The following is a 72,089-nucleotide window of genomic DNA, read 5'->3' as shown; positions in this document are numbered from 1 at the left end:
AAAACGCACACGCGCTAATGGTTTGGTCATAATGTCAGCTACTTGATGTTGACCATCTGTGTTCTACACTTAAAATACCGGCTAGATATTTTTCACGCACAAAGTAATATCTAACATTAATATGTTTGGATCGCTTGTGAAACTCTGGATTTCTTATTAATTTCACTGCACTCGCATTATCAATCAAGAGTGTTGGAATTTTGCTGATCACAGAAATCTCACTCAACATACGCATCAACCAAATCACTTCCTTTGCACCTTCACTGGCAGCCACAAATTCTGCTTCTGTAGTTGAGAGTACTACACGCTTTTGCTTCTGACTCAGCCACGTAATCGCTGCACCGCTGTACTTACACACCATCCCAGACGTCGAACGTTTTGTCTAGCTGTCACCAGCAAAATCAGCATCGGTGTATGCTTCGAGAACTCCGGATTTATATTTGTACCGGTAAAACAGGCCATAGTCCGTTGTACCTCGTAGATACTTCATTATTCGTTTCACAGCTTCCCAATCACTTTTTGTAGGTTTTTTTCTAACTTTTGCGATACTTGACCCACAGCATAAGCAATATCCGGTCTTGTAGCTATTGCTAGGTACATCAAGCTTCCTACAGCTTCCCGATAGGGTACTTTACCGGAGATGTCCTCCACATCATCTACAGCTTCCTCTTTAACCATAGGCACTGCAACTTTATTGGCTTCATCCATCCGAAAACGCTCAAGAATCTTCTTGGTATAGTTGCTTTGGTGCAGAAAGATTGACCCGTCACTTTCCCTTTTAATCTGCATTCCTATGAAGCTATCCAAGGAACCAACTGTATTTTTGAATTCACGTTTGAGGTTCATTAGAAATTCCTCAATGTGTTCACCATCAGTCCCTGCAATCAATCCATCATCTACATATATCGTTACCAACAACTTCTGTCCGTCTTTTTCACGTATAAAGAGACACGGATCAGCATCCGATGCTTTTAAGCCACACTGTTTTAAGAACCGTACAAACCGTGCATTCCAGCATTTAGGTGCCTGTTTCAGTCCATACAGGCTACACTTTAATTTACAAACCCTACCGGTACCGTCATCGTAACCATCTGGTTGTCTCATGTACACTTCACCTTCCAGTTCGCCGTATAGAAATGCTGTTTTTACGTCAAACTGTTCAAGCTTAAGACCCTCATTTGCAGCAACACTTAGGACTGTCCCCACTGTATCGTACCTTGCAACAGGGTTGAAAGTCTCGTCATAGTCAACACCTGGCTTTTGGATGTAACCCTTTGCCACAAGTCCATGCTACCGTCAGCTTTGGTTTTCACACGCAGCACCCAAGACAGTCTACTACCTTCTTGTTTTCTGGAAACTCGATTAAATCCCAAACATCATTTTCATACAGTGAAGTCATTTCTTCATCCATATCTGTTTTCCAGAATTTGCTATCACGAGAATTCATGGCTTCCTCATATGAATTTGGAAGGTTGTCATTTACAGCAGCCACCATCACATACTCGTTGAAGTAGGATGGTTTTCTGATCGTCTCTCGGTCAGGAAGTTCCATGTTACTTTTCTGACTTCCATTTTCCTGTGATTCATTAGTTACTGAGCTTCCATCTTCAGCAACTTCCTTTTGAGCAGAAACTTCGTTTTTGATGTTCAATGTAGCTGATTCACTAACGGTGCCCGCTTTTCTCAGTTCAAAACTCTTTTCGGGAACAAATTTAACATCACGATTTAATAATATTTTATTTGACGACGGTACAAAAATACGATAACTATCTCTATCTCCACAATAGCCAACTAGCACTCCCTTGACACTTTTTTGATCCCATTTTTGACGTGTTTGTTTTGGAACGTGCACATAACAATCTTCTCCAAACACTTTTAAATGATTTATATTATGCCTGTCTTTACCATACCAAACTTCATACGGACTTTTCGTTGTAACTGTTGTTGGACCCGTTCTGTTAAGTACGTATGCCGCGGTGTGTACCGCCTCAGCCCAGAGTTTGATTGGTAGATCTTTCGAGTGTAACATAGACCTAGCACATTCTACTAACGTGCGATTTTCGCACTCCGCTGCACCATTTTGTTCTGGTGTGTACGGCATTGACATCCGTACTTGAATTCCACGTTGCTCGAGAATTCTCCGTACTTCTTTGTTATCAAATTCTCTACCACCGTCCGATACAAACTGTTTCACTTTATGTCCTACCTGATCAACTTCTGCTAGAAACTGTTTCAGTTTATCAGTCACTTCATCTTTGCGTTGTAGGAAGAACACTCGCCGAAACTTTGTGTAGTCATCTTTGAAACACACGAAATATTTGGCACTCCCTACCGATTTTCCTGACATAGGTCCACACACATCTGCACTTATTACTTCACCTGGTACCTTAGCTCTGTCTTTACGAGAACTAAAACTGTTTCTGTGTTGTTTCCCATAAACACACCCTTCACAGAATACATCTTCACCATCTTTAACATCAATGCCATGCAATTTTAGAACACTTAAAACGTGACGCTTGTTTTGATGACCCAAGCGTTCGTGATGCAATTGTAACGATTCTGATGCACGCCCTATGAACACTTTCCCTGGTGTTTCTGATGGCTTTACACGCATATTCATTACCATCAAACCGTCGATTGCCTGTCCAGTAAGAACTACTTGTCCGTTGTTCTTACACTGTATTTCTTTCGCACTTGTAAATCACTCACAGCCCTTGTACAGTGAGAATGACTGCGAAAATAGGTTAAGTTCAACCTCCGGTACATGCCACACGTCCTCTAGGTAATTATTTACCCACTTTCCATTGATTAACATTTCAACGTTTACAGTTCCATAACCTACAGCCTTCATTACCATACCGTTTGCCATCTCCACATTCTTCGAAACAGCAGAGTCTGCATAGGTTGAAAAGTATTCCCGGTTAGCCGTCATGTGTACTGTCGCTCCGCTGTCGTTAATCCACCGATCTCCATCAATGTTCCGTATATCGCACATAAAAGCAGAACACACAAATGTCGAACCCTCCTTGTCTTGACTTGAAGAAAGTTCAGTCTTGGTTTGCTTCACAGACTTCATACTAGGGCAATTTCGTTTGTAATGTCCAACCTTATCGCATCTGAAACATTTTATGGCACTTGTACTGTCTTTCTTGGACTTATCACGTTTACCGGAATGTTTCCGTAAAGTTAACTTGGACACGAACGCAGCAGACGAATCTTTCCCAACCGAGTCGTGCATTTCAGCCACTCGTAGCCGTTCTAGTAACTGATCCGTCGTCCTATCTTTAAGAGCCGTAGCTTCCCACACCTGACGAAAGTTGTTGTACTCAGCCGGTAACGTTGATGTGATACGCAACATCAAAAGTTGTTCTGGTAATGCTACATCAAACTGTCTTTTCATTTCGTCACTCAAATCGTGGAAGTCTCTTTGCATAACTGAAATGTGTTCTAACATACTCATGGTAGGATCCTTTTTCGCGCCAAAAAACTTTTCCGCCAGTCTATCAAGACGATGACTTGAACTTTGTTCATAAATAGACAACAACCGCTGCCACGCATCATTCGCGGATTGCACAACACCTAGTATATTATACACATCATCTGATAAAGCGTTCATTATCAGCAACTGAGCATGTGCATCGTTTCTCAAAGTCAACAAGCTCCTTCCTGTATTTTGCCAACGCATCCGCTGATTCCGTTTCAGCCACGTATGTCTGTTGTTTGACTTTACCGGTAACAATGTCAACGAGTCCATGGCACTTAAACAGAAGCAACATTTGGTGCTTCCACTTGGTCCAGTTTTCTGCACCCGTCAACTTGTCTATTTGGATTTTTAAATCTGCCATCTTCGTATCAAAACGAAAAACACTCCACTTGAACAGTCACCAAACAGTTCCTTCGGGAATGGCACACCACCAAAAACACAAGCAGTCTCAAAAGAAAACCGGAACTTCACCTTCACATTACCACACGCGCTGGGCCCATAACCTATTGGGCCATGGATTTAAATGTGAAGGACGTTTTAAATGTATTTAATAGTAACTAACAAGCTACAAAATATTTATATAGAATACAAAAAGAAACGTATAATATGCTTGGAGTCAATTTTGTTGTCAAGGCGCTACTTTATTACAAAAACAAGTGACAACCAAAACAGCGAATTCACAGTATACATATTTCAAGTCTGTAAACTTTCAAGATCCGTCATCACAAAGCCATAGTATACAGTCATCAAAAACAATATTTGCTTTCCATAACATTTACAATACTTGGTGGTATGCCGTCTACGCCAGCTGACCATTTACTTTTCATTTTCTTTAACACTTTTATTATTTCTACATAAGTTGCCCGATGTAGATACATTGTATTGTTGCAAAATTTTGAGAATGTTTTCGAAGTGGACAATGCTGGATCATTATTGTACGTTTATGATAAGTTGGTGTAATAGCTATTAAATAGGTCAGCAATTATACGAGGATCTTTTATTATGTTGCCATTTTTAATTACCTCTAAAATTACCGTCATCATTACGAGTGTTTAATCTTTACTCGCTCTTCACTAGTTTCCACAACGCCTTCGACTTATTATCTGATTTTTTAATGTATGTGTCATTGTGTAATTTTTTTGCTGCTTTCAGAACCCTCTTGTATCTTTTGTAGAATGTCTCTGTACGTGGTGATAGATTTCCTTGTGTTTTAGCTTTGTTAAGAAGTCTAATTTTTTTTACTTGCTATTCTGATCCCTTGTGATACCCAGGGTTTTGATTGTTTTGTTGAAGTTGCACATTTTACAACACGGAATGCTAGATCGCAATAGAATCTTATGGTGTCAATGAAATAACTGAAAGCTTCATTAATCTGATTATGTATATAAAGCTCGTTCCAATTTTCTTCCCTGAGAAGGTGATTAAAATATTTTATATTTTCGTCATTAAAATTTCTTTTGTACGTTACACTACTTGCTTTTGCATTACAAACACTTTTATTAGAAGTTACATGTATGTCGAGTACTTGGGCAAGGTAGTCTGAAAAACCACTGTTGAAGACGTCTACAGTGTTGTAGTTAAGATGTTTGCTCACTATAAACTGCTCAATTGCACTTTTAGAGTATTTTGTAATTCGTGTGGGAACTTTAACAATTGCGTCCATATTAAACGAATCAAGAAGTTCTACCTCGTGTTTTATAGGCTGTAAATAGTATATGTTGATATCACCAACAATTACGACGGTCTTCTTGATTTTGACAAAATAATTTAGTATCGTATCCATCCTATTTATAAAAATATCTATATCACTGTCAGGAGTTCTATATACACATACAGTTACAAGGTTAGGCCTATAATCTACTATTTCTAATGCACAACTTTCAAAGTGTTTTTCTACATTTAAATATTTAAACCTAATGTATTCTTTCGTTTTAGACCCCTCTTTGCATATAAACAGGCTCCCCTTGTATCTCTATTACTTCTGTAGTATCTTGCTCTTAGCTGAAATTCGGGAATGCTTATGTATTCTAAGCACACTGATTGTAACCAGTGTTCTGTTATACAGTTTTTTTTAGAAACTATAGGCAAGATGGCGTCAGTGGAATTTGGTCAGTGTACTTCGTCTGGTAATGATTGTGCTAAAGTTAATGGTAAACGCTCTAAATGTGATAATAAACCTACAAGCAAAGAATGTAGGATCAATAATAATCTCACCATGTGTAACCTGGCTATAGAAAAAAGTTCGAATTGAAGACAACGAGTATTTATTAAAAGTGCAACGGAAGAAACAAATGAGCATCGAGATTTCCCAGGAGAAGTTGCAAATAATTGTGACTATTCGCTAGTAGATTCCATATTGCAAGAAATTGGAAACCTTCGTAATGAAGTGGAAAATCTTCACAAAATCATTGAAATTCTGCATGAAGATGTGCGCTCACTTCAGAACAGTGATATTAATAGAAAGGAGACACATTCCAGTGCTCAAAATGTAATAAAAAAACAGTGTGCATGGAGTGAAATTGTCAAGTGCAAGAGTGGTCCAGTAAACAATTATACTACAAATCAATCCAGTGATTACTGCGTACCATCACGAACCGCGTTACCAAGAAATCAAAGAAGTGTAAAAATAGCCATGCACTACCTTAATACAAGGCAGATTACATGTTAATAGACTGACTGGTAAAAGTAACGCTAATGGGAACGACTGGTGTGATGTGAAAGTAACGAGAAGTCCTACGAATAGAAAACATAATCTACCTCCAAAGAAACATGATATCGAAATATTGAATAGGTATTTGCAATCAGCAACAAACGAGACGAATAAAACGGTAGTTAAAAGCGAACGTACAGAATGTGACCATAAACTTGTTCAGCAAAAACCTGCGATTAAGATCGAGGCAACAGTAACATTTTAATAGTGGCAGACAGCCACGGTCGTGGTATTGCGGAAAGAATAAATGAAAGACATAAAAATAAAATGCGTTTGGTATTGTGAGGCCTGGCGCCAGTGTCAGTTAAATTAATAAAATCGGCGCTTGTAACTGGGAAATGCATGCTTAATAAACACACTCTTATTATAATTGTGGGATCAAATGGGGTCGCGAGAAACGACGGAAAGAACTTAACGTGCGCAATAAGAACCACCTTACCAACTCTCACACATACAAATGTAGTAGTTACCACGTTGCCGCATTGTCATGGTCTCATAGACTCTTCCATAGTAAACAGAGAGATACGTGAAACTAACATTAAAATCCAGAATATCTGCAAACGATTTAGAAATGTGAAGATTCTCGATATAAGCAGATACCCATGACAGTATCACACGAGACATGGTCAGAATCTAAACGGAAGTGCCAAAAACATCCTCGCCGACGACCTGACCGAACTCTTGTCAACACCGGAACCCATGAATGCTACTTCTATAACATTACCATTTAGTGAAAATAATTTTGAAAGGAACCAAGTAGGTGAAATGACTCTCAGGAACAACAATTGTCTGTTTGTAGTAACTAACAGTAACAGTAATAACAGTGATAATCAAACAATACTTCGAAGTGACCATAGTGTTTTACCTGCTAAAAACGCAGTACGCAAAGAGTACAAGGATGAAATAATGGATCCAGTAGACAAGGGAAACCCCAAGATCACCGGCTTAGAAACAAGTGACCATGCTCAAAATCTCCCAAAAGTGTCATTATTTATGGTAAGGTCTCGAGGGTTGAAACGAGTGCTGTGGAAAATAAAAAAAAGACAAATATTGAGAATGAAATTAAAAAATGTTTAAGTGCTAATGAAGAATTAAATTTAAAATCTAGATAATCGTCTAGATGTAACAATCCAAATATCTTGAAGGACGATTTTTTATGATAAATAAAAAACCGGGCGAGTTAGTGATATATCACTAGAATGTTCAAGGGCTCACAATTGATAAAGGAAATATGTTAGAAGTGTTAATAAGTGATACAGATGGTAATGTAAATTTAATATGTTTAACTGAGCACTGGTTAAACGCAGATGAGCTGAGTGTCATTAACCTTCCCGGTTTTAAGCTAATTGCTAGTTATAGTAGATCTGTTAAGAATAGAGGGAAGTCATGTATTTATATCAAAACACATTTAGAGAGTAAGGTCGTAACTAAATTTAACAATTTAAATATCGAAAAGCATTTTGAATCATGTGTAGTAAAAGTACCAGGTATGAAGCTAATTATTTTGTGTGTATATAGGACCCCAGACACTGACATTAATATTTTCGTGCAAAATGTAGAAATTATCCTTGAGTTTTATATAGAAACGAGTAAGGAGGTTGTAATAGTATGTGACATAAATGTCGACTTTTTAGAACCAACATGAGATTTTGATGCAAGCATATAATTTAACTGCAGTAGTCAGAGAGCCAGCTAGGTTCTCAACGAATAAAAACAGTGCATTAAATCAAATTTTGCTTAATATCGATCGTCTTACTTTTAATGTTCAAGTACTCAACAGTGGATTCTCAGATCATGAGGCGCAGATTTTTAGGTAATGTTAAATGGTAACAAGATTACAAACGGTAAAGTACATAAACCAAGTACTAGATTAGTAGCGAAAAGGTATTTTAATGATTCTGGCATAGAATATCTAAATTTTCGTTTGGTCAAGGAAGCTTGGGAGCAGTTATATACGGCTAACAACCTGAGCAATGCATGGGATGGGTTTCACAATGTATTTGTCAATTATTTCAACGAAGCATTTCCAAAAAAAATGTACATCGTTCCTACTTCTGCGTGTAATAAGAAAACATGGGTAACAACCGGTATTAAAAGATCAAGTAAGACACTAAGATCTCTAAATATGGCGTATAAAAACGGGAAGATATCTCAAGAAATGCAAGAATATTATAAACACTACTAAACCATTTATAGAAAGTTATTAAATTTGCCAAGAATTCCCATTACTCAAATTTTATAGACAATAGTGAAAAGATACCCTCAGCTATGTGGAAGGCAAAAAACAGCAAAACGAAAAATGAAATTCCTGAATTAGATGTTGTGAACGGGAGGACTGTGAGTTTGCATAATATGAATAAATTACCAAAATCATTAATATTCAAAAATGCAAATGTGGGAGGAATCTGAATATTTAAACTGATAATTACGTTAAATTACTGTAACCTCCTGCCACAAAGTTAATTTAGTAAATTTAATCAGTCGGTAGAGTCTTAGATTGAATAAAAATTAAAATTTTGAAAAAGGTAAATAAGATTCCTGTTATGCATGAAACTCTAACTTACAGGTTTCTATGGTTTTAACACCCATCCTGTATGCGAAAGATACCCAAAATATGCTCATCATAATTACGATCCATTGAAAGACCCAGCTTCTGGCCTGAAAAGCAAACAAGATAGATAAAAGGGTAACACATTACCTTGCGGCCAACTGCAACCAATAAAGAAGTCAACATTCCAGTGGTAATCCTATTTTAATGCACCACTTCCGTAATTCCAGAGGCACACAGATATTATATTTACAAGAGCACTCGCGCGCGCGGTCTCGCTATGAGACCTAAAATTAAAAAAAAATCTTTTTAATATTTCTTTCTCACACTTTTTGAACTCTCAATTATTGTTTGTGCACTTTTGTAATTATTGCGCCGCGCTCTTCTTTCTTGAAGTGTCTCTGCTTCACTAATGGATGCGCTTCCTGGGATGGTTTCTTCCAAAGTTGTGGACCATACTCCTTTTTTCCCTGTTGTGCTGCTTAGACTCGGCAAACCGTCATTTTTCTTCTGCCATTGAATTTCTGTTCCATCATTGGCGGTTCAACGATGTAGTCCTTGGTGCGATAACACTAGCGACTATGTTTTTATACGAAAAAGTTTTCACCAGACTGTTATCATCAGACACACAAACGTTCTTCTGCACTCAGACCGCCTACTTACTACAAGCAAAATTGGCTCAGTTTTTGTATTAAATCATGTTTTAATTAAACTATGCGATGCGCTAGTATTGAAGATTGCCTACAGAATCTGGCATTGAGTTTTCTTTACTAATGATGTTACTAGCTTTAGATATCACTATTAGAAGCGTGAACAAGGGATATGGCGTGTGACGTAAAAATGGCACAACATTAGTACTGGTGCGAAGCACTTTACGAAATATAGGGTAAAGCCTTGTCTCTTCCCACTAGTAAATGGTGATACATTTAGCACTAGGTCTTATATCACTTTTGTGAAAACACACTGCTGTAAATATGATCGGTATCTCCTACTCTCCCATTCCACCACGAGAATGTTAGTTCAGAGAAAACGAGGAAATACTGAAGGTAAACTCGCTATGATTGCCCATTTCCAAGCACACACGCACTAAATATTAGTTTGTAACTCACGCACTGTTATTGTTAACACATAGCTGAGTGTTACAAAGTTTTAAATAGCTGACGGTTAACACGACGAATTTCAGTGCTCGAAGTGCACTGTCTTGCGATTTAGGAAGAACTGTCTTTCTGGTTGTCCCGAGTACTGTTATATTCTCTTGCAGTTTCATTGTTTCTTTCAAACTTTGGGTTGGGTCAATCCAATATAGCCCGCTTCACTGGAATAGGGGTGAAGGTGCATCCCTCACCTGGGAGCTTCCAGTGACCCAGTTAACTTAAAAAAAACACACTTTTTCATGTTCCTTTCCACTTTGTATATCACTTCAATAGCATCGTTGTATGTCACTGTGTGTGTTAAATTGCTTAATAATCAAGCTTCAGTTTAGTATCTGTCACACACACACACTGTGCTGTATTTACACGCAATATTAACATAAACACCAACATTGTTCAAACTTCGTCACTTGACATCTTTACTTTGACACCTTGACAGGTGAAGCCACCTATCGGCGACACCAGGAACTGTTTGAACAAGTGACATTGAATATGGTGAATTACAGAAACGGATGCATTGAAGGATTGTATTTCTGAATTAATTAATTACGTTAATAAAACAAATTAAATGAGCTATGCAAAATATAAACAAATTAAAATGACTCTAAACAAGGCTGAAGTAGCCTGACACATGATAATAAACATAGTAGAACTGATTGGAAGTTCGCTTCTCTTTTGCAGCAGTATTGCGTTCTCTGCTAGATTAAAAAAAAACTGAGGTATGTGTTGGTCTCTCTGCATACCTTCCATAACCATTAACTAGGTCTAAAACTGGTATTAGTACAAGCCATTTTAATAAACAAACTATATATATCGAACTAAATATGTCTAAAACTACGGGAACACCCAGAAAGTTTATTTACATAACATAACACATATTAGTATACAAAGCAAATATCAACGGAGCAGACGATTACTATATTTGACAGAGACATCTAGCGGATGTCATGGAACCATTACAAACAACGGTCTAGACAGCAACCACTCTAGCTCAGTGGACTCGTCCATAATTTTAAAATAGTCAACTTCTCTTTCTCTGAGAATGTTCCGTTGGCAAAACGACGCTTCAAGAGTCGAACACGCTAAAAATTGGCGTGTTTAAAAAAAATAACACCTCTTTGTATTCGGGTTTCTCTCATAGACATGCTAAAAATTTTATGATTTTTAAAGTATTGTCTTCATAGGAACTGTGTCTCGGTAGTGATAGTGTATGCTACTACCTATAACACCACTAGGAAATAAATCTAGCTATACATCTAAGCAAAATCTGAATCTCATAGGATTTCTATCCTTATGAAGATGGTCACATTGATTCTAAAAATCTTCTACAACGTGGGAGGCCAACACTCCGTTAAGCACACATGCTTTCTTTAAGTTTTTTTTTTCTGTGAAGCTATCTCTGCCTCTATGCAAGCAAACTAGCATCTAAAATATAGAATTTGCTATTTTCTTCGGAGTTAATATTCATTAATATCAAATTCTCATTGCTTCACTCTGAAGTCCTGTCCTGTTGTTCATTACTATTCATATACATAACACAATAAACCATAAATATACATAAGAATATTAATAAAAGTTATATGCTACCGCTGATAAATATGTAAATATCAATATACTTTATATGCAAATTCCTAATTAAATTGAAATAAAATTCATAATTTCACGAAAAATTTAAATATGTAAATCATCCTACAACACAGATCATGTGACGTTCACATTTTATTCCCCTCCTAAGGAAATGCAACCGTTAATCGCTTAATCGTTGCATTTTCTCAGAAGTGGTTCCAATCTACTTTACGTAAATCACATACATATTCCGTATATACTAATTTTACACAAGATTTCCCTAAATACATCAATATATCCTAACAATGATAAGATAGTAAACTAAATACTAATAACAAATAAAAATAATCCCTAACATCTCATAATCACTTTATAATCATCATTCTATACAAAATTCATCTCTTAATGTTATATCATTATTCAACTGTAGTATTACACTCCGCGCAACAACTCTCTTGAACGCCAGACGTAAGGAGGTGCGTCTGGAAGTGTATACTTTTTCTGTTCTCCATCCTGTATGACGTGCCGTGTTTACTTCCTGCTTCTCCTACGTCATCAGGCCAGCTGTGTCCTGAGGAGTCGTGGCTTCACGCTGAACGTATTTCTTCAGGTGAAACACGTTTCTCTTCATTAATACTTCTCTAGTCTCAGGATCACCGAGCGTGCAGACATTATTCTGCGCAGTGGAGAGTGTCACATAAGATCCCGTGTAAAGGAGCATCATCTTCTTGGTAATGCCAGAGAAAGCGTCAGATTTGGGAAAAGCTCTCACCAGTACCAAATCTCCAACCTCGAAACGCGCTGGCTCGCGACGTTTATCGAAGGCCTTCTTTCTTCGCTGTGCTGACTTCTTCAGATTACTTGCTGCTAGCTCAACGTAATATTTCAACGATTTGTGTCTCTCTACTTCTGGGATCTCAAATAATCTCGCCAATTCTCTCGATGGTGATTCTCCCAGGTGCACTTGAAATGGACTTAGACCAGTCGACAGATGTACGCTTGAGTTGAGACACTTTTCGATTTTCTCAAGATGTTTGGGCCATTCCCTCTGCTTGTCATGGCACAATTTTCGTAACATTCTCACTGTCGATTTTACACCCACCTCAGCCATATTTCCTTGGGGATAGTACGGAGTACTATAGATGGGCTTAAGGTTTAAGTCCGAGAGTTCCTTCTTCCACTTGGCACTTGAAAACTGTGTCCCATTGTCTGTCAAGATGACCTCAGCAGACGGACACAGTTTCAGGAACTCCTTCAGCTTCTTCAACGCTGTGTCTGTGGTGGCCCTTCTGCACGCATAGAGTCCTATCAACTTGGAGAAAGCATCCACGCATACAAGGATGTATGACACGTTGCCTACCCCCACAGGGAGAGGCCCCAACCAGTCCAAGCAAACCATGTACCCAGGGCGACGCACTAAAACAGGGTTCAGTGGTCCCGAACGATACATGTGAGGGGGGGATGCTTTCTGGCACAGACCACAGGAAGCTGAGAATTTCTTTATGGCACTCCTCATCTTCGGCCATACAAAATATTCAGTTAACATTGGCACAAGCTTGCTAGCAGACAGATGTCCTCGCTCATTGTGGTAATATTCCAACAATGGCTGCACAAGCACTTCCGGTATGCAAATCCGTAGACCGGAACGGTCACGTTTACATAGCCGTCCATTTGAGAGCAAGTACTGGTGATTCTCGCTGGCTGTTTTCCCTGAGTTTTCCTGGTTCTGCAGCTTTCTCTTGACGTCGCCAAATACAGGGTCAGAAGTTTGCAGCTCTGGCAACACTGCAATCAGTTCCCTTAACTGACTCGGAATGTGGGTCAGTATTGTCATCAGAGATTCGTTCAATACTAATTTCTTTGCTTTGTCAAATTGAACTCCTGTATTTGGTGGGTACCTGGAATGGTAATCACTTAAATTGTCCTTAGACTTCACATACTCAAACTCGAATGTCAACATATTCAAAGTTAGTACCCAACGCATCAGACGCTGTGACGTAAGCCTACATAACAGCAGAAAGCGTATCGATTGATGGTCGCTGCGAATTTTGAAGAAATTCCCTACCAAATAGTGTTTAAACTTGCACACGCCATCAATTACACCAGCCATCTCTTTCTCCGAAATTCCATAGTTACGTTCTGCTGCATTAAAGATGCGTGACGTCATTCCTATTACACGGGCCTCGCCATTGTCGTCCAGTTGATAAAGATGCGACGAACAACTTACATCGGAAGCGTCACATTCCAAAATAAGTTGTTTGTCAGGGAGCGGCTTCTTCAGCACTACTTTTTCTCTGAAGACTTCACGTATCTTTTGAAACGCTACGTCATGACATGGCAACCATTGATATTTCACTCCCTTCTTTAACAACTGAAACAATGGGTATAATATTTCTGAATACTGTGTACTGAATATTCTGTAGAATTGACAGTACCCAATAAAACTTCTCAATTCTTTCACGTTTCTCGGTTTACGAAATTCCATGACCTTCTCCAGTTTCTCCTGCGACTTCTCAATTCCAGCAGGCGAGAGGTCATAACCAAGAATTGAAATTCTCCGGCGGGCAAATTGACACTTTTTCAATCTTAAAGTTAGGCCACCTACTTTTAACTTCCCTAATACAATATCAAGGTGGCGTAGATGCTCATCAAAAGAAAATGACGATATAGTTACATCATCAACATAATGGCCACAAAATTCACGACACTCATCCCCGAGAATGGAATTGATCGCACGCACACATGAAGCTAAGCTCTGCTTGGTCCCAAATGGTAGCTTCTTAAATACATACGTAATTCCGTCGTGAAGGAAACCTAAATATTTCTGGCTCTTTTCCTCAACTAGAATTTGCATGAAAGAATCCACTGCATCTAAACTAGAGAACCAACTCCGTTCACATAAATCTTGCAATGTACACAGTGCAGGGATTGGTTGATCGAATTCTGAGCGCGTAATAGCCCCAAGCTTACGCGCATCCAAACAAGTTCTCAAGGTCCCATTCTTTTTTCGGAACAATCACAAGTGGGCTTAGATAAGAAGTGGGATAATCTTTATTATACCCCACGACAACCAACGATTTATGGTATTAGTAACAGCCGTTCTGTGTCGAAGAGGATAGGGATACATCCTAGTCTTCATGGGTCGATCATCGGTCACTTCAATGGAATGCTGGTAATCCCTAATGGTACCGGGCTTCTCGTCAAATATGCTTCGATGTTTGTAGAGCACGTCGTATAACTTTTGCTTTTCCTCCTCACTCAAATCAGTATACTTTTCGACATGATCTCTTATTTCTTCTGGTGTAGCCTGGGTTCGAACCTTCGCCCATTCCTGTGGCGAGTAAACAACGTTTGCAAGTTCGGCTGCAGTTGGGAACTTCCCATCGTCCAACTGGCTGCGCAGGGTAGCCAATTCTTGCTGGTGGCCTCCACCTGCTGACGCTCGCTCGAACTGCTCTGTAGTCAGCGGTCCTCTCCTCGACACGCACATACTACTAAGTGTGGGATTCTCACAATCAACCACATCCTCTTCGAACTCCCAGGATAATTTTGTTATGAAAAGGTCTTCTTCCTCTATTTCAATGTCGCGAAAAGAAACTTCTATATGGTGGGGATAGTTAAGCAAAAGGACGTTTCTCTCATAGTCTAGGATCGCTCTACTTTCTACAAAGAACTGTGAACCCAAAATGAGTTCACGGTTCAGCCCTTTCACTACTATTGCCGAAGTATAGTACTCCTTTTCTGCAATCACAAGTTCTAACAATACTTGGCCGATGATCGACGTCACGGCGCGACCGAACGCTGAACTGACTCTAATGTTCGCTGATTTAATGAACGCTGGCGGGGGGTCTCGCTTACGTATTTCTTCCCAACATTGCAATGAGATAGCCGAGATGCTCGCGCCACTGTCCAATAATGCCAGAATTTTGCTATTAAATAGACCTACTTCTACCTCCGGAAGTGTTACCAAATTGTTATTGGGTAGCTTTTCGGTCGAACTGTCTAAAAGGTCTCTAAACATCGCATTCGTCTCGTCAAACAACTTTTTGTTTATTTTAATTTTGTCCCCATTTCTCTGTAATAGCATAATTTCGGAATGACGAATGTCGTTATTTCCTTCACGATCGAAATGTGTCGTGCTAATTATACGTCTACAAGTTTCACAATCCCCATTCTCAAGTGTCTCTAAAGTCTTTACAAATGTCTCACTACTTTCTTCTTTTTCTTCTTCTAAAACATTGTTACATTCACTAATACAATTACGCATATCCTCAGAAATAAATTTCGCCGGTTGCTCCTGAATATTCAGTACTCCAGTATTCAAGTCACCCTCTGAGAACATGCGGACAGTTCTCAATGGCGTTGACTAGTTCCAGGGCTGTTCGCACGTGAATTCCCACGAGACGAGACTTGTCTCGTGGACTGTTCAGTCCTTTCGTTATGAACTCGGAGCTCATTAACCTCCGCAGCATAGTCACTATTTCTATGGTTATTTCGTGTTTGTGCCTGGCCACGACCCCTGTTCCTTCCACGCCGTTGTCCTCGATTGCCCTGATTTCTCGTTCGAGAATCTCCAGTGTCACGCTCCTGACCACTGGAATTTCTCGAACGCAAATTGCCATTATTATTGTTACTTCTATTTCCATTGCCTCTACGTGAACCCCTATTGTAATAAGGCCCATTGTCCCTGTGGAACCTCCTGTCTCTGGTGGGGTTACTCGGCCTACTGTTTCGTGGGGGAGGGGAAGATCGTCCAGTTTCTTCTTCTTCTTCCTCTACTGTCAGTGTGTTTATTCCCCTCCTATTGCTATTGTTACTTGGTGGCTGGTAAGTGGACTGATGTTCAACAATTCATCTATAGATCGAGGTTTAGATGACACAATACATCTATAGATGGAGAATGGCAATTGACGTGGAAGAACACGCAAAAGTACCTGGGGAGGTAATGGGGGGTCGAGAATACTGTTGGTATGCAGTAACTCCAACAAGTATTCCGTCGGTTTCTTATTTCCCCGTGTCTCAAAACGTGATGTCAAAATGGAGGCACGGAGATTAGCAAGTTTCTCCTCGCTAAGATAGGCGTTCTTGAAATGTCTAACGAGATCTTGGTAATTAGAGCATTTCTTCAAAGTCACCTGCATCCACTGGCGTGAGATGCCACGGAAGCAGTGGGAGGAAAATGCTAACCGTCTCTCTTCTAGTACGCCCGTTAAATCGAAATAATTATCTAGCTCTACTAGAAAATTATGGGCCTGTATTTCTGATTCGCCTCCTGTAAAAACAGGAAGGGACAGATCTCGATGTAATAGCCCTAAGGCCGACGCTACTTGGCAATTCGCCACACTACTATTGCTACTGCTGACGTTATTGATGTTTTGAGGGGGAGGGGCAGCCTGCTCGTCTGAGTTCTCACGCCTGGGAAGCTCAGGGAACTGTCCCGCATGGCTCGGTCCAACGACCGGCGTTTCGATTCTCTCATGTGAGACAGAGGCTGTGTTTTGACAGCTGGAACCATTTTCTCGCACCGACTCCTTTAACAGTTCCAGCTGTTCCTCCCATCTCAGTTCTGCTCTACGCAACTTGGATTGTAAATGGCCCACTGTACTATCTACCGTTGCTTTTACTCTATCTATTTCAGTAGAAACGGCGGCAACATTTTCCCCCACTCTCTCCATGTCACCACGTAAATGGTTGACATCTCGAGAGACCTGAGCGAGATCCGAACCAAGGACCTCAGATATCTCGCCTATCCTGTTTTCAGTGTGAGCTTCTAATTCACTAATTTTATTCTCGGTTGCCTCAACTGATGACTTCAATTCCTGGCAGGATGCTGCTATCTTGGATTCCAGAGCTTCCGCTGAGGAATCGATCCTTGCCTCAAGCTCTGTCACATTTTGGAGCATCTCATGCCGGAAACTGGCAGTGATCTGCTCTTGAACAGCCTCGAACCTATCTAGCATGGTTCTGCTAGCGTTCTCCTGCCTACTTGCTAATTCCGACAAGGTTCTCTCATGCGTCTTTTCTTGGTTTTCTAATTTGTTCGAAATTTCCAAAAGTGACTTTTCGTGATTCTTTTCCTGGTTCTCTAACTTGTTTGCAATTTCTAAAAGTGATTTCTCTTGTTTCCCTGAAATTTCTAATAACGTTCTTTCTTGTTTTTCGGCCATTTCCTTTATCGTATTTACTAATGACGCGAGACACGGGTCAGTTACAGATGTGACTTGCGCTGAGGTGCTAGGAACCGGTTCCCTAACCTGCTCCGATTCATTAGCCCTCTCACTATTAACGATACCTTCTCCAGGCGGAACTACTTCCTGGAGAGAGGTGTTTACATTTCCAACCGCATCGCTTCCGGTGTCCTGAGACTCCGATGGAAATTCCATTACTTGCGCAAATTGATCGTCAATGATGTTGTCGCCTACAAAGCCTTCCATCGCTCTAGCTTGTCTCCGCGTTAATACCATCAAGTGATTATGAACTCTAAATAAACAACTAGGTTCGCTAATATGCCTAAACTGAATTCGCTAAAGGTTATTCCCCTCCAAAAAGGTTTAAAATTTTGTAACACACTTCAACAAAATAAATGCATATGACACAACAATAATAAACACATAAATAATAAACTTTCTGGATGGCAGCGCGACAACCTGAAAGAAAAAACACATCTACTGCTACCCGCGTCTGGCTTGCACTAAATATCGTAAAAACGTTGGGTATCTTTCATTTCTTGTGGCAACATTCTTTACTGAACCGAAAAATGAAAAAGAAAAACAAGACTTTACTTTAATTTTCTTGCCACACATTTAATATTAAAAGCAAAATTTTGCAAGGGACATTTTTAAAACAAAACAAACATCCAGGATGGTGTGTGTATCGTGCCCCACGCTGGGCGCCAAGTTCTTTGTGAACGGGAGGACTGTGAGTTTGCATAATATGAATAAATTACCAAAATCATTAATATTCAAAAATGCAAATGTGGGAGGAATCTGAATATTTAAACTGATAATTACGTTAAATTACTGTAACCTCCTGCCACAAAGTTAATTTAGTAAATTTAATCAGTCGGTAAAGTCTTAGATTGAATAAAAATTAAAATTTTGAAAAAGGTAAATAAGATTCCTGTTATGCATGAAACTCTAACTTACAGGTTTCTATGGTTTTAACACCCATCCTGTATGCGAAAGATACCCAAAATATGCTCATCATAATTACGATCCATTGAAAGACCCAGCTTCTGGCCTGAAAAGCAAACAAGATAGATAAAAGGGTAACACATTACCTTGCGGCCAACTGCAACCAATAAAGAAGTCAACATTCCAGTGGTAATCCTATTTTAATGCACCACTTGTGTAATTCCAGAGGCACACAGATATTATATTTACAAGAGCACTCGCGCGCGCGGTCTCGCTATGAGACCTAAAATAATAAAAAAAAATCTTTTTAATATTTCTTTCTCACACTTTTTGAGCTCTCAATTATTGTTTGTGCACTTTTGTAATTATTGCGCCGCGCTCTTCTTTCTTGAAGTGTCTCTGCTTCACTAATGGATGCGCTTCCTGGGATGGTTTCTTCCAAAGTTGTGGACCATACTCCTTTTTTCCCTGTTGTGCTGCTTAGACTCGGCAAACCGTCATTTTTCTTCTGCCATTGAATTTCTGTTCCATCATTGGCGGTTCAACGATGTAGTCCTTGGTGCGATAACACTAGCGACTATGTTTTTATACGAAAAAGTTTTCACCAGACTGTTATCATCAGACACACAAACGTTCTTCTGCACTCAGACCGCCTACTTACTACAAGCAAAATTGGCTCAGTTTTTGTATTAAATCATGTTTTAATTAAACTATGCGATGCGCTAGTATTGAAGATTGCCTACAGAATCTGGCATTGAGTTTTCTTTACTAATGATGTTACTAGCTTTAGATATCACTATTAGAAGCGTGAACAAGTGATATGGCGTGTGACGTAAAAATGGCACAACATTAGTACTGGTGCGAAGCACTTTACGAAATATAGGGTAAAGCCTTGTCTCTTCCCACTAGTAAATGGTGATACATTTAGCACTAGGTCTTATATCACTTTTGTGAAAACACACTGCTGTAAATATGATCGGTATCTCCTACTCTCCCATTCCACCACGAGAATGTTAGTTCAGAGAAAACGAGGAAATACTGAAGGTAAACTCGCTATGATTGCCCATTTCCAAGCACACACGCACTAAATATTAGTTTGTAACTCACGCACTGTTATTGTTAACACATAGCTGAGTGTTACAAAGTTTTAAATAGCTGACGGTTAACACGACGAATTTCAGTGCTCGAAGTGCACTGTCTTGCGATTTAGGAAGAACTGTCTTTCTGGTTGTCCCGAGTACTGTTATATTCTCTTGCAGTTTCATTGTTTCTTTCAAACTTTGGGTTGGGTCAATCCAATATAGCCCGCTTCACTGGAATAGGGGTGAAGGTGCATCCCTCACCTGGGAGCTTCCAGTGACCCAGTTAACTTAAAAAAAACACACTTTTTCATGTTCCTTTCCACTTTGTATATCACTTCAATAGCATCGTTGTATGTCACTGTGTGTGTTAAATTGCTTAATAATCAAGCTTCAGTTTAGTATCTGTCACACACACACACTGTGCTGTATTTACACGCAATATTAACATAAACACCAACATTGTTCAAACTTCGTCACTTGACATCTTTACTTTGACACCTTGACAGGTGAAGCCACCTATCGGCGACACCAGGAACTGTTTGAACAAGTGACATTGAATATGGTGAATTACAGAAACGGATGCATTGAAGGATTGTATTTCTGAATTAATTAATTACGTTAATAAAACAAATTAAATGAGCTATGCAAAATATAAACAAATTAAAATGACTCTAAACAAGGCTGAAGTAGCCTGACACATGATAATAAACATAGTAGAACTGATTGGAAGTTCGCTTCTCTTTTGCAGCAGTATTGCGTTCTCTGCTAGATTAAAAAAAAACTGAGGTATGTGTTGGTCTCTCTGCATACCTTCCATAACCATTAACTAGGTCTAAAACTGGTATTAGTACAAGCCATTTTAATAAACAAACTATATATATCGAACTAAATATGTCTAAAACTACGGGAACACCCAGAAAGTTTATTTACATAACATAACACATATTAGTATACAAAGCAAATATCAACGGAGCAGACGATTACTATATTTGACAGAGACATCTAGCGGATGTCATGGAACCATTACAAACAACGGTCTAGACAGCAACCACTCTAGCTCAGTGGACTCGTCCATAATTTTAAAATAGTCAACTTCTCTTTCTCTGAGAATGTTCCGTTGGCAAAACGACGCTTCAAGAGTCGAACACGCTAAAAATGGGCGTGTTTAAAAAAAATAACACCTCTTTGTATTCGGGTTTCTCTCATAGACATGCTAAAAATTTTATGATTTTTAAAGTATTGTCTTCATAGGAACTGTGTCTCGGTAGTGATAGTGTATGCTACTACCTATAACACCACTAGGAAATAAATCTAGCTATACATCTAAGCAAAATCTGAATCTCATAGGATTTCTATCCTTATGAAGATGGTCACATTGATTCTAAAAATCTTCTACAACGTGGGAGGCCAACACTCCGTTAAGCACACATGCTTTCTTTAAGTTTTTTTTTTTCTGTGAAGCTATCTCTGCCTCTATGCAAGCAAACTAGCATCTAAAATATAGAATTTGCTATTTTCTTCGGAGTTAATATTCATTAATATCAAATTCTCATTGCTTCACTCTGAAGTCCTGTCCTGTTGTTCATTACTATTCATATACATAACACAATAAACCATAAATATACATAAGAATATTAATAAAAGTTATATGCTACCGCTGATAAATATGTAAATATCAATATACTTTATATGCAAATTCCTAATTAAATTGAAATAAAATTCATAATTTCACGAAAAATTTAAATATGTAAATCATCCTACAACACAGATCATGTGACGTTCACAATGTTAACGGGGAAAATGTTACAAACCCAGACCACATTGTAAACGCCTTCAATAACTATTACATAGGTTCACATGACAAGGATTTTCCTAGTGATATATAACATTCAGAGATCTGCAAGTTTAATACAATTATCACTACTATGTTTTTACGACCCACTTCGGCGAGAGAGGTATATAATATAATGGCTCTGGAACGAAAATGGTCTTCTGGTCTGGATGAAATACCAATGGCCATTATCAAAAAATGCAGCATCCATATCTCGGAACCTTTCTCCTACCTCATTAATATGTCCTTTCAGATATACACATTTCCTGAGAAATTAAAATGCCCCAAAGTTAAACCGTTATATAAAAAAGGGCAAAACAAAAATGAAAATTAAAGACCTATTTCCTATGTTGTTCTCCTTTTCAAAAAATATAGAGAAAGCTATTTTCAATCAAATTATACCATTCTCGTTTAAGTACAACATAATTTCGCCTACACAGTTTGGTTTTGAAAAACAAAAATCAACTGAAATTGCTTTATAAACTTACATCAATGAGGTCACAGAAGCTTTGAACACAAGTAAAAAATGCGTCGGAATGTTTCTAGATTTATCTAAAGCGTTTGACTCTGTCCCTCATAACATTCTTATCCGTAAACTTAACAATTACGATTTAAAAGCAGTTGTTAACTCGTGGATTAAATCTTATTTGCAAAATTGTGCTCAAGGTGTTGAACTATCATTTATGTTCAAGACAGCTGAATAAGCAACTAATAAATCTAAATTTAAAACCATTTCTACCGGTGTTCCTCAGGGATTGATATTAGGACCCATATTATTTCTACTATATGTAAATGATTTGCCAAATGTCGTAACGTTAGCTGATGCATGTATGCCGATACAAGTATGTACGCTGATGACGCGAGTCTAACTATAAAACGTACATGTCATGATATCTGTCATAAAATTGACAAGACAACCCGTAGTTGAGAAAACTGGTTTGCCGAAAGAAACTAAAATTAAACACAGACAAATCTATAGATCTAAATTTTCATCACATTCAAAATAAGCATTGCCTAGAAGCTGATATAATGTTAAATAATCAAAAAAAATCTATTCAAACTCAACCTAATTTCTGGGTCTTTGGCTAAACCACAACCTTTCCTGGGAAGCACTCATACTTTCACTAGCACAATAAAATGCTCTATGCATTAAAATTAATCAAACATGTATTAAAACTAGATACGATTCGTAACTTGTATTTCGGACTTTTTCAGTCTTTATTTTCATATGCTATAATCTTCTGGGGAAACTTCCAAAAGAGTAATATGTTGTTCGTTACTCAAAACGGTTTTTAAGAACTATGGCTGGGGCCAAACTAAACGACACGTGTACAACAATATTTGAGTTGAGTTGATTTTGAGTTTAACGTCCCTTTTCAGCAGCGAGGCTATATGATACGTGGACCTACTGATTAACGTGGAATCGGAACCACATGGGCTCCCGCCGGGAATCGAACCCGGGTCTCCCACGCTAAAAGCGCGTACGCTAACCGCTTAGCCACGGAGGAGCCCACACCAATATTTGAGGAACTTGAAGTATTGCCTTTACCCTCTCTATACGTATTTCGTATGTTACTGAGAACCAACATTGAGATATTTAACGCACCACCAACTCATAAATACGATACCAGGCGTAAGGATAAAATCCGCAGCTAACAGCACAGCACTAAATTATGCGAAAGGAATCCAATCATCATATTTTACTATGGAACGTACATCAATTTCTCTTTTAAGGTTCATATATATTAGTTTTGTGAAATTTCTCCTCCTTCTAGCAGAAACGCAAAAGTCTAAATTCATGAGAATCTCTATATTTAAGACGTAATCAAAAATATAATTCCTTATAGTTCGGTTTCGTTTTGAGATGTTGACGTATAGTTTTCTTCCATGTTAACTTTCATTAATAAGACGATCACGAAAGAGAGAGAGAATTTACGTTCTGACTTTGAGGAAAAAGTGCAAAGTGAATCAGGTATGGTGAAACGTTTATGCGAAGAGGATTTTGCAAAGTACAGAGAAGAAGTAGAATTTGAAATCAATAGATGTAATGTACAATTAGTCTCTTGTCGAAAAATTAAATGTTACGGAAAAACAAGACGAAGAGTTTTCAAAATGTATGGATACAAATCCCTTTCCACGTTCTTTGTACATAAAACGTTTTTCACCTATGTGTAGTAACATTATTTACCAAACATGGATGCAAAGTAAATCCTCTACCACACTTTTCGCATGTGTTTGGTTATTTCCGCTAGGTTAACAAGTGGCATGCCAAAGGTGAGCTTTCAGTAAATATCTTTCTACACTCTTTACCCGAATGAGATTGTTTATCTTATGTGGATTAAATATGATTCCCCATATATAAACGTTGAGTAAGTGCCATTCTACTTTCTTCGCAGGTATAAGATTTTTTCCTGTGTGGATTAACATTCATGTAACTAAACTTGAAGGTACACTAAATGTCTTCCACACTTTTAACATGTGTTCACTTTTTCTCCCGTGTAAAATAATATGTGTATAGCCAAACTTGAACGTACACTAAAAAAGTTTCCATCTATTAGGATTCCTAATATATAAACGTTGAGTAAGTGCCATTCTACTTTCTTCGCAGGTGTAAGATTTTTTCCTGTGTTTATTAACATTCATGTAACTAAACTTGAAGGAACACTAAATGTCTTCCACACTCTTAACATGTGTGAACTTTTTCTCCCGTGTAAAATAATATGTGTATAGCCAAACTTGAACGTACGCTAAATAAGTTTACATCTTTGCACATATGAGATTTCTCTCCTCTGTGTCACAGCATGTATTTTGCATAGTGTGAACGTTCGCAAAATTCTTTTCCGCATTATCGTCTTGTGTTAGACTTCTCTCCTATGTGGATTAATATGAACCTAGCCAAACTTGAACGTTGACTAAAACCCTCCCCACATTTTTGTTATGAGTTACATTTTCTCTTAAGTAGATTAATATTACGTAGTCAAGTTTGAACGTACATTAAAAGCCGTTCTACACTCTTGGTATTTGCGAGGTTTTTTTTTTTTCTCTCTGTCAACTAGCATGTGTGTAGTCAAAGTTTAAGGTGCCCTAAATCAATTTCTACACTCTCTGCAGATGTGGGACTTTTCATTAGTTTGTTTTAACTAGTATTCCCAGTGGGAATATTTCCGGTCGGAAGGAATTTTAAAAAATGGGAATGCTCCTGGCTTTGGACTATAAATTCCCGCGGAGGAATTCATTTTCATTTGTTTACATTATTTTCAAAATTATAAGAACCATATGACAAAATGCCTTATTTTAATCTATTAGGATTTACTTGTAGGTTTTAGAGAATTTCAAGGTTAAAAATTTAAAATTCTTTGACAGTACATTATATAACCAATAACACGAATTTTTATTTTTAATTTTCATTTGCACTAAAAACTAAGGTGAGTAAGAAAGAAATGAGTTGATAGTAGCATGGTAGTAGGGGATTTGTAAAAACCGTAAAAGTAAGTGGAATTGGTTTATGTGCGAAAAGGAAGTGAATTGTCAGTAACGAATATACAAAACAGAGTTCCTGCGGGGCTCAACCCCGCCTTCACTCGCTAAAGCTCGCTCGGCTTTGCTCTCTAAATTTAATGTTCGTAACGTAATTTAAAGTATGAAACCAGATAACAACCACATCGGAATAGAATATCGCAAAAAATGTAGGTGCAAAACAGGGCCTCCAAAGCTAAACAATAGCCAAAAGTAGAAAAGTACTAGTTTACATATGATGAAAAGGAACCATTTTGTAAAGTAATGTGGAATTATGTAGAAAAAGAAGTGAAGTAGCATCAATACAACCTGAAATACCGTTAGCAATAGACGGCGGTCGTCTCCTCTCTCTGACTTCAATTTCTGAAGATCTACTCGGACTTCTGTTACGTATGAATTAACGCATGAAATTTCGAGAGGCAATGTTACATGCAAAATTATAAAGATTTGAAAGAATCTTGCAAATATTGTGAACATACATATTTATGCGCAAAAGTTGACAAAATGGTGGCACATGTGTCTTCTTACCTAACTTAATTTGTTTTTACCAATTAAAAATTTAATACGCTTATAATACCAGTACTAGAGTGAAGTTCAGAAAATCCACTTTTAAATTTAAACTGGTCTGTTTAGCGGTTTAACCCTTAACTACTGTTGTAAAATTGTGTTAGAGTGAAACTGTTGTTGGGTCTAATAGACCCAGCACTATTTTATGGTTGTAAATGATACTAGCTTGATTCAATAATACAAATATCTGTATTTTCTGACGTTTTTCAGTCCTCGGAAAATTTCACAGTAGTAATTACAAAAAAAAAAAAGGATTTTTTTTTGGTGAAAAATTTAATTAAATGAAATGGCTCTTTTTCTGTTTGTAATAAAGTAGTTAAACAATTACATTTTTTGTGCATAACAATGCTAGTTGTGACACAACAATCCTATTGTTTTGTCAGAATAGTGTTCAAAAAAAGAAATATTACAATACATACACAATTCACTCCCCAATTAAATCTTGAGAAGGTAAAGATGTCTGCAAATTTTTGTTCATTTTTTCACAAGATTCAGACATGGAGTGCACATTGTACTGGCGCATTCTAAGCAAAGAGGTCTGAAAATGACACGCACTGGTATTGTGTTTTCCTGTCTTTTGCTGAGCTACAAAATTGACATCTCTTCCTTTTTCCCAATCTGCTTCCCTCCCTGGCTTGTTGAGTGATGATTCTTTTTCGTTAATAACAAGAACTCTCGACATGTATGTTCGTGACTCCAGGCTCATGTGATTGTTGGATAGTCTGATTTTGATGTTGGGTTGGACAAGTTCACGAGCAACATCTTTCATAAAGTCTAATCTGGAAAATGTCTTAGTTTGTGGGAATGCAGAAAACAAATTAAAAGCATAAACCCCTGCAATATCCAGGATGCGAAAAAATATACCCATGGTCCATCTTTGTGTTCGGCATCTAGTTGAATAGACACTGCATTTTTCGTCTAAAGGGTCCACTCCATCTTTCGCCATGTTATAATAATTTATTTTTTCTGGTAGTTCGTCCACATTCCCGCTCGTATGGTGCATGGATGATACCAAAATTACTGCTTTACCTTTCTTTGGAACATGTGAGATAAGCGTTGTATCTTTAGTGAAGCCATAATTTGGATCGTTATCACAAATATCACTATCATTATCTTCGTCTATAACAGATTGAATGTACAATTGAAATCGTGGATCTGTCACTGAAATACTTGGTGCGTTTGGTTCCCTCTCCACTGCATAAACAGCAAATAATATCACTAAAATAGATTGCACAGCAAAATGAAAAAAGTTACGCTTCCACTGTTTTGGGTCACACAGACCCACCCACAACGTGTAGATCTAATTGCATGCGTTAAACACTCACAACTGTTCACGAACCAGTATCAGTTCAAACTGATATGCAGCTACTCGGAAGACAATAGCGCTCACGTGTTAGAAAATATCCCTAGGCAACGTAATATTTTCTTCACGGGTCTGTGAGATCCAGAACAGATGTTACGGGTTAAAAGTATGTGGATTTACTACACCATTTTTGAAACATATTTACTCTCATAGGACATATTGTAAATAAATATCCATTTTTGCATACTCTCTAAATATAATAAAATATTAATAAAATGACATAACACGTTCAGAATATAGGGGAAACTGTTGTACCTTGAGCATAGTGTACCTTGGAACACTCGCATGTTTCTGAGTTGCTATACTATCTTGTGGTGATTCAATGAACTATATGATGCTTTGACATTGTCAGACAGTCCCAACATGGCTTTCGTTGTGCTCAGAAGCATATGTGATTTATGAATGTGAAATTGTTTTTTTCAGGGATAAAACGAACTATTTAGAAATTGAAATATTGTTTTTTAGTGCCATTACTGTTTGTTGTTTGTTTAATCTGTAATAATCTATTAGTTCAGGGGGATTAGGTGAGCATTTTTGTGACTTGTTTTTCTACACTGAATGTAGCGTTATCATTATTGCGGCATTTTAGTAATTGTCTACAGCCTCTTGTACCATGAAACAGAAACACATCTTGTACCTTAGAACATGTTCCAAGGTACATGAACTCGTTGTCAAGTGTATATTTGAACATTCTTTTATTATCGTTGCAGGAATCGAAATGCCAAGAGACAAGATAGGAAAGAAAAAGCTTGCCATTAACCCAAATTCAATCAAGAACACAATTAAAGCAGTCATTTCAGAGCCTGGAAGCGTATTTCCATTCGTGAAGTTTGCAAAGTTTACCAAGTGTCTTTAGCTATTTTATCCCGACATCTGAAATATTTTAGACAGTCAGAGGAAGAAACATTTGAGTATAGTGTGAAATGTGAGGACGGAGAGAAGAGATTAACTACATACATAACAAATGTGGCCAATGGCCACATCGATAACCATGAAACGCACTTATCTCTCAAGGCTGTTGAGATGACTGCTGAAGCTAAGGTTGTCATGCTGACTCCCCATTCGCATACTTCAGGTCTACAACCACCGGATGTGGCTGTTTACGGTCCTTTTAAATGTTTTTATAGCCAAACTGTGGAAGAATGTTTACATAATAATCTGGGGAAACATTTTGATATTTATGCTGTGGCCGAAGTGTTGGGAATTATTTATTCGCGCGTGCCTTTAGCATATCAAATATCACCAGTGGTTTTCGTTGTTCAGGGATTTACCCTATAGATACGATCATTTTCTTGGAGTTAGAATTTTTATCAGCTTCACTAAGAGACAATCGGCCGGATTGTCATCTAAATGATATATGTGAAAAGGACAACACTCTGTTGCAGGAACGAAACGCAACAATTTTGCAACTCTTGCAAGTTTTGCCTTCTACATCAGTCTTTAAAGAGGAAGTACATTCAAACCAGAAAGCACAAACTCCGTAAAGTACAAAATGTCGAAGAAAGACTCTCACAGGTAGAAGTAGAGTAGTAAGAAACACACTTGCAAAGCAAGAATTGAAAGATAAGAAAGAGCACAGAGCCACACAGTAAGGAAATAAGAAGCAAGAACAGCAAAGAAAAGGAAAGAACAAATCCAATAGAAAAAATAGTTTCGAAACATCTGATGGAGAATCTGAGAACATAAGCCTGTATGAAAATTATGATAGTTTTGTTATGCTTGCAGAGCTGATGAACACAGAAGTTGAATTAGACGAAAGCATTGAAGTCATAATGTCAATCCGGATGACTATGTGTTGGTGCAGTTTAAGAAAAAACGAAGCATTGAATTTTATGCAGGAAAGATTTGTTCAGTTGAATCTAATTACAACGAATTTAAAATCAAGTTATTTAATCACATTTCATTTACTGCAAATAAATTTTATGAAGAGTTTGCAGGACAGTCTGAAGTGAATGCATCTGATATGGTGGAACTGCTACCACCCGTTCGGCCAATAGGCTCCAGTAGAATGTCTGAACAATTCTGGTTTCAAGTGGATTTGGTTCGTATAATTGAGCAACATTGAGGTACATAAGTACGCAGGCCGAGACCGTTTCCACGAATAAGTCAATATTTCCTAATTTAGTAATTCCTTATGTTATCTTCTGATAGGCCTGTCTACTTTACGTGCAAAGAATTAGAAAATAGTATGCTCAACATATGATCAATTTTGTAACAGTTTTAGAGCCTTTATTCTTTGTTTTTGTTTTCCTTAAGGATTTTAAGAATAGACTAACAAATAGAATATTGTTATAGTGTCCTTTTCATACTTGAGTTATTGCTAAGCTTACGAATTTTTCAATAAATAAATAAGGTTAACCTTCCGATTAATACTAGATTCAATATGAAGGTAAAAGCCTGATTAGAGTAAGTATTAAAATTTCTATTCTTTTCTTTCATACGCTTCTGTATATCAAAAACAACAAATCTGGATATACAAAATAAATCTTAGAATAATTATTTGTGACTTTATTTCTGTGAATTACCACATTAGAAATATATGTTTCAAGGTAGATGAGGCTATGTCCAAGGTACATGAGCATTTGTACCATGGAACACTTTCTTGGGAATTTTTGAAAGCTTAAAAACATAACGAAGAACGGAAATAAAAACTTAAATAATGACACAATTTCATTCAGAAAACATCCAAGTTTAAATGCGCTGCAATAGAATTGCAGAAATAACTGCTGGTAAGATTATATCTTGGAAAACGCAAAAAGTGTTTCATGGTACAACAGTTTCCCCTACATTTTAAAGACTGCTCTCTGGACAGCAAAAATAATATACAGTGATATAAAAACGAATTTAACTTTGAAATCATAATATGGTAATTATTTATGTTATTTTCTTTGTGATTGTATACTTTTCCAAAATATAATTACATGCAGGAATTTTTCTAAATCCCTTAAAATTGTAGGTTTGGCAACATGGCAGCCGGTGTAATGGTAGGAAATGTGAAAAGAAAAAAATAACGAGACTTCTCAACACAGCTCACAGTTTGCTGTTTGAAATACTCAGTTTTCTTGTTATAACGTAATGTAATGATACATTTAAAACATCATAGTACTTGGTAAATGCAGAAAACTTGGTTGTAAGTAAAGTACAAACGCATTTCGACCACAATATTCGTTAAAAAAGGGAGGGCGAGTTGTTAAAAAAATTCGTTCTCTATTTATGAAACAGGAATGGAACTTCATTGTTATTTCCATAGCCATGCGAGCTAAGTTCTTGCTTTCTGTGCGGATTTAGTATATTTAAACCTGGTTCGAGTCCCACTCGATGTTCTTACTTTTTTCATTTCGTAATTTTTAATTTATTTTTGAAGTACACTTTTACAGTATATGTATAACAAGGAGGTGATGGACAACTTTCTAATTTATCCAAAATGAGAAGGTGCAAAACCTTTTCTATATAACTCATTGTGATTTCTTCTTGGTCAGAACTACTTCTTGCCTCGATCCGTAAGATTCTTGTAAACCTCAAAATAAATCCGGAGTTCTAGTGTCCAGAAGATCACTATCAGGACTAATACCTCCTTCATCAGTATCAGAACGCAGTTCATATTATTATTATTATACGCTTCCTTAGCGTGGGAAACCCCGTATCGACTCCCGGTGAGAGCTCTTGTGGTTTCGGGCTTACACTAAATAAGTTACCACCTTTGCAAATATGGGATTTCTCTCTGTCACAGCAAGTGTTTTGCAAAGTGTGAACGTTCACAAGATCCTTTTCCGCCCTCTTGTCTTGTGTTACATTTTTCTCTTATGTGGATTAACATGTACTTAGTCAAACTTGACTGAAACCCTCCCCACGCTTTTGGTACGAGTGACATTTCCTTCTCTGTGGATTAATATGTATGTAGTGAAGTTTGAACGTACATTAAAAGCCGTTGAACTGTTTTAGCATTTGTGAGTTTTTTCTTCTCTCTGGAGTAACATATGTGTAGTCAAAGGTCAGGTTGCTCTAAATTCATTTCTGCATTCTTTGACAAAATGGTGGTACATGTGTCTTCTTACCTAACTTAATATGTTTAAACCATTTAAAAATTTAATACGTTTATAATGTCAGTAGTAGAGTCAAGTTTAGAAAACCTCCTTACTTCTAATTTTAAACTGTTTAGTGGTTTAAAAGTATGTGGATCTACTACATCATTTTTGAAACATATTTACTCTCATAGGACATATTGTAAATAAATATCCATTTTTGCATATTCTCTAAATATAATAAAATATTAATAAAATGACATAACACGTTCAGAATATACATTTTAAAGACTGCTCTCTGGACAGCAAAAATAATATACAGTGATATAAAAACGAAGTTAACATTGAAATCATAATATGGTAATTATTTATGTTATTTTCTTTGTGATTGTATACTTTTCCAAAATATAATTGCATGCAGGAATTTTTCTAAGTCCCTTAAAATTGTAGATTTGGCAACATGGCAGCCGGTGTAATGGTAGGAAATGTGAAAAGAAAAAATAACGAGACTTCTCAACACAGCTCACAGTTTGCTGTTTGAAATACTCAGTTTTCTTGTTATAACGTAATGTAATGATACATTTAGAACATGACAGTACTTGGTAAATGCAGAAAACTTGGTTGTAGGTAAAGTACAAACGCATCTCAACCACAATATTCGTTAAAAAAGGGAGGGCGAGTTGTTAAAAAATTCGTTCTCTATTTATGAAATAGGAATGGAACTTCATTGTTGTTTCCATACCCATGCGAGCTAAGTTCTTGCTTTCTGTGCGGATTTAGTATATTTAAACCTGGTTCGAGTCCCACTCGATGCTCTTACTTTTTCATTTCGTAATTTTTCATTTATTTTTGAAGTATACTTTTCCAGTATATGTATAACAAGGAGGTGATGGACAACTTTCTTATTTATCCAAAAATAAGAAGGTGCAAACTCTTTTCTATATAACTCATTGTGATTCCTTCTTGGTACAGATTACTTCTTGCATCGATCCGGAAGATTTTCGTAAACCTCAAAATAAATCCGGAGTTCCAGTGTCCAAAGATCACTATCAGGCCCAATACCTTCTTCATCAAGACCAGAACTCAATTCATATTATTATTATTATTACTATTTTATTATTATTATTATTATTTTATAATTAATATTATTATTATTATACGCTTCCTTAGCGTGGGAGAACCCGTATCCTTTCCTGGTGAGAGCTCTTGTGATTCCGGGCTTACGTTAAGCTGTAGGTTCACTTCTCATATAGCTTCGCTGCTGAAAGGGGCGTTAAACTCAAAATCAAATACATTATTATACGTGTCGTTTGTGTGAGACCCGGGTTCGATTTCCGGCAGGAGTTCATGTGGTTCGGGGCCTACGCTAAGTAGTAGGTTTTCGTTCTCGTACGTTCTCATAGTCTTCCTGCTGAAAGGGACCCTAAAATCAAATTCAAATATACTATTATTATTATTATTATTAGACCTATTATTATTGTAAGTAGGAAATAGAAAAAAGATTTAGGTACTAAATTTAGTAGACATTTTTTTCCTCCCAGTTTGTTACACCCAGGTTCCAACTTGTGGAGGGATCGGGGAACTGCCCCTTCCAGAAAAGCTCCCCGCCGTTTGATGGGAGCCGATGTTAAGACAATTTTTTTTACTCCATATACGAGACGAAGATGAAATTTTAAATGAAGCATCAAACAGATTCACTACATTATATAAACAAAACAGCACACAAACATTTAATCAAACAAAAATGAGTCTAGTGCCCATTTCAATAAAAAATGTCTACTATTAGATGCTCTAGAAATAATATGTATTAGTATGGCTTTGAGATTTGTCAATGTTGTCCCCATAATTAATTCGTAATGTATGAAACGGGCTCAGGTTCAACCGATGGAACCGCAGACCTTGCTCTGCGGGAGGACCCACACTCTCCGGGGGTCCATAAAGAGTAAGGAAAGGATGGAAAGTGTTGGTCTAAGAATTAGAAAAACAAGTTTTCTATGGGACCCTAATACACGTCTTAATGGTTGGTCCTTCCCCGAAAAAAATCTAATTTACATATCTGGTTATACCTATGGACTACATGTTACCTTGGTGTATCAGAACGATTTTATATAGGTTTTCACGACGATCTCACATTTTTTTTTTACCTAAACGTCTTAATAGCTCCAAATAGTAGCACATTTGCTACATTCTATCTCACAAGAATGCCCTTAGTTTCATGAAGCATTGGTCATCATCTTACCCCGAACAATCTCTTATGAGTATTTTGCGAGTGGAGATGAGGTGCTTTTGCTACGGCTTTGAAATCGGTACTTTTCAGGTTCAATGTGGTAGTTTTGTCAACGGCTAGAACAACTCGACTACCGTCTTTGCCACCACCTAACTGAACGGAGAAGTGAGCCGAGCAAATAGCTCATCGAACAGTACCGACTCGAGCCAATAGCTTAACTAAGCTGTGCGGAGCCGAGCTGATGGCTCACCACAGCCGATGGTTCACCTTAGCCGAGCCGAACCAAGCAGGTACCTCATCTCAACCGACAGGGATCTAGCCAGTAGCTCACCTGAGTCGAACCGATGGCACATTCCTATCATCCCGACTCGAGCTGTTGGCTCAGTTGTACAGAGTCGGAGTTCAATCTGCGCCGGTGGCTCAGGGATCGAGCTGAGCCGGTTGACACCACTATTTCCAACTCGATAAACTTTTGCATAGCTATCGTAAAGAATTGATCGATTTAAGCAGCGTTTAGTAGTTTTCATCTGTTCAGGTGAATAGCGCCATGGTTTTCATGTCTCTTCTTTGGTTGTACTCCAAATCATATCCGTAACTTTAACACTTTTCTAGGCATACAGAAAACCAACTGAGGAAATGGGACAAATTTCCTTCTATCGCTTGTTGAGATCGAGGAAAGCAAACTCGCCTAGAGTAGACACGAGGGGCACACGTAGCAAGCAAGTATATAGTATATTCACTATTTGCCAACATTATTTTAGTATGAGCAGTAGGGTGGTCCAGAAACATATGGCCAAAAACGAAATTTGTGCAGGATACCGCGGCACCATCTATTTTTTTTACTTCCAACGTTAGTATTATTTTGGTTGAACATCAGCTTCCTAGTCCCACTGGAAGATGGTGCTCAACCACCCTTTTCCTTAGAAATACAGTAGGACCTCGACTATTTGATAGTTTTCTGGCTATTTTTCAGCGCCTATTCAACCGATTTGCACCAAATTTGGAAGACAAGCTTCTGTTGCTATCTAGGTTGGTTCCTTAAAATGTAAAACATATCGGTTGAATAGAAGCTGAGAAATAGCCTGGAAACTGTAGGATAATCGAAATTTTACTGTATTTTTATAGGTATATAGAAATTTTAATTGTAAAAAAGTTAACTTTTTACACACTTTTTTAATTTAGAAGCAACATAAATTAGAGAAGCATGTACATTGTACACAGAATTACATTTGTACAATTTACATACTATATTTAGATACATTTGTACCGGTATACACACATGGAAAGTATAGCAAACACAAGTGATGTCCTCTATGGTGGATTACGGTACAGAAAGACAAGGTCGATAGAATTAACTCAAAAGTGCAAAATAAAAATAAATGCGCAAAGTGATAAACGACAAAGAAAACTGAAACAAATATTTTATCTTTGTCTTATCCTGATAAAACAGTGAATGCTCAACAGTTCCACAGTGTCTAATATACAATTTCAAGGCATCTATGGCGGACTTTTTAGTTGTTTGTGTCTAAACTCCTTTCCGTTTTACCTCAACAGCTTGCAGGAGAAACTGTTTATCTTCTTCGTCGTTTGTTAAGAAATTATTAAACTTCACAAAAAGCTTGATCTCTCTTTTCTCGGTGTCATTCACGACTCGAAGTTGTTTCACTCGCTCTCTGCCTTCCAGATATTCATGGTTCTTCTTCCATTCACCCGGCGGAAAGTTCAGAAATTCATCTCCAATCTGTGAACTGGAGAGAAGCTTTGCCGTTCGACTGGTTGCAACATCTCCGAGATTTACTCCTTCTTTAAGTAAGGTTGCATCATCTCTCACGTTCCTCTCTGTGGGCCCAGGTGTTATTCCTTGGACAATTTTGTTTTTCTCTTCTGCCGTAATTTTTTTTCTGAGAACAAGGCAAGACCTGCCAATTCAAAGAAAAGGTACCATAAATGACGTTCGAGGACTTTTCTTGTGGCGATGCTGATCTCATAATTGATATCTCGCTATTTCTGCAACTGGATCTAGAGGTTCGTATCTCCACCAAGAGCTTCAGCTGCTAGTGGAGCTTGTATCCATACCTTGGTGTAGAGAAGGGCTCCGAACAACACGAAAATTGGGTTTCCTCCTTCTAGGATTTCCTCCTTCGGCTTGAACACATCAAGTTGATCTTGAAAAAGGAAGATTTTCATTACGTAGATTAACTTCTCCATCTACCGAGCGTGGCGAACTGGCCCTGGAGCTCTTCAATGAATCTTGTTAGAGGAAGATCCTAGAACAAGCATCGTCAGCTCGATGAGTTCTTGATAATCGTCTCTGGGTTGCAAATTCCCAGGTTTTCGATAGTTTTCTTCAGGAAGTCTACACTTGAGACCATGTAAACTTCACTTTCATTTCCAATGGCCGAAAATTGTCTCTCTGAACCCGGTCCCAAACCGCCTTCAATCTCTTGATGATAGGAATATCAGGTGAACTCAAGCAACCATAGCATAGGGTGAAGACTTTTTCCAAAATCAATTCCTTCCCCTGGTGACGACAAGCTAACCACAGAAACTCTCGGCCAATCCTGTGTTCAAGAAGAACGCACACCCCATTGATATTACCTGTGTTCACAGGGATGGTGTCGAAACTCATGGCTTGCACTTCTGTCGATTAAGTTCCAATGTGTGATATGGTCATGAACGATCTTGTCTTGATTCTGCCCTGTCCCTGAATACAATTTTGGCACAAGAAGCTTCTTGTGACCATCGCCAGAAACAAGTATTTTCAGACGGTCAACTTTTCCCCCACCGAAAATTTCAGGTATAATTTTTCTATCCCGATGGATCACGAGAGGATATTCCGGAGAAAATTCTCTCTTCAGGGAATCCACTCTCTTTTCTCTGAATTTCTATCGCCCCTTGCGTACTATGCTTCGTGAAAGTGGAAGGGATCTATTGTCGCAACCGAGAGCTGTCGCTATCGGGACCATTAACCGGACTCTTGGCGATCAAATGTTTTGTTCCAATCCAGATGTTGTGACCTTTTCCGCCCATTTCTGTCGTTTCAGGCTTAGACATCCAGCTGGTACAAATTCCTCATTCGAACTGGAAGAATTTTCGGAATTTTCTTCTTCATCTGTAAAGCAAACATTGGAAGCTATTGCTGCTGCTGATGTTAAAGCAATTGATCTTTGTCTGCGTTCTTCTTCTTTGTTTCGTCGCTAAAGAGGTCTCTACTGCTTTTATACAAGTGCCTTGTCTACTGCAGCCAGAAACATCTTACGATTCCCAATTGATGAAGGAGAAAATCGCAAACTTACTTTATTTTCATAACCTTCAAGGCATCAGCGTGGGCGATATCAGAGCCAGCGTGGGCGGTTCCAATAACATTACAAACTCCAACTCCCAACTGCGCTGAGCTTCAGAAGCGCGACCCTTGTTTTTTCAGCATCAACTAATTGCAATGGATTTTTTCTATTTTTACCTATATGTTTCCTCAGAATTGTAGGAATTGCAGTCTTAGACCACAACATCATAAATTCCTCGGTTGTCACCTGGATCGCATTTCGCACCCAATTATTGTGTGATACCTTTAGGTGATAATGAAACCGTAGTAAGAAATGCGTCGTAGTTGGGAGCTGTTTCAACCTTAATAGCGGCAGTAAGTCACGGACACCAAACAGGAAAACTTCGTTACTCAAGCGAGTTGATGCCATTTTGTGATGAGATCAGAACGAAACACCACTACAATCACTTCGAAACCTAGGTTGAATCGTAATTTACAGTATTGTCCCGAACTCAGTTTAACTCACTATAACTCATTTAATAATTACTAATAATAAAGCCTATACTTAAATATTGAACACTTAAGTAAAAAACAGTAACCTTAGCCATGTCTCACTAATTATATGTATATACCTTGTAATAGAATAATAAGGAATATCTCACGTTTATGATATACTTTAAAAATGCTATATATAACAAAACAAAATAATGGGGAAAATGTGATCTTTTATGAGGTCGTTGAGCACAATCTTCCCTTTGATTTAGAAATCCAAAATTTTACCCTAAAGTTTCTATGTATGAATGTAAAAAATTTAGGGGGTGCCCCAGGTTGTAACACAAAAATGAGTTTCTTGGACCACCCTAATGAGCAGTGATCAGAAAGGTTTTTTTGAAAAGTATCTGCACTACAACTACACGACAAAAATTGTACCTCGCTACAACTATTAGCTAGTTTTTTTTAGAAACGCATTCGCTACTTAAACTCTTGTCACAGATACAGTTTACTTGGCATCAATATATGTCATGTCATCTACATGCGTAACTGAATTTAAAAGTTCGGTTAAAATATTACATAAAAGCTTTGTCTGTCAATTTGCATTTCACAGTAAAGTATGCATTTTGTCCGCTCTTTTAGAAGTATATATATATATATATATATATATATATATATATATTACCCCATCGTCCAAAATGTATATTCTTTCGCTGCTAGAATGGCATGTAGGTGTATTTTAAGAGTCATTATTATCCTTTTAACTGATCATCAGTCCGGAATTTATTTAAGAAAATTCTCTTGTAATATTGTTGCAAAATAATTGGAGGTAGGGAAAAAATATGATTGCTTTCTGATTTCTATCATCATATAAAATTTGCTAAAAATTGTGAGGAAATGTTGGAGTTACAAAGTATTTTTGCGCCCTCGAAAAGGTTTACTTGTAGCTTTAGTACAAAATTCGCTATAAAATATAAAATTATATAATTCAGCTACATCTACAAAATACAGGCGTTGACTTGTAGCGCTGGTACATCTAGAGCTTCAGAATTTCTAGCTAGCTATTCTAGTTTCGCTACAAATAGCGCGCTAGTTCCGAACTGACTATGAGTTATATAATTAACAACTATCACCTAGTATAACTTGCATCATATACTGTATATAAGAAAAAGGTGATGACAAAGTAACTCAATACATTTTAAAAATAACTTAACCAACATATTGAACTCTAGAAAAGTTGTTTCACGTTTTCGTCCAATTATATTTATAAACCATAATTTTGCTTTTAATGTGCCTACATTTGGCCTATTCGAAAACCATTATATATTCAAGAGATTTTACTACCTTTTAGAAAATTCATGAATCTTCACGCTTACGCTGTGAAGCATGAGAGAACATCAGCGTGTCGTTTTTGCCCAAATTGATATTCATTAAACACTTTTACTGATATTTCCAACAGAACAGAGAAGTGCATACAAAGTAAAGAAAATGTAAGCTAATTGTTTCTTGAATATCTTTTCTCCAATGAAAATCCTACGGTGCTGTATGGATGTGAAAGATGGTGTTGTAAAGAAAACTTGTAGAGTTTTATTCTCAATAATAAAAATCATCGTTCTTTTTAGGGATTGTTTTTCAAATGTCCAATAAAAACGTGGCCCTACTTACATGAATTGATGAAAGCTACTGAACACTTCGTAAATCCATTAATTCTTAATGATAGCTATTCAAGAAATTTCTCGAGTAGGAAATTTACACCTGACTTTTCAAGTACTTTGTTTTGTAGCACTCCTCTTCACAGCCGAACCAAGAATGTATTTAAGGAGAGATGAGATACAGGAAGACTCATTAAGCAGGACAATAGTCATTTCCATAAAAGCAACAACCGATCTAACCTCTAGCGACGAATCTCGGTACATTTAAATGCGCTGAATGGAACGTGCCGACTCTAATTGTGCAATTCAGTTAAATTGGTCCTCGGCTCGAGATTCGTTCACTATAAAGCCGAGTTCAGAAAGACCGCTCATATATCACGTCTACCCAGATGTGGCGGACCTCAACCTAGCCCAATCGAGAGGATGGTTCATCTCAGTCGAGTCGAATAGATTGGATAGCTCATTGGAACTTAACCGGCTCTGTGGTGTGCATTACCGAGCTTTCATTGGGTACCTCTACTAGAAGGATATCACCCCAAAAATCCACTAATGTGTCAATTGTTGATGAACCGTGCAACTTCTAATTCTACTATGAGAATATGAGTAGCAATGCAACGAATTAAAAAATATATTTCACCTTTTAGAAATGTGCATTTTCAATAATACTGACCCAGAAAGCATTCATGTTACCCATGACAGTATTGCAAAATCAAAACTATTGGTGTACTATAGAAATTATACGCATTTTGTATCACATGTTACAACATACTCTAATGAAGTCTTAAAGATACAAATCTGGCAGAACACGAGGAAATAATTGACGAGGCAGGTTCCAAAATCTGAATGCTGAAGACAGTTGGCAGCGAGTTCAGTGTTACTTCTAGGTGTATGTTTCCCTCTCAGAGTTGAAACATCGCCCTGCGCAGGATCTAAGATATACTAAATATTGTCCACCTATGGACTCAACTCACTTTTATTTCTCTTCAAACCAGCTTTTCTATACGAAAATGTAAAAGGGATCTCATTTCTGAGCACATCATTTATCTTTAAAAAGAGGATACAACCAGGTTTTTTAAAAATATAATTCAAGGTATGGCTTACACCCACTATTTTGAACCTGAAACAAAACCGACTTGAAAATAGAGAACACGCCTCATCTCCTTTCGTAAGATACTAAGTGAGAATGTTCGGAGAAAGGTGATGGCCAAGGTGTTATGTAACTAAGTGCATTCTTGTGCGTTTCAATTGAATCAAGGAAGCGGTGATACTACTGACAGCTATTAAGACTTTTAAGTGAAAAAAATAGATATCATCCTGAATACCTGTCACAAATGGTTCTGATACACGAAGACAACAATAAAGGACATACTGGGAAGAAATAAAAGAATTCGTCAAATTTAGTACCCTTAAACATTTTGTCCTATTTCTTAATTATAATAATAGTAATAATATTAATAGTAGATTTTGAGCCTAGCGCATTTTCTAGGAGTGAGGCTATATGAGAAGCAAAGGTACAACCTAAGCTAGGTCCCGAACGATATCAACTCCCGCCAGTAATGGAACCCCGGTCTTCCGCAACAAAGATACGTATAATAATAATAATAGATTTTGAATTTAGTGCCCTTTTCATCACTGAGGTTATATAAGAAGTACAGCTAGAGCTTAATGTAGGTTCCGAACCACATGAGCTCCACCGGGAATCGAACCCGGGTTTCACAAACGAAAGGCGCGAATAATATATATAGATATATATATTTGATGTTGAGTTTAGTGCCCCTTTGAGCAGCGAGGCTATATGAGGAGTGAACCTACAGCTTATCATAGGCCCCAAACCACATTAGCTCCCGTCGCGAACCGAACTCGGGTCTCCCACGTCTAAGAATCGTAGAATAATAATATCAAAAGCTGCGTTCTGGTGGTGATGAAGGAGATATTAGATCTGATATTGATATTCTTGACACTAGAACTCCATATTTATTTACAGGTTTACGAAACTCTTATGAATCAATGCAAGAAGTGATTTCCACTGAGAAATAATATTTGAGATGTACAGAAAAAGGTTTTACGGCTGTACATCTTATTTTTGTATAGAATAGAAAGCTACACATTACATCACTGTAATATATATACTATAAAATTTTGCGGGTAGAATAACTTAAAAATTAAAAAAAAATAAAGGCATCGAGTGGGATTAAAACCAGGTTCCACATTTTGCACCAACAAAAAAAATAGACTACTTGACTATGGCTATCGGAACTAGAGAGCGCTCCTTCAGTTGCATTGATAGAGAACCAACTTCGCAACTCCCCTTGTTTTAATGGAGATCTTAGTTTTTCTTCGAGAAGTAGATGTTTTTTTTTTTTTAAAAAAAAAAAGTTTGCAGCATTAATGCTAAGGTAGTGCTTAAACTAGAAGTATCGTTATTTGAAGACACAAGGGAGAAATTGAGAATTTTAAACAGCAAATCTTGTTCACAAGTCGCTTTTCTTTTCGTTCCGTCCCTTCATCTAGCTCAGAATGAGTTGTTGCTGAACTTACACTATTAAAGGATTTAGATAAAATCGTGCAAGCAATTATATTTTGGAGAAGTGTACATAAATTCCATGAAAATTCTAATTTTTGGACATCTTCCCGCGAATTTTTTCATGACTAATGTTAACATGTGTTTTGTAAAGTGTGAACGTTGAGAAAATCCTAATCCGCATTATTGGTACGTGTGAGACTTTTCTCTCGTATCAATTGACGTATGTGTAGCGAAACATCAAAGTAGACTAAATCTTTTTCCATACTCATCGTATGCCTGAGGTTTTCGGTCAGTGTGGTATAACTTGTCTTCAGCCAAACTTGACAATATACTAAATCCCTTTCTACACTGTTGGCATGTGTGAGAATTTTCGGCATGCAGGTTATCAATTGTTAAGTAGTTTGAGGGTACACAAAACTGCTTGACATTCTTAGAATTTGTGAGCAATTTCCTTTGTGTGGAATAGCATGTGTGTTCAGGTTTAGCTTACACTAAGCCGTTTTCATACTCACAACAGGTGTTGAATTTCTCAGCTATGTTAGTCAATATGTGCGTTTTTGTAGATGAACGTCTAGTAAATACCTTTCACACTCTGGGCCTTGCGTGAGATTTCCGGTTTATGTAGACTAACATGTACGTATCTAGTTTTGAACGTTGAATAATTCCTTTTTTACACCCTCAGCAGATGGGATATTTTTGCCTGTATGTATCAACGTGGTTTTTGGAATGTTATGACCATGATTGAATTCACTTCCACATTCTTGGCACGTATGGTATTTTTATCTTCTATGGATTAATACATGTCTAGCCAAAGATGAACGTTGACTAAACCCCTTCTTACACTCTTCGCATATGTGAGGTCTATCTCCTGTATGGATTAACATGTGTTTAGCCAAATTAGAACGTTGATAAAATCTTTTTCCACACTCTTGGCACGTGTGGGGTTTTTCCCCTGTGTGGATTAACATGTGTGCAGCCAAATTAGAACGTTGATTAAATCCCCTTCCACACTGTTGGCATGTATAAGGTTTTTCTCCTGTGTGGATAAATATATGTGTAGCTAAAATTGAACGACGACTAAATCTCTTTCCGCACTCTTGGCAAATATGAGCTTTATCTCCTGTATGGATTAACATGTGTGTAGCCAAAGTTGAACGTTGAGTAAATCCCTTTCCACACTCTCCGCATGTGTGAGATTTATTTCCTGAATGGATTAACATGTGTGTAGCCAAATGAGACCGCTTGTTAAATCCCTTACCACACTTTTGGCAACTGTGAGGTTTTTCCAAAGTGTGAACTAATATGTGTTTTCTTAAATGTGAACGTTGATTAAATGCTTTTCCACTATCAAGGCTTATGTTTGGTTTTGTTACTGTGTGGATTAACATATGTGCAGCCAAATTTGAGCGCAAACTATATCCGCCGCCGCCGCCATGGTGGAATTTTTGCGTTTTATCTTCTGTGTGGATTGACATATGTTGATTCAAATATGAACGTACCCTAAACCCTTTTCCACACTCTCGGCAAATGTGTTTCTTTTTAAATGTATGGGTCAACGTGTGTTCTCTAAGGACAGAACGATGACTAAACCCTTTTCCACATTCTTGACACGTATAAGATTTTTTTCTTGTATGGATTAACATGTGTGCAGCCAAATTTGAACGTTGGCTAAATCCCTTTCCACACTCTTCACATGTGTGAGATTTTTCTCCTGTGTGAACTAACATGTGTTGAGCTAAATTTGAACGTTGATTAAATGACTTGTCACACTCTACACATGTGTGTGGTTTTTCACCTGTGTGGATTAACATGTGTGTAGCCAAAGTTGAACGTTGACTAAACTCCTTCTTACACTCTTCGCATCTGTGGGGATTTTCCCCTGTGTGGATTAACATATGTGTAGCCAAAGTTGAACGTCGACTAAATCCCTTTCCACACTTTTCACATGTGTGCGATTTTTCTCCTGAGTGAGTTAACATGTGTGTACCCAAAGTTGAACGTTGAGTAAATGCCTTTCCACACTCATCGCATGTGTGAGATTTTTTTCCTGTATGAATTAACGTGTGTGTAACCAAAGTTGAGCGATGACGAAATGCCTTACCACACTCTACACATGTGTGAGATTTTTCACCTGTGTGGATTGGCATATGTTTACCCAAAGCTGAACGTTCAGTAAATGCCTTTCCACACTCATCGCATGTGTAAGATTTCTTTCCTGCGTGAATTAACGTGTGTTTAGCCAAAGTTGAGCGATGACGAAATGCCTTACCACACTCTACACATTTGTGAGATTTTTCTCCTGTATGGATTAACATGTGTCTAGCCAAACTTGAACGCCGATGAAATGCCCGACCACACTGTTCACATGTGAGACGTTTTTCTTTTGTGTGGGTTAACATGTGTGTAACATAACTTGAACGAACACTAAATAACATTCCACACTCTCCGCAGATGCGGGATTCCTCACCTGTATGTACTAACTTTTTGATTGACAATGGTGATCTTTGACTATAGCGTTTAACACTCTTACGGTACGTGAGAAGATTTTCACTTTTATTTGTTAGCATATGTCTTGACAAAGGTGATTGATTAAATCCATTGCCAGACTGCTTTGGAGATTTCTCATCGGAATAAGAAAAGGTTTTTCTTAACGCAATAAAGGTATTCGCTTCTCTGTGAAGAGGAAGTTCGTTATAGCGCCTGTAACAAATTCAATAAACAAGGAAGTGTAAATGAAGGTAATTAGTAAGTAACAACAAAGAAATGAAATCATTCTTTGAATTCATATTTCTGTTCCACTAACATGAAAGTGTGTAAGAATATGTAACTGAAAACTCTCGAGGTGATTCCATATCTCTCTATTCTAAAAATAAGAGCACGTAGTTTGTTTTTAGTATGTCAATTTGTACAATTATTTGTATATACGATATCAGAGTTAACTCGAGTAACTACAAACATACTTATTTTGTGCTATGTTGAATAAACATTTTATTATAATAACTAAAAATAGAGATCCGTTGTTACTAAAAATATTTATGTCATCAAAAAAAAAAAATCATCATTTCAATCAGTATAAAATCTCTAGCTGCGACAATGTAAATTTTAATAGTTACTACAATCTTTGTGTCTATTAATATATAGCTACTTGGTTACTTCTTATACATATTTAAGCCCAATTATGTAATGAATACATTTGAGGAGCAGAGAGTTTTCAATTTCTTATAATCTTTATCTGTTTTTTTTTAAATACATATCATGACTCCTGAATTTCACGTTAAGGGATTGTGGACAAGCATTTGCATCTTCGTCACCCTTAGGTCATTACTAATGCTTTTACGCTTGTGCTCAAAACATAGAATTTAAATTTCTTATAAACTGATGTAATGCCATTAGGAGAAATCAAAATTCTCTACTGGGTTTGTAATCTAACTATTACAGGATTTTTTTCTAAACAATGTTCCTCGAGTATTATTAGGAATGTGAAACACTTTAGTCATTATAGTTTTCATACGTTAAAAGTAAAAAGAGGCGTGTGAACATAAATGCTAAAACCTGAAACCGAAAAATGGAAGAAATATGTTTTCCATCACATTATAAGAGACAGGAAGCTCTACTGTTTCAAATGTTTTTTTTTTTTTTTTTTTTTTTAATATGTTGAGTGTCTACAATTAAGTGGCATTTTAACATGTTAAATTCATTGAAATGGGAATCATAAGGCCGTAAAAGGATTAAATTTGTACGTCAAAAATTATAATGTGACGAGTCTTTCTCGTTAGACAAAAAAGTTGCTCACTAACTTCTTACTTTTAAAAATCTGTTGCGTGCATCAGTGTTTTGGGAAATACAACATTCAAGAGGGAAAATATGAACAACCTGCATATTATATCTCACTACACAAAATTGACATCCAGCTAAACTGGTATTAGCTAAGGAAATGGGTGAACTGAGTGAAATTAAATTTTACAGTGATCCTAGCACCTGCATCTCAGCCACAAAACTTCTTTCCTTCGTTTCTACGTTACTGTCATTAGAATGAAGATCCTACGAGTAAGAAAAAGATTTAAATTTTAGGGGAAAATGAGAGGATCTGGCGAGTGGATTATGTTAGGGAGGTGAAATTCTCCTATAAAATCTTTACTCAATACTAGCGACCAAATGACCTACGCCCTACGAGATCAAAACGGGCAATTTCCGTAAATTTCTTAAAATATAAATTTACCATGATATAAAGTTAATATATAATATATAGATCTCCATCACTGCCTGATGTAGTTAAGTGATGATGATCACTTTAATATTCCACAAAAGAAAATAAGTGAAATTACTATATATATATACACTAAAAATTGTATATACATAAGAAAATATTTTCGAACTAATTATACCGTTCTAACGCAATAACACAAATAAAATAATTATAAATCAGAGCTATAGGTTACACATTATTATCATACAATACTCATATGAAATAAATTACTTACTACTCTTTCGTATTGTTACGATAAGAATAAGGCCGGATAGAAATAAGTCTGCCACACTTTTAGACTACTCAGCGTTTATTAACTTAAATTTACAAGTGTACCTTCCCCATCATACATTTAAAGTATCTTCTCAACTCTTCGGAATGGCAACAAGAAGAGTTGGTTTAGGATGGTACTGAGTTGCTTGTACTTAGGGTGGTTTAAGATCTTACTACCGTTTACAATAACTTGTCGCATAAGCATCGAGAAAATATGGCCTCTCAGATAAATGAGAGTTTTCAGCTCATATCTCTTTTATGTACTATAACATTGCTAGACAATTATTTCACATAGAATGTACTTTAACATATAATCCGCGTTCGTGACTTTTCTTACATGTCACATCTATTCAATTTTCGATTTAACAAATGATTTAAACTTAATATGAAAGTGCGTCTTTGACACTCGAACTTAACATTCAACTATTATAAATACAAATCACATTTCAATAGCTCTTTCACCAGTACTGGACATTAAACTTGTTACTTTCGTTTGAGTTAAATACAAACTAACTTTAGTCACATTAGAAAAAATTATATTTACCAGAGTTTCAGGATCACAAGAATCTACAATTTTGCTGTTTTGTTTTGCAGAATCCAATTCTTTTTCACGAAGGTGATTCTTAGCTAATTTGGAAAATATGTTTTTAGTATTTTTACTGCGTCTCCCTACTCTCATACGATCAACAGAATGTACGCTACAAGATTCTCTACTCGAAGAATCTATAAGTTCAAAAATTTTATCTGAGATCTTAATCTTCCATAACAAAGGACACTTATAGAGCATGAAGAATTTTCTGATCTTTTTATTTACAGCTGAGCTCAAACATGATTGCAAAAAAAAAAAAAAATCATTTTCTTTTATTTTATATTTTCCTTCTTCATTAGCGTTCTATTTTTGATTTCTTTTTCTCACCTTCTCATTCTTACCGTAGTCAGGCATTATGAGTTTATAGTCCCAATATACAGGTTTGTTTTCGTCAACTTTCATTTGTTACAATGGTAAAATGCTTCATAGAGAACAATTAGGTCTTGCGTTCAAGTGAAGACATGCAGGGCTGACACCTAAACTACTACAAACAGAATAATTCAGCAAAACTACAATTTGGGGTATGTATTACCTGACCATGATGTTAGTGCGGTTTTTCGTGGAGGGCGCTAGTGTTGTGTTTACATCTGTTTCTAGGTAAGCGCGGTGGGACAGGGGGACGGAGAGCGTCACTCTGCAGTGTATCCAACGATTTTCAAAAGTTGCAGTTTACATGTTATAAGTAGCCTAATCTGTTTCGCTTAATAAAGAACTCCATAAATTATATAGTTGTTATTGAATGCAGTAATGGTTATTCCTGCAGTAATACAGATGTATTGTGGATAATGGCATATGCATGGAAATTAAAATTTAAGAACAAGATAGCAAACAAGTGAATTTCTACCGTGTATTAAGCAGATTATATTTAAAAAATGATTACGTTTTATTTGATTTCTTTACAAAACAGTAGAAACCTGTAAACTCAGTAATAAGATGTTAATGACTAAAAGATTAATTATGGGTTGGTAGCTTAGATACTTGCGCAATATCTTGTAACTGTAAGTTTAAATCGTGTTAAGGCTCGCGATGCTTGTATTTTTTTTTAATGTAAATCTATCGATTGACAACTAAATTATTTTCTTGAGTTGTAGCCAAGAAAGAATTCCGACACGTTTCCTCTCGAGAACTGTGGAAGTTCTCTTCGTTGGTCTATTGGCTAGCGCATGTGTCTTTGTTGTACGTGGTTCTGTGAGAGCCCAACAATTAATTTTACAAGCTTTCACTTTTACTAATCATCTGTCTCCACTAGCATAAAGAGCATCACCATGGGACGTTAAACTAAACAAATTTCATTTCATTTTTTCGATGAATGTGAACCCTTTGGGGGAAAAGGAAGTGAAGAAGAAATTTTCCTTATTTTTAAAGGGCTACGGGATTGGATAGCTTGTCTTTCGGGATTGCCTTGTAAAACCTGATTACAAAGCATCTTTCTTTTAGGATTATAATCGTAATCCAGCCTTTTCGTAAATGTGAAATAAAAGTATCGATAAAACATCAGCGTATGGGTAACGTAAACATAAATATCATTGGTTCAATACACAATAAATTCACAACTTTTATTTATGAGTATAGACATTCCCTTTGAACTCCCTCTGAATTTCTTTCAGACCCTAGGTCTCTTGTGACAAAGAATTAATTCTACTATCTGTTTTCATACACAATATAATCTTGAAACTTGGGAGCCTAGTGTTGTCTTTGTGTCTGTAATACATAATCCTTTGTTGATTGACTTCAGAAGACTCAGTTTAGCCCGTGAGCATAAGTTGCATATAGTTCAAACATATCAGATGTACGGTCTTCTTTAACAAATACTGTGTGCACATATGAAATTCAAAGCCAAAGGCAATCAATCGTCTTTAAACAGTTGTATTTTTATTTCAAGTGTAAGTACTAAAATGTGCTACGTATAGCTCCAAAAGGGGACCCTTAAAAAAAACTGAACTTACGTACCTAACATTGGCACTCATCTTCTTCATGATTTGATGTAAGAAGTGGTCGCATGATTTCCGGCCAATTCTTTCATCGCCGGTATCTTTGAGCAATGAGATGGCAGTGGAAGACAAACTTTGTTCTCCTAACTTGATATTTTGAAAAACTTACGCAAGTGGTTTTGTTACTTAAACACATATCTATTCGCTCTAATCAATTTCAAAAGTACCATTAACTTTATAATAACATAATGAATGTAAGAGTTACCATGAAAATGTATTTTGTATTGCTTTTTTAATATGAAATTAATTTTTTTTCTGAATTTCACTGGAGCTATAAGAAATCAATTGTCAGGCTCCCCACTTTAAATTTTAATCGCTCCCCTACCGCCCCCAATGTAACATTGGGTTTATTTCTTTTAAATAAATTTTTAAAAATATGGTAGAAATACTGGATTTTTAAATTACCAAACCATGCTAAATAATGACAGGTTAGATATCAGAGAAAGTTATCTTTATCTACCATCTTAATTAGGGGCGGATCCAAATCTCCTTCGGAGGCGTTAGGTTATCAGTTTCTCTGTCACCAGTCTTTTGCAGCACATCCGAAAATGATCTCAATGCAAATTTGTTACTGAAGGTACTGTCAATCGATCGATCACATGGTCCAAATTGATAGCAATTTCGAAGACGTCTTATCTCAAAACTACACAATAGAACTTACTTTAAACAATGAAAGCACAGTTGCCAAAGTATAACTTTGATTCACAAAGATGAACTTCGAGGTTTTGTTAACAGATGAAGTAGGAATTGTTACACTCTAATGCTACGAAGTTCTCAGTGTTCCTTTGTACAACACTGAGGTTACTCTATTCGCAAGTTATTGCCAAATTAATATGGAGGGTGTATGTATTTTTTCTGCAGTCTCTTAAAATGTTCTGAAAATAACTTTCATAACTTTTGAAAATGTTTGTGTCTTAACTTGAACATATGCGTGATGTGGTTTATTATGAACAGGGCAAAAACAACTGTGATAGATTAATTACAAGTAAACCGGTTAGAAACACTGTTGTTTGTATTTTAGTTCCAAAATCGGCCGCCCGCACTCGTTCGCTGGTCACGATATACCTCTCCCAAGAAGTATGGCCTTAATTACGTAACAGTTTAAACAACCTTTTTGTTTTTCTATGAATTCGTTCCACAGTTGAGCTCTTCGGATGGTAAGGAGTTTTGAATTATAATACCATATTCTTCGATTATAGACTTAAATTTAGCTAGTATAAAATATCCACCATTGTCTACAACTACCATTGTCTATAGATTTCTGAATTTTCATGGTTACAAAGTAGTAATATTCTAAGCATCTTAAACACAAATGGTGGTGGCATTTCTCATGGGACACATCGTGTAATATCTACCAAATACACCTAAAATTGACAATTCAAATTTATTTCCATTACGAGAAGATGGGTAAGGGACTAATAAATCAATTGAACCTTGTCAATTACATTCTTTACGGCAACAATTTGCAGAGGTCTGGCTGGTGAAGTTTTAAAATCCGTAGGTTTACAAATAGTACAATCACGCAAATAGCTGCTAATATCTGTGCGCATAGACTTCAGTTACAGGAGTCGCTTATGAAACCTAGAATCTCTTCAAAACCAAAATGCTCTTGTTCAAGATAATTTAGAATTACATCATTCACAATTGATGGAGGGATACAAGTTTTCCAATGGTCAGGAAAATGGTAACTACGATTTAACAATAACATTTTCAGTTTTGTAAGATTCAGCAATGCTGCGATTTTTAACCTTAACATAAGGATCATTGGGGTTATCCAAATTTTTCATGGTATTTTCGTACTGTGGATGTTTTGTTTCTTAACTTGGTATCTTTGTTTCTGCAGACAAAATGACAAGTGGCAATGCGTCGCTAGCTTGATTATCATGTCCCTTGATATACAGAATTTGTATATCAAATTTCTGAATTTGTATACTCCAACGAGCAAGTCTAGAAATCCACTGTCTCGTTTCATGCAAATATACCAAAAAAGCTTATTTGTATAAACTTTTACATGTCTTCCATACAACAATTGAGTCCATCGTTTAAGAGCAACTACAACTAAAAGGCATTCACTTTCAATAACTGTGTAATTTGAGCAACAAGCGCAAAATATGCGTTTTAGTGAAAAATGAAATTAGGCGTAAATTTGGAGCATTTAGAATACATGTTATTATTTTCGTTTTAAAGCCGGATAAATGTTGAAGCCGGAGACGGATAATTTTAACCACTTCCGACTTGAACAGAGCTTTAACGAGAAAGATAGATCGTTTCCTAAGCTAGCTGACTCGACTGTACAAAAACATATTTCAATATCTCTTACCATTTTCGCTTTACGGAAGTCAGTACTGAAATCAGAAGAAATAGTAAGTTTGAAGCACTTGCGGTTCTGATATAGTGCTGTGAACAGTAGAGATACGTTAAAACGTTTAAGATGCTAGAGTGTTTGCACAAAATGCTTCTCACTATCTATGACTGTTTAGTTTTGTGGCGATAAACATTGAAACTAGTAATGGTTGATTCTTACAACCAGTAATGGTTCAAGGTTCATCTTTGAATTGAATTTGAATGCAGAATAGATTACAAGAAACTGCATCCTGAAAGATTTTATTAATCTTCTTCTAAGAAAATAAGTGTTAAAATTGGATGTAATAGTAAATTTGAACTACTTCCGTCTTTGACATTATCAAGAATAGTCATTACATATTGTATTGAGACGCACAATCGATTGCAGAAAACTGGTTCCGGTTATATGGTATCTTTCTTATTCTACGGCAATAAAAGTTAAACGATATATTGAAACCGGATGTAATAGTAAATTTGAACCATGTTCGTTTCTGGTAGAGTTCTGTGGGTAATCCGATATGAACAATTTAAACATTGAATTGGTTACAGAAATCCGCCTTTAGCTATCTGTTACTTTTCCGTTCTGTATGGATAATTGTTGAAACCGGAAATGGCTAATTAGAAATGCTTACGGTTTCAATTGAGAGTGGCGGAGGAGATGGACCTATTTTTGAGAAGCTTAATCAATTGTACAAAACCGTACCTCGATATCTCTTACTGTTTTTACTCTACAGAAATCAGTATTGAAATTATGTGTTTAGAAAATTTCAACAACTTCCGATTTTGGTAAAGTGCTGTGGCTTGTGATATATTCACTCCAGACCTTCAATCGGTTGCACAAAGTGTTTGTTAATGTCTGTTACGGATTCCGTCCTATGATAACAAATGTTAACACCAGAAATGGTTAATTTCAATCGCTCTGCTTTGAATACGGGTTAGCGGAAAATATACAAAGTTATCTTGCTCAGTTGCTCAGTTGATTGTAAAAACGCACCTCCATAACTCTTACCACGATTGCCATATAGAAATAGCTATTGAAATCTAAATTTATACTAAATTTTGCCATTTCCAGTTTTCGTAGAGCGTTGCCAAGTGTTATCTTATGTTTGACTCTCAATTGTTTGTTGAAAGAAGTCTTCTTCCTGTTATCGATCTCTAGTGATAAAAGTTCAAACCGAAGTGGCTAGTCTTAACCAGGTATGGTTTGAACAAGATTCTGATACAGAATATGTAGCCTATGCTTGAGATGTTTCATCCAATGCAAAAAGTCGCTTCATGCTACCTTTTACAGTGTTCATTCTTCAGAAACAAATTTTGAAACCAGAAGTACTAGTAATATGCAGGATAGTAATGGTATGTTGTTTTGAGACGCTCAATTCTTGGCATTAAACATCTTCTCCATCTCTGTCTCCGGAATAGTTCTATGGTAATAAACGTCGAAACAGTTATTGAAACTGGCAATAGTAGAGAATTCGAAAAACTGCCCATTTTGGCAGAGCGTTTTAGACAGTGATTATGTCTTGTGTATAAACAGAGGATCATTTGTAAATAATCACTTCTCGTTATCCGTTAACGTTTCGTTCTCTGGTTTTGTTAGTGAGGTCTGAAACTAATTGCTAGTCTGAAGAAATTTCCGATTGAGTATAGGGTTAAAGGGCGAAATTCAATCTATTAGAGGAACGCTGAAATATTAATAACAAGCAGCATCATTAAAGCGTTAACTGTTTATTCAATATGGAAATCACTTTCGAAACTGGATGGATTAGTAAATTTAAACTATCTTCGGTGTTGGTAAAGTACATTGGATAGTCAAGAAAGTTGTGTTAACACGCTGAGGAGTATTGGAAATAAATACTTCTCGCTATATTACAATATTCATTCTACAGCAATAAACGTTGAACTTGGAAATGGTTAGTTTAAATCAATTCAGATTTGAATAGAGAGTTATGTAAGAAGTTGGAAGCTATTCTTTAAAGGCTGAATCAATTGCAACAACACGTTTCTCAATATTTTTTTTAACCATTTTGCTCTGATACCTGTTCACAGACGGACGGAGGAGCAAATCCGTTCCAGAGGACTGCCGTCACTTACACACAGCCTAGTTCTAGTCTAAAAATCTGCCTTTGTACTTATGTACGTTATCAACAATAGCATACCATAGATATTTACATATATAGTTCAAAAAATTAGTCGTCACATTACGCCAGATTCGAAACCAGATTTGGTATGCATGTTCTAAAATGTAGTGTAAAAGTGTGTGTGTACAAATAAAACGCATACAATTTTAACTCAGATAATTTCTTTTATATCAGGATAAAAATCCATAGGTCATTTTTAAACAGGTGCTGACACATAATGAGTGGCCAAATGAGTGATTTGACAGAGCGAGTGTTTTGAGAAAACTGAGGCTTCAGCACCAACACTGAGTAACAGGTTTAGCTGCATAGCACACACTGGCAGTAACTTCCTGAGTAACGGAGAAACAAAGCATTGATGTAAAAAAAATGTGCTATGGCATCGCTCTATATTTTCTGCGAACACATCCTTACCTAATTACTGCTAATCCACGACTATTAAATTTGAAATAAATAATAAATATGAACACGTAGAAATCCATTTTGAAGAAAAGATACGAAAGTGTTATCATACATAACGAAATCTGATTTAACCTACCCTAATCCATGAACACATAATCTAAGATAACATACGAGAAATGCAGGAAAAGAAATATGAATATACATATAGCGACATGTTTAGAAAGACAAATGTTTCACTGATGTGACTTGAACCCGCGACCATTTATTCCAGACATCAACACTTTAGCCATCTGACCACCGAGTCAACCTTGCAAGTATTGGTTTGTCCATTTTATTTACTGTGCAAAAAGGCAAAATGAAATAAAGATGTCATAAATTAGTACGTAAAAATATCCGTAGTATACACGGCATAACACCACAAAGACCACATTCAGGACAAAGAAATAATCCACGCAGTCAAAAGAAAGAAAGCGAAGTGTGAAGATATTTGACCAAACCTAGCATCCACTAACCACTGGTCAATAAAATTTAAGATAATCCACAAGAAATGCAAATATATATATAGAAGACTGTAGTTTGAGAGTAAAACATAACTATCAGCCGATATTTGAACACGGGTTTTTTCATAGAATAACACGACAGCGTATCGTCGTATTTATATGAAAGTTTGCAATTAGCATTTTCGAAGTTCTATTTTCACTGCTCGTATATTACCTAACAAAGCTACGAGATGCCACTCACGCACGGATTGCTGGTTAGAACACCTCCTTCAAGAGCTAGGGCTGGCCCCATAGATTTATGAAATCACTTTTATAATCCTCCTTAAAGAACTAGTGTTCATATCGCAAATCTAGGAAACAAAACTTTAAATCCTCGATTTCTTCCTGTTCACCCCAACCATAGGTTGTTGGGCAACATGGACATTTTGAAACTTTTCACTCTCTTGGGAGATCAGATTTATATCTTGATAAGGTCTTTTCTTCGTAACTGTCTATATATTGAATCCTTGGTCTTCCTCTTTATGCTATTCCTGTTACTTTTCCTTATCCATTCGGAGTGACAAATAAGATAGCCAAGTCCGCTGATTCTTCTTTTTAATATTATTTTCATGATCTATCGTCCTTAATTAGCTTAATTTAGTCCTTATTCATTCCTTTTCCATTCGGTCGAGCATTGTAGGCCAATACCACATTTTAAATGCTTCCAGATCGGATATTTTAGCTTTTCTCAATACAAATCCTCGATTAGTTCCACATATATATCTGACTGCAACAGTAATTTGTGAAGATTGTGGATTAACTTTTACCTTATCTTGATCTACAGATCAAATACTCTTCTCTGAAGCCAAATGTCAACCTATAGACGTCTAAAGACCGCAAATCAAATTCAAACTTCAGTTGGAACCGGGGCAACTTTATGTCAGTGTGGAGTTTCATGACTTATTTAAACACACACCTTAGATTGTGCACCTACGGGGACAGCGTGTGAGTCTCATTCGAAATGTCCTGCGTTCGATTCAAAGTCTGGTATCTGAGTTTGTTTTTGAGGGAATTAAGCATTGTAAATTATGTTCTCTATTGGTACTAAAAGAGATTTATTCCACAAGGGTAGAGAAAACCCAAGACAGAAACATGTGGCAGGAGGGAAACATAAATTGTTTATGCTCATGACTTTAAATTTCGTTGTTCCGTCCATGCTTTCTCTGTCTCCGCATGACGAATATTATTATATTCATTTTCTTTGCATATATTTTCATTTCTTAGAGCTCAACGTGAATGCAATTTATATTTTCTACGTAGTGGTTCTCCAAGCGATGCTGAAATATTCATACTTTCTTGCTCCAATTGGAAAAATAACCTAGCATGTCATGTCTTGGGGCACGTAAGTATCGTCATGTACGTTGTCCAGCTATCAGACGTACACTGAAATAATTCAACTGAAGGACGGAAGCACTATTTCTTAGAAGGCCAACCTCCATAAACATTAGTGGTTGGCTGACTACAACAACTGATAAAAAATTGGGTTAAAAACTATTAGCGAATATTTCTGAAATATGTGGAAACATTCCGATTAGTAATATACCTAAACGCAATCATCGAATGGAAACGCATAACACGATAAAAATTAAGCAAAAAGCCCAAACAGGAATAATACAGTCGGGCAATTAAAATTAAAAAAGGGAAAAGAGAATAAAACAAAGAAAACACGGAAATTGTTAAAAATTATGGTTTCTTTAATTATTAAAATAAAAGATTAAATATCGAATATGAATAACCATGTTACTGCATGGTACATCAAACGCCGGAAGAAATCAGCGTTGGACCAGCCTAACGGCCCACGGCTTACGCTCCCTACAAGCAAAAGCTTTTGAGTCAAATATAGTGAAGTGTCACATGATCGTTTTTCTAAAGTTTGAATCGACAGAGATAAATTATGTATGTGTCTACTCTATTTTTGTTATGCACGGGACGTAAAACTCAAAGATTTCATTTCATTTTTTTCTATTTATGTGATTGCAATATATTCAATATTTAATTTGGATTTCAGGCCCAAATTTCTACATGTTTAGGTCTTTGGTTTTCTAGCGATATTCTGTACATTTGACGTTAGTACCACTGTTATCCCGAATGTGTAGGCTTTAATCAGAAATATTCGATGAAACAATTATTTTCAAACGTAAAATTTATAAAATGGCCTTCTGTCAATTTGGATGAATCAGTACGGTACCTCTTTCCATAAATTTCCAAGCCTGGTAGATTATTGTGGAATAGCTAATAATTCGCTGCATTCACTGCTTTTTGTTTTGGAAGATGAAGGTAAGAAGAATACTTTAGAAGTTGTATCGTTTAAGACCTGTAAAGAGTAGTTACCAACCTTAGCTTGCTTTCAAGTTTTGTGTGTTTATAAGATTCCTGACAGGAATGGTTTCATGGTGAAATTCAAGGTCAAAACATAATAGTGTCTGAAGAAAGGTAAAATCATACTGTCGTTTCATTAAGTTTGTGGTTTCAAGTTAGTTGAAGTTTGATTCGGCGCTTAAATACAGTACTATTGACGCTAATACAGTAACCATTTCTCCAGACATTCCTAACTGGGTACACACTATTCACTTCATTTCGTTTGCTTTTTTTAAAAAATGATTCCACTGGTGTCAGTTCGTTGGTTAAGGATTACACTAGGGAAGTAGTATACGAATCATATGATGCCATGTCATGATAGTTATTATTGCCACCGCGCGGACAGTTTTGATATTTCGTGACTTTTTACATCACACTGAGTTAAAATATACAGGAATTCTTTAACAAATTCTTCATTGCAATAACCACGAAATAAAAATCTCATTTAAATTATTTGACGATTCCCACAGTACTTGAATACAAAAATGAAAAAGCTATTTTGCATCCGTTAGTGGGCTCCAGTTCCGAAACAGCGTAGTTCATCACGGAGAAATTTCCTTTGGGTCATTTCACACCAGGTGCTGACAATAAGGTAACAGTGGTTTAGCAAAAGGAATGTCGTTGTAAGCCACGAGGTGCGTAAGAGATTGGGTTCCGCGCGGAGCGGTAGTTGTAGTGGTAGTGGGGAGTTGGACGTGCCGAAGACATCAGGAGGAGGTATGCGTTTCGCTGTGATCACCCACATAAACTGTTCCCACCTTCCGATAGTGCAAAAATCTTCTTTCAATAGAATGTAGCCGTGTGATTTGAATTGGCATCTCATGAAATCATAGGGAATAGAGAAGAGGAAAATTTCATATTGTGTGTTTCCAATGGTGTCCTTCACAAATTCAATCAGAATAAGACTAACTGGTTTTCGGAAACAAGAAAATCTTTATCACGAGTTGGTGTGTTTCGATGCAAGGCTGATTTTGGATTTAAAAGACGAACTACCCACAAAGGAAATGAACAAAATTTGTCAGCCCCACTGTAGATAAAGGGAAACTTACCGAAAAACTAAAATTATTTGTAGAATTTTGTACCAACACATCGCACGGAGATGCTGTGATAGGATAGTGAATAATTAAGTAGTGAATAGGATAGTGAATAATTAAGTAGTGAGTATGAAGAGGAAACATGGTTACACAATATTGAACCAGCTTTGTAGGAAATAAACATAAAGAAAGCTTGCAAGTCTTGCATCAAGTATACGTTCAAAATTATATATGATATCGCATGTATGCCTGATGTTATACATAGCTCTTTAAAGTGTACAAATTCCTCCATACGACCACTTATACACAAGTAAGTTGTGAACGAGCGTTTTCAAATTATAAAATCTAGATTAAGGGTGAATTTCGGTCAAGATAATCCTGAATCGTTTCTGTTAATGCAGTATGAAAGGGATATACTAAATAAAGTGAAAAAATGTGTCACAATTAACAAACTCTGTCAGGGATACTGCACAAATGAAAAGATTTCTGATAGGTAAGAATGTCTTTGTTTCTTGTCATGCAAACAGTTCAAAGTGACAAAAGTTAAAGGCTGAATATATATATATATATATATATATATATATATATATATATATATATATGTAAGTATGTATGTAGAATGTGACATTATATCAATAGTAATTAAGCTGTCTGAAACCAAAGTGAACTCTCATAACTGCATTCTCGAGCTGTCGACAAGTACGAGCAAAACTCAAAATGTCAGTTACTACAAAAATTGGTAATTGCCACATTTTTACATTACATTTTCATGTGAGTTTATCTACCACTGTTTCCAAAAGTACTAGTTTATCACAAATCATGAAAAACCACATAGTTCATTCTCCTTACTGATAGTTCGAAAGTGCATTTAGTGCACTGTTATCAGACAGCTCAATTGAGGCCCCCTTAATAAAAGGGGCCTACGTTATACATGATTTTTCCAATAAGGTTTATTTATATTCTGAGAAGTATTCTCCGCAGCACAATATGCAAACTATAGAGTAGACTGCGATGTGGTTCTTCTATAGAAGAACCACATCGCAGTCCACTCTAGGCTCTACCAATGAATGAGTTGCGTTGTGGTTCTCCTTTCAGTTTACATATTTCACTACGGAAAATCCATTTCCTGGGCATAGAAAAATTTACTCCAAATGTCAGTCACTGACCTTGACTTCTAAGGTCCGCTGTGTATGTATGATGTAGCTGGTTTATTAAATTTAACAGAATAATATTATGTGTTTTTGAAACTTTTATTTTGAGCGCTTACACGGTATGCAACGATAGTTTTGTAATAGGACTTTATATACTAAAGTTGATCAGCCAGTTAAACATAAAATGCGAATGTGTAATAATGCTCGAGATAGTACACCCTCCTAATGATTTCAGATCTGCGCCCACCACAGCTTCTCATTCTCATCCTTGTAAAAATGAGAACAGAATTGGTATTAGAGAAAAACTAATCAAGGGGGCGGGATAACATTAGAGATGCAATGGCTCGGAAAAAATCGCAGATGAAATTACTGCAGATTATCAGTGTGGATTTAGTCGAAATCGCCCAGATATTTACCATTCGACAAATATTCGAAAAGAAATGGGAATATATTACCCAGTACATCAAGTGTTTGTTGATTTTAGACAGGCTTAGAACTCAGTTAGGAGGGAAACATTGTACAAAATTCTTACAGAATTTGGAATACCGAAAAAGCTAGATTTATTAAGTGTTAAATGAATCCCAGAGTAAGGTTCGAGTAGAAAAATACGAGCTTCCACGTCGAGATTGGAAACAAATAAGGATATCGCCGTTACTATTCAGCTTTGTTCCGGACTACGCTATAAGAAAAATCAAAGATAGGAACAAGAACCTAGAGTTGGATGGTATTCACCAGGTTATGGTGTATGCTAATAATGTAAATCTGATAGAAGAACAATCAAAAGAAATGCAGAGGCCTTATTAAACGCTTGCACGGACATGAGTAAATACAGAGAAATCTAAATACAAGGAAATTCAGAAGGATCGTAATACGGCAAATTATGAAAGCGTTAAAATATTAATTAATACTTTCGACACAGTGGAAACTTTCAAATATCTTGGACCAGTATTAAGAGACCAAAATCATACCCACAAAGAAATTAAATGTCGACTGATATCAGGAAATTCTTGTTATTATTGAGTTCAAAATCTTTTGTCGTCGTGAATTCTGTCAAGGAATTTAAAGCTTAAAATATAAAAAAATGATAATCATGCCTGTTATGCTTTATGGTTGTGAAATATGGTCGCTTATGTTGAGGGAAGAATGCAGACTCAACTTATTTGAGAATAAAATTCTGAGACGAATATTTGAACCCAAGAGGAATGGGGAAGGCGGAAACTTCATAAGGAGGAACTACATAATTTATACGGTTTACCAAACATCGTTAGATTCATCAACTCTAGGAGGCTCAGGTGGGCACTACATGAAGCCAGAATGGAAGAAAGTAGGAACGGTTTCAATGTTTTAACTGGAAATCCAATCGGGAAACGTCCATTAGGAAAGCCTAGGAGCAGGTGGGAAAACAATATTAAGATGGATCTACCAGAAATAGAAATACAGATTAGAAACTGGATTAAATTGGATGAGGACAGAAGTCAATGAAGAACTTTTGTGGCCATAGAGAAGGAGAGAGAATAAATTTAAGTTCTGCACAACAAACATGAGTGAGTGGTTAGCTTTCGCGCTTCTGTCGTGAAGTCCGGGATTCCATCCCGCATTCGACCATTTTGACAAAAGTTTTTCTTAAATACATCTGTGAATGTAGAGATATTGCATGTACTGTGAGTCCTGGCCGACTTCCTTTCTAATCGTTTTTAAATCTTTTTATTACTAATTACCAGCAGTGACGGATTTCCGAAAAGGCTTAGCCTGGGGATGTCTTTCGGATTGAAGCCTCTACCCCGAAATTACGGAATTTATAAAACAAACTAAATATTAATTTTGCATTTACTCATAAACATCAAGCTGTCCTCAAATAAAAAATTAGGATTTTTTAGAAAAAAATTGAGCATTAATAAGAAAAGCACCTGCCAAAATAGTTTTCTAAATTCACCACTGATTTTCAGTATGAAATGGTCTTCAAGGTTGTATCTGGAAGATTATAGCTGAATATACAAACGAAACGAAATAATTGTTATGCCTGTACTCATAAACTTAAGCTCCTCTTAAATAAAAGTTAGTAATTTTTAGAAAAAAACAAACATTATTCAGAAGAACCCCTCCCAAACATTTTCCTAAATCCGATACTGATTATTTCTATCAAATGGTATTCAAGGTTGTGTCCGGGAATATTATTGTTAAATCATTGCACAGCTACAATATAACGAAAATGTGGAAATACGCTCTGACAGATATATTGAAAAACAATTTTAATTATGTGCTAGAAGCTAAAGTACTAAGCTCTAAGAAGTAAAACACGGATGACTGAAAAGAAATGATCTAGACAAGAAAAAAATATCGATAATTCAGAAGTTAAAATAAAGTTAAATAGCTTCTAAAATTGCCCTCAAATACTACGTACTTTATGTTCACTTTAATTCATAAACCAAGTACTCCATCCATCATGATTGTGAATCCCAGAGCGAAATATGGTATTTCGGTCATGGAATCTTATTTAACTGGAGTATACTATACGAAAGCTATTTAAACAGAAAAATCATGAAAATGAAAAAAGCCAAAATTTCCAAAATTCTCGTTTTTTTCCCAAAAGAGCCGCCTTTTTATGTGCAAAGAGCCATCGATTCAAAAAAGCCGGCTTTTTTTTTTTTTTTTTTTTGCATCTCTAGTAACATCATATGGTAAAATATAAAATTAAATGTTTCAGAATTTAGCTAAACATGTAGCCAAGAATATGTCAAGAAAGGAAAACACAAAGAAAACCAGATTAAAAGAACACTAGGGTTACATTCTATGCTGGAAAGGGTCACATGAGCTTAAAGCGGAATCCAAACCGTTTCTCGGGTTACATCCGAGAGAAATTGTTTTCCTCTAGAACCCGGAACTGGGACTAATTGGTCAAAATATGATACGCCTGCCGACTTCTAACAAAGAGCGCCTGATAAAAATACTTTGTTCTGATCTTTTCATACTTGTTAATATAATTGTCAAGTGTTATTTCAGAAGGACAAAAAGATAAACAATAGCACACGTGAAACATTATACAGAGTTACATATGGACAATTTCAAAGTACTGCAGAGTACAGAACAACTAATTTAGTCCAACTTACTTCACTACGACTTATATTAGTCCAAATTAAAGAAATACAATGACTTAATTTGCATATCAGTGATAAAAGTGAATTGAGTGCACTTTAGCTGTGACACATTTATACATAAATAGATACCAAAGACACTTATGTTTTCAAAAAATTCATATCGACGGATTTGTATTCTCCCCCCCCCCCAAAAAAAAAGGTCGGCATTTCAATGTACTTTATCAATAGTAAACATTATTAAAACGATACAATATTCACCAAATGGTTCCCTCTCATCATTTGTAAATTAGTATTTTACTACTTTTGGCTATTGTCTAGCATTGGGGGGCCAGCTTTTGCACCTACTTTTTCGCGATATTCTATTCCGATGAGGATATTTTAGGGTTTAGTACATTAAATTACGTTACCAGCATTAAATTCAAACAGCATTGCAGAGCGAACTTTAGCGAATGAAGGCGGGTTAGAGCCCCGCATGGAACGTTGTTTTCTATCTTCTTTACCAACAATTCATTTTCTTTTCTCACATCACTTCCACTTATCTTTACGGTTTGTACAGCGGGGGACACTTCTAAATGGTACACTTTAGCGGTAAATCTCCATATGGCTGTACCATTTAGAAGTGTCCCCTGCTGTACAAATCCCCTACTGCCATAAAAAAATGTGTTAGATTCTTTCTTGACTACATGAATACCACTATCAACTCCTTTCTTCCGTAAATCATCATACTTGGTGCTAGCTTTGGCCTCCCAATACTAAACAATTACCTTACTTTTTAGTGCAAATGGAAATTGAGCCTAAAAAAAGTGTTATAAGTTATATAATGTACAGTCAAAGAATTTTAAATTTTTAACCTTCAAATACGTGAAAACCTAGAAGTAAATCATAATATAATTGTTTCGTCTCGGTGTACAAAAACCCTTCTCGGTATACAAAAGTCCGTCTCGGTCTCGGTACCATCGCTAGCTTAAAAAAACTGGTTTAAACCAAAAAACGAAAAATGTTCGTAAATGTATGTTCGTAATAGTGATGGGCAGTGGGAATATTTCCGGTGGGAAGGAATTTAAAAAATGGGAATATTCCCGGGTTTTTACCCTGGCCTATAAATTTCCGGGAAGGAATTTATTTTCATTTGTTTACTTTATTTTAAAAAATTATAAGAACCATATAACGAATTCATTTATTTTAATATATTAGCATTTACTTCTAGGTTTTCAAGAATTTGGAGGTTAAAAAATTTAAAATTCTTTGACTGTACATTATATAGCTAATAACACGATTTTTTAGGTTCAATTTTCATTTGCACTAAAAAGTAATGTAATTGTTTAGTATTGGGGGAGCAAAAGTAGCAAAAAGTAAGGTGATTTACGGAAGAAATGAGTTGATAGTGGTATTCAAGAAAGTATCGAACACAATTTTTTTAAGACAGTAGGATTTGTACAAACCGTAAAGGTAAGTGAAAGTCATGTGAAAAAAGAAAGTGAATTGTTGATAACAAAGATAGAAAACAACGTATCATGCGGGGCTATAACCTGCCTTTACTCGCTAACGCTCACTCTGCAATGCTGCCAGAATTTAATGCTGGTAACGTAATTTAACGTATTAAACCACAAAATAACCGCATCGGAATAGAATATCGCGAAAAGGTAGGTGCAAAAGCTGGTCCCCCAATGCTAAACAATAACCAAAAGTAGCAAAATACTAATTTACAAATGATGAAAAGGAAACATGTGGTAATGTAGAATTATGTGGAAATAGAAATGAAGTACTATTAATAAACTCTGAGCCACCGTTAGTAATATACGTCGGTCTGTCTCCTCTCTCTGGTTAGAATTTCTGAAGAGGTACTCGGACATCTCTTACATGTTAATTAACGCATAAAATTTCGACAAATGGGCAGGAAGAAAAGTCTTGTGTGGCAATGTTACATGCAAAATTAAAAAGATAAGAAACTATCTTGCAAATACTCTGAACATACATATTTGCGTAAATTTTGACAAAATTGTTTGTAACATTTCAAATTTTAATATGTTTATAGTATCAGTAGTACAGTCAAGTTTAGAAAACCCACTTACTTGTAAATTTAAACTTTTTAGTGGTAAAAAGGTGTGGACTTGCTATACCATTGTTGACACATATTTACTTTCATGGGACATATTATAAATAAATATCCATTTAAGCACACTCTCTAAATATAACATAAGATTAATAAAATAACATAATATCTTTCAGAATATACATTTTAAAGATTCCTCTGGGGACAACGGTAATAACAAACTGTGATATAAAAACGAATTTTTCTTTTGGAATCATAATATAATAATAGAATGCAATATTGCTTGTGATTGTACATAAGTTCTCGAAAAACTCCCATTTTTGGAAATCTTTCCGGGAATATTCATGAAAAATACCTTCCCCGGAATTTACCTATCACTACTTCGTGAAATCTTCATGAAGATAAATTTGTGGGTTATCACGTTTCACTCGCGTATATGGTTCGTACTATAATCAGAAGTAAATTCCCCATTCTTTACTCAAAGAGATTAATCTACAAAAATAATTTCTTTTCTTTATATAAGTTTATGAATGTCTCTTTTGTGATTTTTTAATAATTCGTTATTATTTTTATGGGGTTGAGTTTAGAGTTACCCCTCCGCTTTTATAAAAATCAGGAAAATTTACAGGAGAAATGAGGTAAGAAATGATAATATGAACTTTTTGTTTGATTTTTAGGAATGTGAGTTCGGCAGGAGAGTTACGTTTAATGCGAGAAAAGATATGTGGAAGTTAGCACTATTTGCCGGATGCGGAAGCATTCGCTGAAGGTTTCAGTAACATGGTAGTTGTAAAATATGGCGAATATGGCGACAGGTGTAACGGATGCGCAAACATAATGAAGAAAACCTTTTAAATTTTTGTGAAGCCCACGGAGTACTGAAGTTACGTGAAAAGTAAAAATTTTTAATACTTTAAGCATTGTTTTTTGTATGTTGCGAAGTCCAAAGGCACCTTCAGACTGGAGAGGCAACTCTAAACTTAAGCCTTTTTATGCAATAGCAATCAAAGAGAATTCTAAATATTGTATCGTTTTAATAATGTTCACTATTGATAAAGTACATCGAAATGCCGACCTTTCTTTTAGGGGGAGGAATACAAACTCCTCGAGAGGAATTTCTTGAAATCATAAATATCTTTGGTATCTATTTATGGATAAATGTGTCCGAGCCAAAGTGAACTCAATTCACTTTTATCACTGATATACAAATAAGGTAATTGTATTTTTTTTGACTTGGACTAATATCAATCGTGGTGATCTAACTTGGACTAAATTAGTTTTTCTCTACTATACAGTACTTTGAAGTTGTCCATATGTAACTCTGTATAATGCTTCACGTCTTCTATTGTTTTATCTTTTTGTCCTTCTGAAATGACACTTGACAATTACATTAACAATATATGAAGATCAGAATAAAGAATTTTTATCAGGCGTCCTTTGTGAGAAGTCGGAAGGCGTATCACATTTTGAATAAGTAGTCCCAGTTCCGAGTTCTAGTGGAAGACAATTTCTCTCGGATATAACCCGAGAAGCGGTTTGGATTTAGCTTTAAACTCATGTGACCCCTTCAAACATAATCTGGTTGTTGCATAATAACACCAAAGCGAAACAAACTGATTTCTGTCCATATGTGATAAAATACCTAGAGCAAATGATTTAATCCAAAAACCCTGGTTTAAACAAACAAAAAAAAATAACCAAACAAATTACGCTTTTTTGCTGTTTTTCAATAAATCAATGCAAGCAATGAAAGCATTTCTAGTCCACGAACTTTAGCATTTTTCTTCGAAAAAATTAGAAGCCAAGGTTTTGATTCACAAAAACGTTCATTAGGTCATTCTAAATGATATATCGAAAGTCCCTGACTTTCTGATGTACGCTTACCCTTCTCTCAGGGGGTTGAAGTGGGGGAGGAAAACGCAATTTAAGATACAATCAAATTCAGCTTATTTGCATGTTAACCTAAATATTCCGAATAAAAAAAAAATTTACCGGGAAGGCTTAGCACATTTGCTCGTAGATGTTTCACAGGAAACCTCAAAGAATATCGGGTCGGGTTTCAGAAATATGACGTCATCAAAATGGCCAACACCAGAATTTGTAGTGTTTTGTGAGAATGGTTATAACTTCCCGCACAATAGTGGTAAAACCGTCGTTTTTGTTTCAGATTGAAGATGAATAATTATCAAATGTACGGAATGAAACGTGCTTCTGTATCGTTAATTTCTTTCGAGATACAATAACAAAAAGAAACTAGTTTTTGAGTTACTGGTTTTAGGTGTAAATGCAAATAACTCAGTAATCAGAAAATATTTCAAAATATATCTTTAAACAATTGTTGTAGGGCATTACAAAGCCTTTCCAACGGTACCTGTACCTGCATTTTTTTGTATTTTGAAATGTAAGGAAGGTATGTTTTTTTTTTTTCATTTAATTGACTGACTCTTTTAAAGACAATATAAAACTACTTTAAAAAAAATTAAAAAATGGATATAAGATTCAATATCGCATTAGAATCCGTAAGTCACACACACCCCAAACAGAGATACAAAAATGAGGATTTACAACGCGATAGATTCTTATTGTTTGTAGAATGAGAAATGTAAAATTCAGAGTAATAATGAATAAGAAATGTAAACTATTCAACTTACCTGAAATGGTTTAATTGTTGAGTTCCTTTGCTGATTGATAAATAATAATTGTAATTATAGCAGGTCCACCTGGTTTGTCATCTCTATTTCTTCGGAATCCATGAATATTTCACGTTCAGAGGTTCCTTCCGTTGGAGTGACATTCAAACAGGATTGACCGTAACAATTTGCACAAGCAAGAGAGCAGAACAGACCCAGCTTTCGACATCCACACACATTGCCGCATCCTTTAAATCATGAACAGAAAATCATTTTAAAGGGACGGTAGAGCAGGTGGCTGCGTTGATCGAATTGGTACTAACAAATTGTCTTTCATAACCCAAACCTAATCCTCAGGATTTAGTTGATTTCCAAGCCATGTTTGTACGTGGTAATAAACCCGAAACAAATGTTGTGTTCCAGCTGAAGTCGGTGGTATGGCTTTTAAATCGACAGACTTATTTCTCTTCATGGATATGGTGAAATAATGGTAACGGTAATCATTTAGTGAAATGTCATTTGCAGATGTGCCGTATAAACAGCCCAAAAAAACTGTATGCCATTTTGAGTTATTTCTGGATGGAAAACATTACTTTGATTAAAAATTTCTACATGTTTTAAATCTTGACGTTTTTGCAATAATTTCAAACAAGCTGATTTCCCCTTCTGAAAAATGGCAGATGTTCCATCAAAGCTTAAAAAAGCATGTAGAAATAAAATGTAGAAAGCATGTAGAAACACACCTTCTAAACTTCTTGATGAGTAAATCTTCTGCTCTGTCTTTCGTTTTCCTGCCTTCAAGAAAAAAAAATTTAAATTCGGCGGATATCCAGCTGTCATGATTATTAACAAATGAATATCCTCATCAACAATAACTGTAGAATTAGAATTAATTTTTGATATCGTGAGTGCGGTTTCTACAATGAGGACATCAGCAACATTCTCTCCTTGTTTGACATCATTATTGACAGCCTTGAATTTATCAGTGAGCAAACCAATCAGCCTACTTTTGTTGTTTGCATTGGCGAGAAAGTTTTCTTGGCTCATAGTCAAAGCCATGTTTCCATCAAATATAATTGTTTTTGATGCTGCTTTCGAGCACCGTCGAAGTTGCTCTATGCCTTTTACATTTTTCTGAGGATTACCATATCCATCAAATACGATGACAGTGTTTTCACCGAAGTGTTTTTCCACATATGCCACATATTTATCACAAACATCCGTGAAAGAATCGTTTTGACGCCACAGCACTCGATGAAGAAGGAACGACGTAGTATGCGTATCCGAGATCAGGATGAACATTGGTCGGGTTGAAGATGTTGAATAAGGGTGATTCCTTCGTTTTTCTCATTCGAGTGGCATCAAAAAGAGTAACTGGGTAAGGATCCAGTTCGAAATTTAAACATGCTCGAAGCTCATCATCTGATCTTTTGATTATGCAGAGTCGTTGAAACAACAGCAATGGATAGACAGGCACACTAACATCATGTACCGTAACGTGACTGTTCACTGTTTGAAGGGAAAGAACCCTATCACTACGAGAATATTTTCTGTCATGAAAATTGTTACCAACTTTTCTTTCCATCATGGTTGCTCCAGTGTTCAATGCATCGTAGCAGTTTATCTTCTCCACATTACCTGTAACCACTGTTGCTATAGACATGATCACTTGTACATTTGGGAAAGGGTGTGGGCACTGAAACACTCTGAAACTTTCCTAACATCATCTTGGTCTCGTTTCATTCGAGATTTTCGTGCATCTATGTGCTGTTCTCCACTTGCAAACTTAATACCACAAAAGTTTTCTAGTCCTTCAGAAATGTTACCCAGACCTAACAAAACAACAAAAAACTTAGTTAAAACATTCTCTTTTGTACTTCTTCCATGCACAAAACCTCCTCATATCTTTGAAGACTTCATGAGTGACTGTTCTATTTCCATATCAGTTGGAGTTCCACTAAAAAATTTGTCTGATCGCTTAACAGTGAAAAAGTCTGCAGTAAATTTTCTATACATTTCTCCATCCATTATGTTCTCCAACTTTACCATGTCTTGTACAAAAAAGTTGGCACTTTTAGCGTACAAAAAATGTCCTGCGCCGTGGAAATACGGAATCATCCTCTTCACTGCAGACAAATATGCCTTCCAGTCACCCATCCTCTCTGCCCCAATAAGCTCTACGGATTAACACCATATCTAAATACTGGTCCCATAATTGTGCATGTTCTACAACCTTTATTTGAAGATATATTTTGAAATATTTTATAATTACTGAGTTATTTGCATTTACACTTAAACGAGGTATTCAAAAACTAGTTCCTTTGTTATTGTATCTCGAAGGAATTAACAATACAGACAGCACGTTTCTTTCCGTACATTTGGTACTTTGTTATCTTCAATCTGATACAAAAACGACGGTTTTACCACTATTCTGGGGGAAGTTATAATCACTCCCACAAAAAACTACAAATTCTGGTGTCGGCCATTTTGATGACGTCATATTTCCGAAACCCGACCCGATATTCTTTGGGACTTCCTGTGAAACATTTACGAGCAAATGCGCTAAGCGTTCCCGGTAAATTTTGCTTTTTAATTCGGAATATTTAGGTTAACATGCAAATAAGCTGAATTTGATTGTATTTTAAATTGCGTTTTCCTCCCCCACTTCCACCCTCGAAAAAAGGGGAAGCGTACATCAGAAAGTCGGGGACTTTTGATATGTCATTTATAATCACCAAATGAACGATTTGTGAAGAAAAACCTTGCTTCTAATTTTTCAGAAGAAACACCCATTTTATGACTAAAGTTCCTGGACTATTCAGGAAGTTACCTATAAACTATTAAGGAACGTATAAATACATATTCAACACGTAACATATGTAAGTCTACGCTATATACAGTGTATTGCTCTATCCTCGAGTACGTATAAGCTTATATTTACCATCGGTTACCCGCTTTATCCTATCCGACACATCCATTTGCTTCCAGTTGGGCCAACATCCTGCACCCTTCTCTAAGTTACATAGCAACATTTTTCTTTTACCGGCCATCTAGCGCATTTCGCTTCTACAATAATCCTTGTATCGTGTACGTACTCTAAGCACATAAAGTGAACCTGTATCGAGAAATGGAAGTCCATACCCTAAAAATGATTGCTGAAAATATACACAACGGCGACTTCCTTAAAAAGAATGAGTATGAAATGAATTTATGTATGGACCTGTACAATTACTGAACACCCATTGATGGTTAGAATTCTTTTTTTATTTTGTATTTTGTTAATGTCTCTCGAAGCGCTCCGGAATAGCGAGGCTAGAACAATTTGAGCTACATCCTGAGTAAAACCACAAACGTCCATAATTTTTGCTCCAGTATAACAGAGTTCACGTTTAAATTTTCAAAATTTTGGGATAAATTGCATTCTCCCAATTTTTTCTTTGCAAAAGCCTCTATATAAATAAAACATTACCGTGGAGCACCCATATTGTAAATATATACAAAAATCGGTGAGAACTGTGTAATCAATAATAAAGTAATCATTATTTCATCAAGATATGAACTACTTCAGATATGTATGGATGTTATCGATATTATTATAATCATTATTATTTGGTATACGCCACAGCTAGTCTATATGTGCCACTCCGTTTCCAAATTGAAGATTATTAATTTACATATCCCATACCTAAATATTTATCTTGAAGTATTGGTTTTAATCTATAAACTTTCCGAACCATATTATCAATCTGAGCCAATTACCTTATGAAAAATTGAACATTACCTTTCTTGGCGAACTGAATTTGAAGTACTTGCTGTTAATTGTTGGGAGTCCTTAGAGTTCGATGCGCAAGTCTCTAGAACCACTATTTCTCTTAGCGTTTCTACATTACTTTCAAATGCAGGATGATCTTTTACTGCAGATTCTGATTTCACCATACCAACGTTTAGTTTTGCATCCAAAGAAAACATAGCTGCATCCTTCTCCATTGTTTGCTCTCCTTCCGTTGTAGATAATATTAATTCTTTGTTGTCAGTCATCAGTTCGTATGTCCACCCTTTCCCCTCGAGTGGATCTTCCTGAGGTACCGTTAAGTCATAATCAATTTCTTCTTTGCACATCAATTCCAATTTAACAGACGCCAGGCCAGCCATTACGACTTTAAATTTAATAACAATTTGACCCTGTTCTTATACTTCCCTTATATTTTATGCTGCCAGTGTTATTAACACTGTGTTAATGAAATGATTTACAAGAACGTTCACAGAAGCAACTTTATACTTCCAAACAAACAAACGATCAGGTTTAAATAACGTACTTTATATAATTGATTTTTGAAAACAATATTTCTTCTTTTTCCTCTCCAGTCTAATGCTTCAGGTAACAAAGACAATTGGGTAGTTATTAAAAGGATTAATCGTATAATAAATTAATAAAAGCGTATTACATAACAAAGCATTTTAACGAATAGAGTAGATGTGTAGGATGAGGTTTTTACCAACTCCCACACAGTGACCAGTGTTGCCAACAGAAATTTATTTTTCCAGCTAAATTTTGAGTTAAAAACAACTAAAAACAGCATCAAAAGAACTAGAAAATTACGTAAAACACTTTTTCTTACCTAAATACACAATATCATAACTTTAAATACACAAACTGGCAAAGCAACTCTTACACAGTGGTCCAATGTTCCACCTCACCACTGGCGAAAATTCAGGGGTAATGAGAGAGGCATGTATCCTCGAATCTCGGATCTGAGGGGATTGTAACACCAATAATCTGATTTGAAATGTATCTTTTGGAGAGAAATGTGATGATTTGAGTCCGATTGCCACAAAGAAAAGTGATGAAATTGATGTCCCCCAGAATAAGCCTCAAATCTACCCGCCTCTCAATTTTGAAGACAACTCTGGTTCCCCGATCCTCCAACAGCTTTGTTCTTTAACTTCATAAATATTTTGAATATTACTTAAAAAAAAAGATTATGGGAACGGTCGTAACCCCCCCTCACATGTTGAAGACAAATTTGCAGCACTGGACCCCAGTGCACCCCAGAGATGTGCGTCTACGCGTAAAAAACGATAGTTTACGTTTACGTGTCAACTATGCGTAGACAATGTAAACAACGTAGACTATGTAGAATATGTCAACAACACGTAATTTAATATGGCATCGTGGACAATAAAGGAGCTTTATTTTGTCGTTACAGAGACGGATTCCTACGTACTTACTCAGCCATGCAATATAAAAGCCCAATGCAAAAGAGGAAATCCTGAAGGGAAGACCCCGATTTCTATTAATTTATTCAAACAGGAGAAAATAATACTTTCTTTTTAAGGTGAACACGGAAATTCATTCTCAATCAACAAATATTTTTCTCTTTTCTCGAAATAAGAAAGGCAGGAGGTTAATCTTTCGTTTACTTGCAATAGAGATGTAGATTTAAAAGAAGAATGCAGATCTGCAAGAAACAGTATATCTAGCAACGCTGACGATGACTAAAATAGGAGATTCAATCTTTTCTTTGTGTTCCTCCCCCTAGCCAACGCTCTTCAGTCACAAGATCTAGGTACTAAGATAAGCCAACTCCAAAACAGAAAAAAAAACAGGTAGACTAGAATTTTAATTTGTTAAAATTTATGTTACTAATTCAAAATAATTCTCTCAAGGGAAATATAGACAGAAGTAATTACACAATTTCTTAACATAAAAAGAACTAGAACTCAACTAAATAGGATTTTTTAAAAAGTAGATTTTCAACTAGGAACTAGACAACTATTTTTACAACTAAATAGCCTTCTAAAAGAACCAGATTTAGTTGGAAAACAACTAACTTGGCATCACTGTCAGTGACACGAATCAGAAAACGTTTCAACACTTGGTTTGTTGCTTCTACGAGCAGAAAAGAGGGAGATCTTAAGTTGACAAAACCAGAGCACCACACAATATGACGTCACTAAATGTGATAGTAAGTTGAGCAGTGTTTGCAACTGATTTAGTGTCAACTTATTAATTTTATACTAGAGTAACAGACCGGTAAAGAAAATATGTTTAAAAATGATTATCTGTTAATGAAGTAATATACTTAAAGAGATATTTGTTTATTTGTATGAAAACATAGT

General features: G+C 36.3%; 1 protein-coding gene across 1 annotated transcript; it reads right to left on the bottom strand.

The window, feature by feature from the left end:
- Positions 1-25,884: 25,884 nt before the first annotated feature.
- LOC145690818 (uncharacterized) lies at positions 25,885-70,469 on the bottom strand. Its single transcript, XM_081766120.1, has 2 exons — positions 69,751-70,469; positions 25,885-43,830 (listed from the first exon to the last, which is right to left on the bottom strand). Exons 1-2 carry the CDS (start codon positions 70,119-70,121, stop codon positions 41,910-41,912), a joined length of 2,292 nt encoding a protein of 763 aa, XP_081622246.1. The 5' UTR covers positions 70,122-70,469; the 3' UTR covers positions 25,885-41,909.
- Between the last annotated feature and the right edge of the window lie 1,620 nt (positions 70,470-72,089).

Source organism: Thermobia domestica, chromosome 7 (assembly GCF_964235325.1).
Source record: "Thermobia domestica chromosome 7, izTheDome1.hap1.1, whole genome shotgun sequence".
NCBI lineage: Eukaryota > Metazoa > Arthropoda > Insecta > Zygentoma > Lepismatidae > Thermobia > Thermobia domestica.
Note: the sequence above shows the minus strand (reverse complement) of the source record. Positions and strands in the feature narration are given on the sequence as shown.

Coding starts and splice junctions, on each gene's coding strand:
- LOC145690818 (XM_081766120.1), bottom strand. CDS start 70,121: ATGGCTGGCCTGGCGTCTGTTAAATTGGAATTGATGTGCAAAGAAGAA. Junction 43,831..69,750: donor AATTCAGTTCGCCAAGAAAG/GTAATGTTCAAT, acceptor AATTTGTTACAG/GCGCTATAACGAACTTCCTC.